At 39.8% G+C, this 69,987-nt stretch overlaps 8 protein-coding genes, 1 non-coding gene and 1 pseudogene across 11 annotated transcripts; 5 read left to right on the forward strand and 5 right to left on the reverse strand.

The window, feature by feature from the left end:
* The first annotated feature begins 7,076 nt into the window (after positions 1-7,076).
* Positions 7,077-15,372, forward strand: LOC110043565 (ADP-ribosyl cyclase/cyclic ADP-ribose hydrolase-like). 2 transcript variants are annotated; one of them, XM_020749035.2, is made up of 8 exons: positions 7,094-7,896; positions 9,196-9,284; positions 9,582-9,723; positions 10,150-10,244; positions 10,523-10,615; positions 12,622-12,708; positions 13,170-13,277; positions 14,173-15,372. In XM_020749035.2, the coding sequence occupies exons 1-8, from the start codon at positions 7,609-7,611 to the stop codon at positions 14,267-14,269; spliced, it is 999 nt and encodes a 332-aa protein (XP_020604694.2). In that variant the 5' UTR covers positions 7,094-7,608; the 3' UTR covers positions 14,270-15,372. The 2 variants fall into 2 exon arrangements, with proteins under 2 accessions (XP_089150272.1, XP_020604694.2); XM_089294146.1 differs by lacking the exon at positions 10,523-10,615 and having other exon boundaries at positions 7,077-7,896.
* Positions 15,373-15,997: 625 nt separating this feature from the next.
* On the reverse strand, positions 15,998-17,845 carry LOC110043685 (testis-specific serine/threonine-protein kinase 3-like). Its single transcript, XM_089294141.1, has 2 exons — positions 16,902-17,845; positions 15,998-16,465 (listed from the first exon to the last, which is right to left on the reverse strand). Exons 1-2 carry the CDS (start codon positions 17,760-17,762, stop codon positions 16,211-16,213), a joined length of 1,116 nt encoding a protein of 371 aa, XP_089150267.1. The 5' UTR covers positions 17,763-17,845; the 3' UTR covers positions 15,998-16,210.
* A 1,448-nt stretch (positions 17,846-19,293) lies between these two features.
* Trnak-cuu (transfer RNA lysine (anticodon CUU)) lies at positions 19,294-19,366 on the reverse strand. The gene has a single exon. It is a non-coding gene; the product is annotated as a tRNA-Lys (tRNA).
* A 2,520-nt stretch (positions 19,367-21,886) lies between these two features.
* LOC110043579 (extracellular calcium-sensing receptor-like) lies at positions 21,887-25,105 on the reverse strand. Its single transcript, XM_020749047.2, has one exon. The coding sequence runs from the start codon at positions 25,100-25,102 to the stop codon at positions 22,559-22,561; it is 2,544 nt and encodes an 847-aa protein (XP_020604706.2). The 5' UTR covers positions 25,103-25,105; the 3' UTR covers positions 21,887-22,558.
* A 3,456-nt stretch (positions 25,106-28,561) lies between these two features.
* On the reverse strand, positions 28,562-31,565 carry LOC110043684 (extracellular calcium-sensing receptor-like). The gene has a single exon (XM_020749162.2). The coding sequence runs from the start codon at positions 31,401-31,403 to the stop codon at positions 28,830-28,832; it is 2,574 nt and encodes an 857-aa protein (XP_020604821.2). The 5' UTR covers positions 31,404-31,565; the 3' UTR covers positions 28,562-28,829.
* A 1,827-nt stretch (positions 31,566-33,392) lies between these two features.
* On the reverse strand, positions 33,393-36,802 carry LOC110043702 (extracellular calcium-sensing receptor-like). The gene has a single exon (XM_020749189.2). The coding sequence runs from the start codon at positions 36,775-36,777 to the stop codon at positions 34,225-34,227; it is 2,553 nt and encodes an 850-aa protein (XP_020604848.2). The 5' UTR covers positions 36,778-36,802; the 3' UTR covers positions 33,393-34,224.
* Positions 36,177-44,648, forward strand: LOC110043682 (uncharacterized; annotated as a pseudogene). The gene is made up of 4 exons (XR_016208478.1): positions 36,177-36,273; positions 36,807-36,905; positions 39,120-39,262; positions 41,276-44,648. The product of XR_016208478.1 is annotated as an uncharacterized LOC110043682 (transcript).
* An 89-nt stretch (positions 44,649-44,737) lies between these two features.
* LOC149109700 (extracellular calcium-sensing receptor-like) lies at positions 44,738-48,656 on the forward strand. Its single transcript, XM_089293801.1, has one exon. It carries the CDS (start codon positions 45,645-45,647, stop codon positions 48,195-48,197), a length of 2,553 nt encoding a protein of 850 aa, XP_089149927.1. The 5' UTR covers positions 44,738-45,644; the 3' UTR covers positions 48,198-48,656.
* A 3,492-nt stretch (positions 48,657-52,148) lies between these two features.
* LOC110043681 (uncharacterized) lies at positions 52,149-58,423 on the forward strand. Its single transcript, XM_089293093.1, has 4 exons — positions 52,149-52,239; positions 56,053-56,167; positions 56,789-57,713; positions 58,296-58,423. The coding sequence occupies exons 2-3, from the start codon at positions 56,098-56,100 to the stop codon at positions 57,691-57,693; spliced, it is 975 nt and encodes a 324-aa protein (XP_089149219.1). The 5' UTR covers positions 52,149-52,239; positions 56,053-56,097; the 3' UTR covers positions 57,694-57,713; positions 58,296-58,423.
* Positions 58,424-64,087: 5,664 nt separating this feature from the next.
* Positions 64,088-69,929, forward strand: LOC110043602 (excitatory amino acid transporter 1-like). Its single transcript, XM_020749073.2, has 7 exons — positions 64,088-64,725; positions 66,595-66,637; positions 66,957-67,288; positions 67,514-67,747; positions 68,248-68,442; positions 68,732-68,866; positions 69,548-69,929. The coding sequence occupies exons 1-7, from the start codon at positions 64,238-64,240 to the stop codon at positions 69,735-69,737; spliced, it is 1,617 nt and encodes a 538-aa protein (XP_020604732.2). The 5' UTR covers positions 64,088-64,237; the 3' UTR covers positions 69,738-69,929.
* The last annotated feature ends 58 nt before the right edge of the window (positions 69,930-69,987 follow it).

The raw sequence follows: 69,987 nt of genomic DNA on the forward strand, positions 1-69,987 counted from the left end.
AAATTTATTTATTTTTTCAAAAGAGGGCACTGTAACGAATCCTGCAATCTGATTGGTTCTTAACGCGGTCCGGATTTTCTTATCTCTGACCACGGTCACGGAAACGGCGGGAAACAGCGCGGGTGAAATTGTCGTGTTGGTCAGTATTCGTGAGTGAAATCGCGGCAATCGTCAAGCAACCTTTGCCCTTTTTACACTTCATCGACGATTAATCGACGCAAATTTGTCTCTATCCACTTTTAAATTGAAAGTAAAGTCACTGTAAGTAAATTCAATTGAGCGTTTTGAAGTTGCGAGAATTTGTTTGTTTCTTTGTTTGTAGCTCAGCGCTGTAATGGCGCGGTTTCTCTCGTCGCACAATTTTAAGAGAATTTCTGTGGAATACACTTAACGAATTTCTTCGCTTTCTGCTACTCAATTTAAAGTAAAAAAGTCTGATTTCGAGTGATTCGCAACGACTGACGGAAATTGTTTTTTGTAGCCATTTCAAACTTTGCACGAAATTTCACACCGAAAATACTAGATGCAACTAACATAAATTAGTTCGAAATAAATCTTTTCTTTGTTATTTGCCGGCTTAGGGTCGGTCCGTATGGTGAAAAACTGTGACCTCAGGCTTGAAAACGCATTTTAAAGACCTGGGTCACAGTTTTCCACTATACGGACCTCCCAGCCGGCAAATAACATATATATATACAACAGAATATACGAAGAAAATCTGCGCTTACCAACGTACCAACAAAGACTTTCTACATTATCAACGTACCTCTGTAGTCCAGAAGTCTCCCACAAACCAGCAAGAGTACGCCGTTTCGAAATGTATGTATGTATTTCTTCAACTTAATCTAATGGTGTTGGTCACGGGCCTTGGTGTCTATATTTTCGATAACGTTTTTAAAACTCTTAAAAAATCTTAGAATTCACGTCAGAGAATACAAGCAATATTTAAAACAAATTGGGAACGGTCCTTCTTAATAAATTTATGAATGATTATTTAGGAATGATATCGCAGCGCACCATGTTTAATCGAGGGGAATGGTTATGAAACCTGACAAAGTTCTTTGTTGTATGTTTTTGTTCTCTTTTTTGGCCTTGACCGTGCACAAAACACAATAGTTGTTTACTCCATACTGAGAAACTAACCAATAGAAACGTGTTGGTTACGTAATTCATGCATAGTGCATGAGCACAAAACAAAAGATTTTGCACGGTCGTGGACCTTCCGACATAAATCTTGGCATCTTTGTTTGCTCCTTTGGTGTTCGCCGGGCTTCATAACCAGTCCCCTCTATTAACTATGAGCGCACCAAAGGTTGGGAATCAGTACCATCGAGTAGACAAAGGCTCAATTTCCTGTGTTCCGATTGGCTCTATTTTCTATGGCATAGTATAAACTGGGTGATATAACTTAAGCCATTGGTATATATTTATTTTTGTTAGTCAATTCAAAAGTCTGTTACACTATGGTGGATGCTATATTATGGTGTGTCTTGGATAACACTTCAATAATACTCGGCCTGTCCACTGAGACACCATAGACAAATGAAAAATTGACATTCAATCATAATACAGAACCAAGTAATTCTAGCAAGCTGGTGTTGATAGTGTACTTTACCTCTACCACTTTGTTTTAACTTGCCTAGAACAACATTGAATCGCCCAAAATCGCCTTACGTCGCCTAATCGTACGGCGATGATGGACTAGGGAGAATCGAATCGTTTGGTTTTCTTCGCTATACTTGTCAAACCACTTTCCATATGGATCGCTTTTGAACTGTCAACTGAGATGAAGGAAAGTTGCTGCAGTTCTAAACTATCGAAACAACAGCTGTGAATATTCAGTTAAATTGAGGCTGAAATTTTTCTCCTCAAAAATATTTCGTGGGGCTTAGCAAGCCGGTGAACACAATCTACAAAAATGACTCCATCGCACGAAGCTAATCTTGCCATGCGGGCTGCATGGACAGCTGATGCCGGCTATTTTTATTTGAATTTGAAGGTCTGGACAACAGTTCCCTGGAGTTCTTATAACCAACGGATTTCTCTAGTTGCCCCACTGACCCAAATGGTTCATTTCTTCTGACAAATCTCGCGGTACCATCTCCTGGCTGAACTGCGTGCGGCTCTCTCATCCCTAACAACTCTAACACAACCTTTCGAAACTGGCGGTCTCTGTAACAGTACAAGATAGGACTTACTAGAGAGTTCATATGCATCAGTGCCTCCCCCAAACGGGAAAACGAATTTGTTTCAAACACTGAGGAAATGTGTTCCAAGATAACCATTCCAATCGCTGGGAGAAACGACAAAATTAGTGCAGCAGTTAGCAGGCAAGTCGTCTTGGCACTCTTCGATTCGAGTTTCGCTTTTATCAGAGCGTTGACTTGGCTGATTTCGTTTATTTTACGTTTGCGTACTCCAAGGAACACCACGATGTAGAGGTACGCAATAGCTGCTAACCAGATAAATGCCACGGCAGCTTCTACAATTAATGTGCCTGATTTGCACAACCTCGCGGTCAACCTCAACTACTTTCGTTGTGAAAGGTGGGACCATCCCTAACACGGGTAACAGCCAGGCGGCTATCGAAAGTTTTTGGAGGAGACCTTTTGTAACGATAACTTTGTAGTCGATGAATTTGTGTATCGCCACGTACCTATCCCAAGCAATCCAAGTTATATGAAAAAGAGAGGACGAGCAAAGAAAACTGACCATGGGTTTGTTCATTAATGAATCTAATGTACGGATATGCTCAAGCGAAGTATTGTGGAGAATTACTGAATATATCAACTGTGGCAGATAAGGGCATTGATATGGCGCCAACTAGAAGATCTGCGACAGCCATACTAGACAGCAGAATGTTGGCAGGCCTTTGCAGTTTTTTCCTTCGCTTGATAGCAATGATTACCAATAAATTCAATAGAATAGTAACGGGCGAGGCAATAGATATAATGACCACCGAGATCCAAGGAATGGTGGTATTTTTAGGGTCCCAGGTAAAGTGTGGATATTGCGGGCAAAAATACACTGACCTGGCATTTGTAGAGGGATCAATGTCGCTTGTTTCTGTGTTATTAACATCCATATATGCATACTGTAATAGCTTCGCCGATAAACGAACTATTTAGCCTAAGGTACAGTTTGTTTTGGGGGAATTTCGGTCTTTGGTCTGTTTGGTTGTGCGGACCTTGTCTAATAGGTTAACCGACTTTAAACCACTTTTTTGAGCAATTTTGTAATATCTCAAAAAAAAAAACAAACAAACAAAAAAAAACAAAACAGTGAAATGCAAAGATTCCGCAGTTGTATACCAGGTGGTACCACCTCTTTTGATACTGTTAAGATTATGAGCATATATTCCTAATTAATGTATTTCTCGAACTACTGCCTTTGAATGTCGCTCTTCATATCACACAACCTTTAATCTAGTGCTTTTAGGCGCCAAGGAAAATTGCTCTTGTCTTACGAACTAATGGCTTCGATCTGAACAGGAGTGTTTGCCGGACTCATTAGTGCGGCTAACTCTGTAACTCGCACTAACGAGGGGTTACTCATAAATGTCTGTTGTAATGAGCTTTCATCACTCCATGCACGAAGTTTTAAATCAGGTAATCTGTTGTCTCATGCTGCATAATGCAATGTTCACCGATAAACCAAACTAATTAGTTTTAGCTGCCTTTGGCTTTGGCGCAATAAAGACTTTGGTCCCAAACTGCGGTTTGGTTACGAGGTTCTCTAGTATGTTAACCAACTTTTAACTGCTTTTATTCTACGGCTAGCTCCGTGAGTGGGCAAGAAGAACCAAATACCGCGCTGTGATTGGCTAATCCAGCGGACACTATCTTGCCTGCTCGGGACTAACCGCTATAGCCCGCAAGAAAAATTTCCTTCAAAGCCATGTAACAATTGCTTGTTTGGTCAAGATGGCTGGATATTGGCCTCAATCTTTTTTTTTTGCGTGGTTTATTGTCCTTGACTCTCAACTTCGCCATTATCCAGCCTTCTTGACCTCACGCTTGATCAATAACCCATATTTATTGAAGGTCGCGGTTTAGTTCTTTACTCCAAAAGCGTAGACTTTCATGTTCAGCGAAGGAAAACTCTTACGGCTGTGCTTCTTTCAAAGCAAACAGCTGTGGGGAGAAAAGTTTTCACAGGGCAATAACAATAAAACGAAAGGTAGCAATTTGTTAATGGACTAATTATTTGTTAGGCTTTTGGTCATACACTCTTTTTTCCATGAGAATATATTTTGTAAGAGTATAGAGGCTAAAATTTGTGAAATTTTAACAATATTTTAAGAATAAACCCGAGACTGAGATCGCGAAAAGAAATATCATGTGTTGAAAATTTGTAAATGCAAAACAGTAATAACTCTTCATGGTTTTCGGGGCGGACTTCAAAGACAAATTGACTTGTTATAAGAAACAATGGAAACGAACTCACAAGCTGCATCAAATCTTTGTTTGTCTTTTTAGCAGGCTCGGGAAATGGTATTTCCGCGGAAATCACCATGTATGCTTGTATTTTTTGCTGGCCCAAATGGCCGACTGCCGACATGGTATATCAACCGCTTTGCGGTGTTCATAAACCCAAAATACTATTATAGCAGATTTTAGTAGGAGAATAGTTCTACTAAGGATTCGCTTGGTGAATGTTTATTTTACTTCTTAAGAGTGCGTTCGTAGCTCAAAATCACGGGACCTGGTGCTTCTGCGACCAAGTGCGCTTACCATGGCAACGATGAATCTGGCAACCCAAATATCCCCCTGGCAGGAGCCCGTTACCCGGTGCTTTCATCTTCTCTAGCGACCCTCTAATTCAATCCTGTCTCGTGTCTTTTTATTTTTAGAACCACCTCTCACGGGGGTTTTCGCGGGTGTTTTTATAATAGCCAATCATAAGAGAGCTGTGTTCCTTTATTGTTATACGCCACATGTAGGCCACACGATTTTATTTTAATAATGGCGGAAAGCGAGGAAAGTTTATTATTTTTTAGGATGTTATGCGGACGTCAGCGTGTTTTTGCAGGAAATTAAAGAACTTTACTCCTGCAGATATCACAGTTCTAAAAATAAAAAGATACGGAACAGGGTCGACTCAAGGGTGAAATTCGTATGGAGGCTCCGGATAATAGGCTCCTGCCCCCTGGGTAATAATCTACAGGTTTGAACAAAGGGGTTTTTCATTTTCAGTTTTACTTCACTTTCCAATAAGGTACTGATGTCGTTATTGACTACGTTGGGACTTGATGATAGTGTTCGGAAATGTTAAGTGATCTAGAAATCTTCAATTTAAGCTTATAGTTGGTCACGGGTCTTGGGGAACTGATGTTCGCTCCCTAGGAAGTTGAAGGTATCAAAGGTAAAGTCTGCATACGAGCGAGCCAAGTGGCCCATCAGGCCGGAGCTTATCTCGGTTTCTGTAGCATGAAGCGACTAGGAGTATTTCTACTCCTCTCTGGATGGGATGTTAGTCCATCGCAGAGCTACCCCTAGCATAGAATTTGCAGTACTCATTTATACACCTGGGTGGAGAGAGGCACTATGAGAGTAAGGTGTCTTGCCTCAGAACACAACGCAATGACCCCGGCAAGGACTCGAACCTAGCAGGACCGCTGGATGTGGAATCGAGCGCACCGAACCATGAGGTCTCCCAGAATATCACAATTAAAGATATTGATTGAATATTTATTACATCTGATTTACTGAGTACACAATATTTTTATCTTATTAACATGAAGAATCATAACAAAGTCTCAAAATTAGTTAATAAATGGCGGGTACTTTGATGCGATGATTAGCGCCTCTCATATTAGAGACGTACAAGGGGGGGATGTCAACCCCTCTTCCATAGGGTTTTTCAAAGTTTTGAAAAGACAATTTGTTCTAAGGGGGTGAAACTTTCAGTAGCTGTTCATTATTCCTTGAAAGAAATTTTGATAAGTCAATTGTGTGACCATAGTTTTTGACGTTGCCATGTCAACCACAAATTTCATGTAGCTTTGGCCTAAAATCAACCATTTTGACATAATTTTGTATTTTTTGTTCCAGTTTTCTTCATCAGATTGCAGAAATTCGTCAATTTGTACATTTCATAAGCATTCTGGTTTGATTTTGTACTAGTTTCTGTTGTTTCTTGACTTTTTAAGAAAATAGTAAAATCCAAGATGGCGGGTCAAATGACGTAATTTGACGTAGTATGACGTCACAACCAACAATTATGGTATAACATTTTTGTAGAGCAAACTCAGGGCTATCTAATCAAGGTAAATTTCTTTTTCTGTGCTTTAGCAGAACGAAAACCAAAGGGGGGGGGGGTGGTGGTTTTTACTGGACAGTAATTCCCCCTCTTGTCCCACGGTAGGGGTATGAGTTAGCTTGCACTTACGTTTTCGATAACACTTTTAAAACTCTTTGAAAACGGTTATTGATAAGAATTCATGACACAGAATATAAGCAATATTTGAAACAAATTAAGAACTTTGCCGCTTACTAAATTTAAGCGGGAATGGTATCACGGCGCACCATGGAAAGGTTGGGTATAATAACGTGAAGTTGACAAAACTGTGTTCTGATTGGCTCTATTTTCTATGGCATAGTATAAACAGCCTATCTATTTAGACACTATAGCCACATGACGGAAAAATTGACATGTGGATTCAATCATAATACCGCGCAAACTAATTCTACCAAGCTGGTGATGACAGTGTAGTTTAGTGAGATGTATCTTAACATGCCTAGAATTGCCTTAAATCGCCCAAAAAAGGCCTCATGTCGCCAAACGCCAAACGGACAGCGATTTTAGGTCTTGTTATCTTATCGAGATGGACAAGAGTTGCCGTGAGACAAGGTCGCATCGGTTCGTTTTCTTCGCCACAGGTTACACACCGCTTTCTATATGGATCGCTTTTGAATTGTTATCTGAGATGAAGGAAAGTTACTGCAGCTCTAATCTATCGAAACAGCAACTGTGAATATTCAGTTACACTGAGGATGAAAGTTTTCTCCTTAAAAATATTTCGTGGGGCTTAGCAAGCCGGTGAACACAATCTACAAAAATGGCTTCATCGCACGAAGCTGATCTTGTCATGCGAGGTTGCATGCACAGCTGACGCCTGCTATTTTTATTTGAATTTGAAGGTCTGGAAAACAGTTCCCTGAAGTTCTTATGACCTTCAGACAAATCACGCAACACTAACTGCTGGCTGAATTGCGTTCGGTTTTCTTATCTCTAACAACTCCAGAACAGCCTTTCGTAACTGGAAAATTACGTCATTTCGTGAAGGTCAGAAAAGCCAGATTATGCTAGCAGTGCTAAATTGAGATAAAAAATAAAAATCATGCTCGGTTTGATAAATCATGGCAAAAATTATGCTGGCAAAATCGACAAAAGCCTACAGGTTAAACCACTAAAACCGTTGGCGAATCAAGGTCAATCAAAGTGGCGAGTAGATGACCCGATTGCGACCAGACTCATCTTAGAATTGGTTCGGTTTTCCAAGAATTGGGGACGATCTCTGGCTGGTACGAACTGATCTACTTGGCAATAAGTTGATGTTGAGTACAAGGCATTTGCGTGATCTTGAGGAGTTGTGAAATCGTGAAGATGGCTGATTTTGCATCCTTGGCTAACCTGTTTCTTCTTCTGAGCATCACGGTACACCCGAGCGTTCAGGACAAAGGCACAACTCCCCGAATTAAAGAAATAGTGGTCGGTAGATGCTATGATTACCAATACAAAAAGTTTGGCTCGAATTCAACAACTTGGAAGAACTGCAGTAAGATCTGGAACACGTTTCACGGGGCATTTGCTTACAAGAATCCTTGTAACTTAACCTTTGACGACTACAAGCCGTATTTTGACGAGGTTGGAATGGCGGAGATTTACAATAAGGTGAGGACTGACTTTGCAGATCTACATCGTGGGAATTATGTAAAGGTCGAAGCCCCTTGGGTTCCAAATTGTGCTGTATGAAACCCTCGTTTACCGGTTACATCGATGGCGCGCTAATTGAGTATGTATTTTCAGTTCTAAAAATCCGCATACTATAAAGTCACAACCCGCATCGCTAACAGAAGTTGAACACATGTAAAAACATGAATAATCATCGCAGTTATGTACACAGCTTAAGCAGCTGTGGAAATAAAGTCTCAAAAATAATTCAGGCTTGAACGGGATTCGAACCCATGACCACTGCATGCCCACTGCATGGGAGCTGGTCACGTTGTGAGTTCGTAATATACCCGTAAAGGGAGAAGAATTCAAGTGAATATATGAAAGATCACATATTTGAACTGTAAAGAAAGACGTTAAGACATTAATAATCAGCCTATACGAGACACATACGAGTATAACTAGTATTTATATCTATTCTCCATAATTTGCAAAATCCTAGTCGTGACAGTTCTCAAGGTTCTTGGAATTTTACTGATTTCATCCTCCGTCCGCTGTTTCGACATTTACCAAGAAACGTGGCCAACAAACTTAGCTTACAGCTTGTTCATAATAAAAATTATAAATTAGTGCTCCCTGTTTGCTTTAATGAATTGAACCACGAGCTATTTTCTATTTACTGCTTTAATATTTCCTGCTAACACAAAGTGAAACCCGTTTGTCACGCAGATTCATCTGGACACATAAGCGAGATTCTTCTGTCACAATGTGAGGTTATCCAAGAGCGTAGAGAAATATTTACTAAAGCATTCAGAAAATGCACTTAAACGGGTAAATAGTGTCCCCAATTAGTTTTTTTTTTTTAAGCTAAATACTATTGACACTTAAATAAAGTCATTCATTCACTCATTCATTCATTCATTCATTCATTCATTCATTCATTCATTCATTCATTCATTCATTCGTCTGACAAAGACAAGGACCCTCAACAATTGGGTTCGTAATTTGTAAGGTCGGCACATTAGGGGACAAATGTATAAGCGAAGGAAATTGTTCTCCCCGGAGACGTGTTGCAGCCACAGTTTCCCCGTGAGATATGCCCTTTGAATTTTGTCACACCGCATCGTGTGCACCAGCTCGAAATTGTGTTCTATGCGTACAGCTGATGCACACAACCGGCCTTGTCCCCGCGCGTCACGTCCACTCAAAATGTCCCCTTAGTTTGTGCCGACCTCAATAATTATACCCGATGTAGTTTGTTTAGATTTTCCTTTGTTCTCCTCTTCCCTTCTTTCATAGAACCTGTTTTGGTCAGGAACGTACAAAGCTGTGCATTCCTATTCAGAATTTGACGTGCGCTTCACAACCTTAGAAGACACCATGGCTGGGTAAGGAAAGAGTTAACACCACTGAAATTCTTAAATGCTTTCGCATTGATATAAGTGATGGCTTCAGATAGCGTATTTAAATTAAAATTTCCATTGTATCTTCTTTTTCCTTGTACATGCTTATTTTCTGATTGAAGCTTTTTTCATGAGCACACTGACTGAGGCAGAGATAGACCAGAAAAGATGGGGTAGTGCATGGGGATGGGGGGTGGGGGATGATTATTGGAATTTGAGAAAGAAGTGAGAAATTGATGTCCGATCGTTGTTTGTTTCTGGTTTTGTGTTGTTGTTTTCTAGATGGATCGTAAATGAATTGACCTTTTGTGGAAATGGAAACTTGTCTCGGAATACAACTGATGGCATTGACTACAATTCCTGTCCAAATTGGAGCAAGAAATGCGATTATACGACGCCTTTTTGGGGTCAAGCCTCTAGCATAGTAAGTTAAATAAAATATGTACAAAGGAAGTAGAATGTAAAAAGTAAAAGCTTCACCCAAGATCTCTCTTAATTTTTTTTTTTCGACTGAAATTTCAATAAGCGATACTTACTTGCTTCAGTCATACGGTCATAAACAGGTGTAATGTCAGTGGTATGACTGGAAACCGAGATTCAGTGAACCAATCAGAAAGCTAAAAATGCCTTTAACGAAGTTAATAATTAAATAATTAACCTTAATCAACTTCAGTTCAGTAAATAGCTACATGTAAAAGTAGCAAACGTGGGAAAGAGGGAACGGATTTAACGATGAAACGAAAGAAAGAATGGTCAACGAACTTATGAACAAACTAATGAACGAGCAGGTTGTAAAAATATTCCTAATCACTGCCGGATCTAATTTTTAATGTATAATTTTGTTTCAAAGTTTGCAGAGCATGCCCGAGGGATCGTACGAGTCATGGTGAATGGTTCCAGAGTTTCTCGAGAGGGAAATCATATTCCAGCTTATAAGAGAGACAGGTAAGAACGATGCATTTTAGGGACCTTTAGATACGGTTGAGTTCGACAACAATTTTTGAATTTCAAACCAGAGACGTTTCCAGGGCCCTCGCTCTTCATGTTGGTTTTAATTAGAGAGGGTCGCTCATGGGATGTGATGGGTATGTTACGTGAAACGTTGAGTCTCCATGGGCAACATTGCAAAGCTTCAGCTTTGCTCTAATTATGCTATGCATTAACTGGCAATTCAAAAAAAACTTACAAGTAGTTTCCATTTTCTCTTTTATCTTTTCTCCAAGCTATTTTGGAAATTACGAGCTGCCAAGATTTCACGTGGAGAAAATTACCAAGCTGATGATCATCGTAATCCATACAATAAATGGGACGGAATAGTGAGCAAACACTTTAGTTTTCCAGCCAGCAAATTTTAGATCGTGTGGTCGTTTGATCGCTTGCTCATTGGTGTACGAGCTGGGAGAAGGGGGGGGGGGGGGTCGAGGGGCCCCCAGCTACGGAAATTATGTGATTTTTCGGGCGAAACGCTATTGATTTGGGCAAAGACACTTGAAGAGTAAACACTGCAAAATAATGCTGTTTGCGTGATTTCCAAAACTCGTAAATGAAGTTTCTAGTTAGTAACTTTCTCTTGATGTTTTTTCTTCTAATACGTTTTTAGATCTTAGTAGGATTGAGGCTGTTGATAGGGTACGATTGATTGCTTATGTACAAAAACTTTTTTTGGAATTATTGCAGTTTCATTAGATGTGGGAATTGTGAAAGTTTTTTGTTTTTCATGCAATTTGAGTGCGTTTGCACCCCGATCTCAACAATCTCGTCTTCGGGCAAGGCGTAAATTTTTCGGGCAAGAGAGTCACCGCCACCCAAGTCCGAAGGTGCCCGTACGCCTATGCGCTTGCTTATGAAAACATATTGCACTTTTTTTTTACTCCCGCAAGTACTATACTCGAGCTATCATCGGAAAACACTGTTCATGTGACGTCATCATTTTCCAAAATAAAATACAAGTAAAAGATAAATATAAAGGAATTAATAAATAAATTATCACTTCCTCTGAAGTTTCAGTTTCATCAGATGCAAGACCCTTTCAAGACTTGACGTTTGGCAACGTTTAAGCCCTGCTGGGTTCCTCATTATGTAATAAAGCGTTTGAATTTCCAAGTTTATGCGTTGCGTGACATTAAAAGGCTCTCGAGTAGGTCAAAAGATTAGTTATTGCCCAAGTTTTTGCTTAATAAACAGTTCTTGCTTTAGAGGAAGTATTAATTTCAATGTGTCAGAGCTCTAAAGTAATAACTGTTCGTTTCGATGGCAAAACTCAATGGCAGATGTTTCTGTTACTTTACGGCCGCCATGTTGGTGCCTCCCGGAATGGCACCAACATTGCGTCTCCATACAAAGCTCTATAAGTTTGGGTCAAACACTTTTCTGAATTACGCGCGAATGAATAACCGCACAGACCTAAATCTTGGCGGGGTTGTTTATATATCAGTCATCTTTCACATCTCAGCTTCTTGACATAATTTATTGAATGGTTACGATTTTTATTTTTGATGGCATGACACTGCAAACCAGCCATCGCACTTCACCTTCTTGCAAAGCATTAAGGTCCCAGTAAGAAACCTTGCGCCAGTTGTGCAGAGGCATATATATTCCCGTTAAACTCACCAGAGAGATTTAAAGTAGATACTTCCTGTAAAATCTGTGTATGTTGTTTTACCTTTTGCCACGCAAAAAAGCACTCAAACACGTTGTTGAGGTCATAAATGTACAAAATCGCTTAGCGATTTAATACATTTTGATGGCAACGTTTTCCTCTTTTTGTTTTTGGAATTAATTAAGAGTCCCACATATAACAACGGGTTAGTCTCAAATTTTACATGGATCATATAACGAGGTCAAAATCAAAAGAATAAGTTGAAGAGCTGGTAAATTTCATCCGTCAACGTTTCCATATTTAATCGAATTAGCGAGGCAAAAATGATGATACTAAATCCAAATGTAACGAGAGCCTATTTTTGCTCTTGATCAGTTACAGAAGATGACACCCCTTCACTATAACTGCATTTCGATCATGGTTTCATTTAATGAAAATCTTACAAAAACGGCTCAGGCGAGCTTGCTGTAGATGTATATGTGTGCATTACATCAACACCCTGAACCATAAACAGTATACATTGTGTAACTAGGAAATTCACTGTTTCGCGTGTCTTCAAAGGTAACAATACTTGTGTGCCGAGAAAGGCGAGACTAAAATCGTTATATGATACAGATTATCCCATACTACATATATTATACAGATATAGACCCAATAATACTCGGCTACCTACAAGAGGGTTTAATTTTTGACTCGTTGTGTCGTTCACTGACATGTTTACAGTGAAAGGTGTGGGGAAGATTCTATCAAGCAGCTCCAGGATGACGCAACAAACATAGGAATACCCGTCAGTTGTCATGACGACCCGGAGTAAGAATTTATAACTCAGTTGTGTGTAATTTATTTGTCTTTGTTTTTGCTAACGTTTTTATGTGCCTCTCTCAACCACTTGTTTTACAACTGCAATTGGATGCAAAACCGTCCCCCCACTGACCCCCCTCCAAAGGGGAAAGAAAACAGGCAAAGACATAATGAATAAATACAAAAAATTGTTTTAAATGTTTCCTGGTCAATGCTAGGATGAAAAGCTCACTGTTATGGTTGTTTTTGTCTATTTCCTGTATACACCGTAGTTTCAAATTTTGGAATTAATAATATTTTTCTGCTGTCAGATGAGCGTGAGGTTTTCCGCTTTATCGTTTGCTATACGCTTTATCGTTTCCCACCTTTTTATTAGTGCTTTTCCCGGATACGGTTGCATTGTATTGTCCTGAAATTAAACGGAACTGAAGCAGCCGTTGATCTAGTTTCCATCCATCTCTATTTGGCAGTGACGTGCGCCATATTTTGTGCGCTGATCATCCGCTCTCTCGTGAATGTCTTTTTCTGAAGGAAGCTGGCTACAGGAACAGGACAATAATTCACTACAAAAATTGCAGGTTAGTTTTACCTTCTGTACATAGTGTAAGAGGCATGCAAAGGTCATATCTTAACTTCTAAATTAAAGAAACTATTTTAATGTCAGTCTTAGTATCGATAGTTACACAGTGTAAGTGCGTGCACGATGGCTCTTGCGTTGATGGGCAAAGGAATTCGAAGCGCTCAGTCATTTGTCATGATTGATGTTTGGTTACTATGATAGTGCGTAGAGTGTAGTGTATGTTTGTATAACTACTCTGTTAGGCCCTGGGATTGAATCCTTTTAAGGATTTAGGCTAGAGAGATAGGTGGTCCGAATATAATAAATCTTAAAACTGGTGCACATAATTATGATCGTCTAATAAAGCCAGCTTGATGTTGATTACTACTCATTGGCATGCCGGCCCGCAATACAAAAAGGCAAGTAAAATACTGCCGTAAGCAGATAGCCCTTAAGAAAAAAAAAAAAGAATTTAAAAAAGGGACAAACGCTGTTAGTACAGACCAATTGAAAACTGATATCGGAAGATAGATGTCGATTGGTTTTCAGCTTAGTTCATTATTTATTGTAAAGTCACCATAAAGCTAACAAATTGACGTCAGTTTTTCATGCGTCTGTCCTGTTATTGATCATGAATTTCGTCATAACATTGCTGTGGGTCCGCAGACTACTTTGACAATGTTATGACGAAATTCAGCGTCAATAGCAGGACAGACGCATTTACAATGACAAATTGTCAAATTGTCCGCTTTCGCACTCGCTCTCGCTCGTTGGCGCATCGCATAAATTATAAATTCATGTGTCTGTCCGCTTATTGACAATAAAAATCAGCCAATGAGAGTACGAGAATTTCTTCAGTTATCGTAAAAAATATTATTGATATTTCTGACGTTAGCACTATAATCTATTTCTAGGAATCCAAAAGGGTTTGCCACCTCTGTAAAATCTTCACTGTTTTTGATTACTGCTGGTATCATGGCTGCAGTTTTGAATGCTGGAAATTCCAATTAACAATGGATTCGATGGAACTCAAATCAAAATGGGAAATAGTAGATCAGGGCAAACACTAGAGGCGTGAAGAAAAGAATTCGAACAGATCTAGTTTGTGATAGCCAAGGTGCTCACGTTGCTTAAGCAACATAATGCACATTCCCTTACATTTTAAAAAATTAGAAACATTTTAGTGGCAACTATGACGTAGTAAGTAAGCCAGATTTAACAAATTGACATCAGTTTTTCATGCGTCTGTCCTGTTATTGATGATGAATTTCGTCATAACATTGTCAAAGCTGTGGATCCACGAGGCGATAGCCGAGTGGATCCGCAGACTACTTTGACAATGTTATGACGAAATTCATTGTCAATAACCGGACAGACCCATGAAAAACTGACGTCAATTTGTTTTTTACGATAACAAATTGTCAAATTGTCAGCTCTCGCTCGTTGACGCATCGCATTAATTATAAATTCATGTGTCTGTCCGCTTATTGATAATGAAAATTAGCCAGTGAGCGCGCGAGAATTTCTGCAGTTATCGTAAAAAGTGAGTTCGCAAGTACGTCGCGCGCTTGTTCCGTAGAAGCACGTGAGTGAGTTACATAGTGAGCGCTTTTAAATTAAGCAAGGACTTCCAGCACTGGAATTGAAACGAGTGATTGATAGCTATGATTCTAGTGACTCAGTAATCCTGACCCTCGCATGCGAGAGGCTTAGTGTCTCAGGGGCGAGGCTGTTCTTCAAACGATTTCATATAAAATCCTACATGAGAGCAGTATGTTTTTTGCCCAACTAAAAGTTAATAATAATGTCTTACATGACCGTAATTTTAAAAGAACATTGAATGCTTTCTTTAATCTGTAAAGAAATTTCAAAGATTTCATGCCAGATGGATGAAAATCATCAACTGAATGGAAGAAAATGACCGACCCTAATTACATATTATGATAATCAGCTGCGTTAGTCGTCTATTTCAGTGTACAGTACGATTTTCAGTTTTGTAATGTGACCGATCGTGAAATAGTGTGGCAATATCCATGCAATTAGCTACCAAACATTTGTCACTACTACACTGTACGATCAAACTAAATATAATAAAGGTGATATTTAGCACTTGCTACCATTGTGTTTAGTTTATGTTTCTAGTTGTGTAATCAACTGAATTAGGGTTTCATTGGTTGACTAACTGATTGACTGATCATTGACTGATTGATTATTCTGTCGTTCGATCGACTTTCGTGATTGACAAAAACTTGTTCTGGAGCTTTTCCCACAGATTAAATTTATTGAAAGGGGCGGAAAAAACTCTTCCCCTTGCATGTACAAGGGAAAATTGCTCAGAACGAGTAGGTTGAAACCGATCACGACCAGTACCGACCCACCGACTGACCAGTATGGACCGACCGACCGACTGAACCGACCGACTCACCGACCGACCAGTACCGACCAACCGACCGACTGACCGACGGACCCGTAACGACCGACTGACCGACCGACCGACTGACCGACTGACCGACTGACTGAATGATTGTCCGTGAGTGTCTATGATAAAATCACCGAAATTAAAAACGATTGCTCTTTAATAACTCAAGATGGGAAGAGACAACGCTTGAGACCACATTGTTCGTTGTTTATTTAGCTTTCCTGAATTATTGCCTGTCAAAGCTAGCTTTCGGTCTTTTCTCTCAATTGTCTCACGCTTCTTTCAAAATCTCACACGTTTCTGCCTTCGTTAATGGTCTTGCATGATGGTGACTTGCGTGTGGGTCATTCCGTCGTTTGCTCACTTGTATTCCCTTAATCAAACCGTACACCTTTGCGTATTTTTATCAGGCAGACATTTTCCAGTTTGGAAGTCCGACCAAAATCGTACCTTCGGGATTCTGGTTGCTTTTGGAAGCAGATCATGTTCTTAGATATTACCAGTGACTTCCCCCGTACCTTCTTACTCGCTCATTATTCCTTCATGTCCTGAGTAACGCTTTCAGCCTCATTTCCCAATCCCGAGTCGTGCGATTTGTCCTTTACAAGGATCTCGTTTTTCTTGCCCTCCTTCAGCCATTCGTTCATCCTCTTACCTGTGTACCATGGGTGATTCTTGATTCCCGAGATGTCAATTCTTTCGTTCTCGACACGAAGCATCTTTAAGATGAGATGTTTGGCTTCCTCGGAGACGTTCCGCTTCTTGGGAAAAACGACTGTCTTAGAGACCTGACAAGGCACAAAGTAGGCATAAGACCATAGCATTTCATAAAAGATTTCTGAAATAGTTAGTCTCAGTCAGGGTCGATCAAGACGGTATAAATTTTGTTACAACGCTCATTCAGGTTGTAAAATAACTACTTGGTCTAAATCAAGCCTATGACTTACTTACAGCCACGATACTTGTGAAGACCCCGCCCGGAAAATGTGGTAGCGAGTTTTTCGATATTATGGGCCGCTTGGCCGGCAACGCTATACTGAAACACTGGAATGCATATTGAAAAAATACTGCATCATGCAGCAGAACTCAGTTGAAACAGCTAAAACATTTTCTACCGCTTCTAAACGGCACGAAGATTTTTTCTTTTTTTCAATCTCAAACGAGAATCGATTAGCCTAAATCAAGCAAATTAACTCAATTATAAGACAATGCAGTTTCTGTTACCTGTTCCATTAGCAATCTGAGGTTTGAGTCATCGTAAGGTAATTTTGCGCATAGCGTGGTGAACAGCACAACTCCCAGACTCCACACATCCGAACGAGTTCCATCGTATGCGATACCACGAAGAATTTCAGGCGGCGCGTAAGCGTAAGATCCACAGAACGTCATACTCAACCTCCTTTTCCCTGTGTCGTACTCCATGGGCTGAGTCCTGGCAAAGCCAAAATCCGAAAGCAAGATGTTTTTGTTGCGATCCAATAAAATATTTTCGCATTTTAAATCTCTGTGCACTACGTCCAAACTATGAAGGTATTCCGAGGCGTCGACCAATTGATGGAAAAACTTGCGCGCTTCGGGCTCGCTAACCGGACCGTTCGTCTTGATGTAATCGAGCAAGTCGCCACCGTCCGCCATGTCCATAACAAGGTAAATTCGCGAGCTTGTTTCAATGGCTTCGTGAAGTCTAATGATGTTCGGATGACTGAGTTGTTTCATGACGGAGATCTCGCGAGGTAGAAATTTCGTAATGTAATCTTCAGGCGCCTTTTTCTTCAGGACGATCTTTATGGCCACCTGCCGCTTTAGTTTCTTGGAAAATGCCACTTTAACAACTGCGTAGGAACCTTTACCTAACGAATCTCCTAACACGTAGCCGTAAGCCGCCAGCACCTCGCCAGCGTGGTCCGGTGGTTCCTCGCGCGGCAGGTGAGGTAAGTAGTCGCTCGGTCGGGATCCTTGGTTTTCGCAGGTTTTTCTCTTTTCGTCGCCGTCCTCATTTTCGGGACTTGTTTGACTGTTGTCGGTGTTTCTTTCACAGTCGTCCGCCGCCTCGTGTTCTTGGTTTTCATTGGACGATGCCGACATGCGGCGAAAGTAGCGAAGAAAGCGCTGCAGTTTGCCGACTTCAGTGTAAAGTTATTTCCATGGGCGCAAGATTGGAATAATAAAAAAAAGGTGAAGTTGAAGAAAAATTAAATCATATTATTCAGCTGTTGTATCTGCGTTTGAGTTAACTCAAACGAATCCAGAGTTATAATTATTTTCTAAGTGGTTAATTTAGTTTCATGCGTCACATTAATTATTGGGCAGCAAATTTCTTTGGATTGTGATGTTCAAAGGAACTTACTTTTGCGAAAGGAAGCTTTTGATGGATCTAAGCAAGAAAAGTAAAACAAAGTGGCTTTAAATTATTTTAGAAAATAGTCCTAAGATAATACGCGCGCTGATTGGTTAAAAATCGTGTTTCTTTTAAACACTAGCTTATTCCCTCTCGATTTCTATCGCGCGATAGAAATCGAGGGGGAATAATCTAATTGTTTTAGTATAAAACTACTAGTCGTTCAAAACTTAATCTAAATCCTCTTCACAGACACTTCGAAAACGCCAAGAAGCGGCCGTCATTTTGTTAACAGGGGCACACTGCTAGGCTACTCACTATCTATCGCAGAATAGATGGTGAGTAGCGTAGCCAATCAGAGAAAGGAATTCATGATAGAACGCTAGTAGATTTACACTAAAACTCGATAGAAACACGGTGCATGCTTGCTATTTCTTAAACACAATGCGCATCATTTTTTCAAAATCAACTTGGTCGCGCGCTCGACTTTACGATGGTTGACGTGACCGGTAGAATAATAACGCGTATTGCGTGACACAGCTTTTGTTTGTTTACGTACGGAACGAGCATCAGCTATGTTAATTATTTTGTCCGTGTCGTTTGAAAACAGTCCACGAATAGAAAAACTGTCTAATCAGCTAATTGCATGAAAATTCCTTAAGTTTTCTCCTGTGCAAATGACGAACAATTCCAGTGTTGTCACCCAAAGAATGTCTCGCAACAATTCAAGTAAATGGTTGAAATTTTACTTTACATACTCAAATACTTTATTCATTCCTGAGGCACAAACTGGACAAAAAGACGATTCGCTGGCGAGAATGGAGACGTAAAAGTTTCGTACATCACCTCTAGAAAACCTCACAACAAGACTATCGCTTATTTTTTCTCGTTACATGTTCGACTGCTTAAATTATTCGGAGTTTTAACTGAGTCAAAGTAATACATGTACACCGGGCTCTCAGTTACCTTAGTAGTCTTAGAAGGTCTCTCACCATCATGCATTCAGATGATTTCAACAGTGTTATACCTTACTGCTCGCAAAATATCAACAGTGTCGAGGTCATGATAAATTTAACCAGAAGGATCAGAATTTTCTACCACGCGCCCGGCGTCGGGTCCATGTGATCGCCGTATGTAATCTGGCAGTCTTTTGTGCGTATGATATGAAATAAATATTAAAAGGTCAAAAAACATTAAAAGCATTAAGGAAAAAAATTAGATAGAAAGTTGGGGGGGAAAAAGGAAAAGGAAAAAAGAAAAGAAGAAAAGAAAAATAAGCGCCCAACGTGGGGCTCGAACCCACGACCCTGAGATTAAGAGTCTCATGCTCTACCGACTGAGCTAGCCGGGCACCGTGACAAGCAGTATGGAAAATTTATTATGTTAAATCAAAACATATGCTTAACAAGCATTATGGGAAAAAAACGAATGGATTACGCAGCCTGCCGCCTTCAAAGTCTTAATTTCCTTGATTTATAAGATACCGAGCTACTGGGAAAGAAACAGTCCAGTAGCTAGAAATAGGGAATACGACTCGCGTCGTGAAAACAATAGGAGACAGTCGAAAATTCGCTTCAAAAACCTACCAGCCCAAAAATGAAATTTCATCGTGCATTACATGGCTTCTCATCGTATCTTACCCTTAATCATCTTATACCTCTTGGTAATTCGAATTTTGATCCTTATAAATGCGCACAAGAGATTTTGACACTGAACCGAAGTAGAGTTTCCGAATTCGCAGCCTTCAGTGCACGAAAAATTGACCCGCACGTGTGCAATGTAATGTGAAAGTATAAAAACACGTGCTGCAGTATTAGCTTGTTAAGTGAAAGGCAAATCTACTTTAGTAATAAATTGTGGGGCTGTCGTAAGTAATGCATTGGAAATTCGTATTCAGAGTAGTTTCGGCAATGTAAAAAGTACTGAAAGCAGTGTATAAAAATCTAAAATTCTAAAATTCATTTATCACCATTCGGACACCCTGAATACAGGTTCGAAAACAGAAATACCACACGCTATAATCTGAAAATATTCCCAAAAATATTTTCAGCCAAAAATAGGCGAAAAACAAGAACATTCAGACTCGGCTGGAACAACAATATTCTTATAAAAATGAGTGTATTAACTTTCAGATTCAATTTGATCTCAAGACAAGCGCGTCTTCGGCCAGCGGCCGCGTCTTCGGCCAGCCCAAACACCAAACGACCTGGGCGATATCAAAAACCCGGAACCAAAAGTCCTGACATGTTCGTTTGGCTTATGCACACGCATCGAAATTCATCAATGGTTTCTGAACATGCGTAGAGATCAACCTGCCGTGATTAACGCGGACTCACCTTCGATTTCGTCCAGGGGTCCCGATAATAAGTCTTTTTTTATCCAGAATTTTTTTTTTTCTTTTATCAGGCAGGTTAATCGTTTTGATGGTAGACTATTAAATAATTTATCCTTCGTTGCTATATATAAGAGTATGATGTAGATGTGTTCAAATCTCAGGTACAAATAAAAGAGGATTCTCTCAATTTGTTGTTGTTGTTTTCTTGCCAAAACGTAGCACTGGATTTTAAAAGGATTTTATACAGGATCATGATCTTCAAGGCAAAAAAAAGCCTTTTTGTGGCGAATTTCATTCTTTGTCATAGTGCTTAATCTTTGATCCAACCTCAGCAATATTCAAATACTGTAGCGTACAAAACTCAAGGCTGTTTTCTATACGATCGCCCCGAACACTGCGATCGTTTTGACCGCTGTAGAAAAACTGGTTGAACGATCGTTACCGCTTCGCTTGCTGGCCTGTTTCCATATGATAGGAACGATCAGCCCAAAAAGTCTGAGAAGAGGGAGCTTAAGCAACGACGACGGCGACGCCGAGCACGACGCCCGGTCAAAAATGAATTTGTATTTTAACAGCAAAAATTCGCGATTGTCTAGATCCGGTTCAGTATGCCAATGGCTCAAAAAACGTGTCAGGCTAAGTATTCAATGGCCTCGTTCTGTTCCAAATGGAAATACGAAAAATTATCCGCCGTCGTTCGCTTTCCTTAGTCCATGCAGAACTTGGTCATTTCATGTTCTTGCTTTACAGAGGACGGCAGAGAAATGTACAATTTATAACGCACGTGCACAGCTATTGTTTTGCTCATTAAAACTTTTGTTCGTTGACGTTTTCGTTGCCGTCGTCGTCGTGGTTTGCTTAAGCTCCCTAAAAATATTATCTCTATCAAGCGACGACTCGGTCCATTTAAATTCCTCATAGTAATCTCTAAATGACCGCGACCACCAGGGATCGATGGCCGTAATTTTATCACTGACAATGTGTAGTTTCCTCGGACTCGAAAATTCCTTCTCCTTCCATTTCCTGTTAATATAAATCTACTGGCGTTCTATCACGAATGCTGTTCTCGGATTTACCACGCTACTCACTATCCGATCACAGAATACTGTAATAGATAGTGAGTTGCATATAGCAGTGTGCGGTTACTAACAAAATGATGGCCGCTTCTTGCCGTTTTCGAAGTGTCTGTGAAGAAGATTTAGATAAAGTTTTGAACGACTAGTAGATTTATACTAAAAACAATTAGATTATTCGCTCTGCATTTCTGTGATAGAAATCTTGAGCTCATAATCTAATTGTTAAATAGAATTATTTTTGGAACCAAATCATAGACAACTGATTAGTTACGTTTTTAATGTGCGCTTTGTTTTCTTCATTTTGCTAATGAATGTGCAAAACCTGAACGCAAAGCAATACCAAAGGTCCATATTTCCTGTCAAGATTATGCAGAACTATTCCATCTCGCAATTGAATAATTGAATGAATAACATGCGAACGTTACTCACATCGATTGCAAAAACTAAAACAACAAGCATATTTTTATTCGGGAACGCCTTTAATCACATTATCTCTAAATAGGCCATACATGGGGATTATTATTTTTAGTCTCACCCAAAACCATTGGGAAGCATAACCTTAATTTCTTTTTTGTTTTTGTTTTTGTTTTTGTTTTTGTTTGTTTGCTTTTTTCTACCAGAGTCTGTGTTGAAGCTTCGTGGCTCTAATGTCCGGTGATTTCCGTAGCATGAAGCGACTAGGAGTATTTTTGCTCCCGCTTGATGTAATAATAGTCGATTGCAGTGGTTATCGATCTAAAATGTTAAATTTCCTGGTGCTCATTTATCACATGAGTGAAGAGAGGCACTTTTAAAGTAGAGTGTCCCGCCCAAAGAAACGACAAAATGAAAAAAGAAACAAAAAAACAAAAAAACAAAAAACAAAAAACAAAAACAAAAAAAAAAACAAAAACGGCCAAAGAACGCGAGACCACTTGATCCGAGGTCCAGACAGTAATCGTTGATAAAAATAAATGCAATCCATAACAAAGTGAAGCCAAACGAGAAAATGTTGTTCATTCTTTGATAATGAATTCTAATTGTGGACAGGGCAAATTTGGAACTATTAAAAGAGCCAAACAGACTAATCCAAAACAATTTTAAAGTTGAGATTAACTTTGTTTACGTTTAGCCATGCATGGTGAATACCGGATTAGGAGTTCGCCGCAGGATCAAGGGGCATCGCGGAACTAAGTCCAAACGCAAATTGAGTTACTTCATTACGGATCTGGTGTAAATTGTTCAGCTCTGGCCTAAACCAAATGATATACATCTTTGGTAATAATAAACAGCAAATAAAGCCATAAGCACTCAACAGTATTGTAACACAGTCCACAACAGTCACATACCATCCGCTCCTTGAGAACTCTACCGGATAATAAGCTAACACTGAAAACGAAAATATGTACATCGAAAATGCTATTCGTTTAGCCTCACTAAAGTTTTCTGGTACTTTCCTTATTTTAAAAGAACAAAATGCCGAGAAAAGTATTTGAATAAATATGTAAGAGCAAGCTACCATGAAAAAGCTTTTGCCAACCACTACTTTGTGAGCCTTACACTCAATAAACAAGTACTGCTCCGTTAGAATGTGTTCCTTTTTGATAGGTGGATCCAGAAGTTGCCAGGGTAGTAACACAAGTAACAACAGAATATGCATGGCTATTATGATCACAACTTGCATTTTATTGGTAAGAGTGATTGCCACAGCTGAACGTGTTAATGGAATTTGGAAAGCACTGGAAATACGCAAAATTTTGACTAGTAGAAATGAGAGGCACAAATTGTAGGTTAAGAAGCGCCATGGATAAATGATCTTGCAAGTTGTATCTGAGGGTTCGAAAAGATTGATAACCACTAGAGTTAAAAGCAACAGAATGCTTATCACGAGGACGATGCTGAACTTCCTGTTAGACGCCTTGACAATGGGAGTATTCCAAAATTTACAGGTGACAGCTAGCGAAAAGAGTATGGCTACCATACCAGCAACAGTAAATACAAGAATAACTATTCCTCCTGCGCTGGAATACTTGAGATTGGCCACTGGTAGATCCACGCAATGAGTCTTGGCCTCATTAGATTTTTTTCCTCTGGGACATTCAATGCAGGCCTCTATGCCAGGAATTGGGTTGACTGTGCCACGAGGACATGCGACACAGTTCCAACAACATGGTGAAGTGGTGGATCTTCTAGTTCCAGCAGGACATTGCTCCAAGCATTCAGACTTTGGAGGCTGGTTAGTTGGAGAGTTCCAGTGAATGTTTTGGGATATATGTAGACGTTTGGCATGGGGCTCATTCTCTTTCCATTTTCCGACAACAACTTGTTCTAGGCGCTTAGTATGGCCTTCTTCCACTTGCTGAAAATTGACAATGTCGTACAAGACAGATCGTCTGTCGCCATCTTTATCAAAACTTATATTTCCCGTCAGTCCAGCAAAACTAACTCTAGAAAGGAGGCTTTTCATCACATTAATATCCATGGTGAGTTTCAGCTTGTAACCGACATCTTCCACCGTGGTGTCTTCAAATAAGATGTTCAAAGCATGTGCCATGGAATGAACAGCGTCAATGACGTGCGGAGTATAAGAACTCTGCATGCGCTGAACAAAATCATGGAAACATTGTCCCGTTGAATTTGCATTCTCATCACTTGCCGCGCAATTTGTTATCAGCGTTTTAATCTCGCTCCACCATTCCGGGAAGGTTTGATTTATTGTTTTGATAGTTAGAGCTTTTTTACGTTCTTCAAATTCTGTTTCGGCGGAAAAACGATGAGGCTTGACTACTATGGATCCATCAAAAATGGAAGAAAAACCTGGAATTGAGTCAGAAATGAATACATCGCTTAGGAGCCAGACTCGCCCAGTCATGTTTTGTCTATAGACCTCAGTGAAAAAGTGCGTTGCATAGCTACCGTGTATCCATAAGATTACAACTCTGATATTTTTTTGCCGATTGAGTGTTGTGACAATGTTTCTTATGCTCAAAATGGAACTTTCACGGGATATAAATTTCGTCATAGCAAGGCAGAATGAATTGTTTCTAGCTTCAGCTTCTCTGTCTACCGACCAAAGTCCATTCCGTCCATATGAGTCATCTTGTCCAAAGGCGGCTACATAACTCCAATTAAAATGCTCTATGAGGTCAGCCATGGCTTTTGCTTTAAAGGAATCCGAAGGCGCCGTTCGATACAAGTGCATGTAGGGATGAGAACTTAGTTCAGAACTTGTTGCAGTCGGACTTATTGCTGAGACGTTCAAGGCTTGAAGAAGACCAGCGATAACAACCGCAGCGCTAGAGTCGTCTGGACCAATTAGAGCCGTGATCGATTTCCTTCCGAGTTTACCTTGCGTCATGTTTGGGAAAAGCTTGCCTTTAATAAGATCATAAGAGATTCGGGCAGCCTGTAGAGAAATTTCACAATAATCTCGTATATCGTAGCCCAGAGTTATGTTTGGAAGTAATTTTGAATCGTTGTTGATCTGTTCAATGGCAAATATCATGGCGAACACGCGATTTAAGCCCCTGACGTCAAGCTCACCGCACCGGTTTTCAGAATCTCCTCTCAAATGAACCCTTAAAAGTCCGCCCAAAATGATGTCTCCATCTTTATAAGGTCCTTGAACAACACCAATTAAGATGGCAAGGCAGAACACAACAAAGAAGTAACGAGGTATGGGATTGTAACTGTTCATCTTTACCACACGGAAAATGAAATGCTTTCTGTATTCAATTGTAAGCAATAACGGTTAACTCTTAGAAACATCGCTGAGTTCCCAAGCCAGGTGTCAGTGTTGACATGTTTGAACAATATTGACATTCTACACATGCACGCAACTTAACATGAATTCTTCGTCTTTTTCCTAAAACTGGCCAAGATATGAAGTTGCTCATTATGGCCATGCCTGCAATAAACACTGGTTTCCACTAAGCATAATCAACTTACCCAGACGTAAAGGGGTGTTGCTAAGTAGCGTCTTTTATCAGAAAATGTTTTTAATCAAGCGTGCTAATTAATACCTTGTTACTTCGTCTGGGTGTGCGCCAAACAATTAGCCTTTGAGCGCCATTCAAGTCATCTTAGCTAAATTAATTAATTATTTCTGACATTAGTCTCTCAGTTTCTACTTTGAAAAAAAAAAAAAGACATATTGTTGTTCTTCTGGGACTTAAATATAAACAGCTGTTACCTGTGCAGCGTGCTCGCCTCGGAACACTCAGCAGATCGAATGACCGGGGACAGCAGTGAATTCGCTTTAAAGCTTCAATCGTGATTCCATCACTTTTAGATTAAAAATGTTCGCATGCTCCTCGTGTTTTCAAACAGCGGTGACCAAACACTCTATGATCTGGGCGAGATACAATTACTGACATGAGAAAATCCTAGGTCAATACAGCGACAGAATGACTGCGCCTGCTCATTTTTGTTAGCGGGCGAGTTCGCGGAGACTTTGAAAGTGCTGCAAATTGATGCTCCATGAATGGACCCAAGTATCTTTTTGTCCAAAATTCAAACCATCAGTAAGGGGAAGCAAGTCTTATTACTTACTGAGACATTACAACTTTGCCCTAAAAAGACTTGTGGGAAGCTATGGCGAAGATAAGTGACTTTTCATTATGTAAATAACAACTGACCGTCCATGTAAATTCAAAAAGTTCCAATTCTCTACGTCGTGTCCTGGCTCACACATAGTGAATAAAGTATTATTGCTATTTTGGCGTACCGTAGCCACCCGCTGCAGTGAAATCTGTGATGAATTATTATTCACATTGTATGTTTCTTTGAATGCAAACTTCATGTTTCAATTAATGCTCGAGGACCCCCTTTTGACGACCCTTGCCGTCCCGAAAAGAAGAAACAAATGCAGGATATTTTTTGGGCCATTTTTAAGCGATGACGTATTGTGTGACGTCATCGCTTTATGCTGGCATGCATGCATTCCTTTGGATAGTGATTTCGCATAGTTTGTCGCGCTTATGTCCGTGCGCTTATGTCGTGCACTTTTTATCCCCCTGTGGAAGCGAAATGCACTCTGGGAGTTCCTTTGCTGCTTTCCTTTGCTGTTTGTAGGTTCAGCGGAGTGCTTTTAATTGGAGCTTTTAAAAGAAGATTTAGTGGTGGATTTTGGTTTAAACAGTATCGGATAAATTTGCGTTCACGGGCAAACTCATAATAAGAACATATCCTCCATACATACAAGTTTAGATAGAAAAGTAAGTCGCACAAGCTATAGGTGAAGGCTTTGCAGCTTTCCTTTGCTGTTTGTAGGATCAGCAGACTGCTTTTAATCGATATGACAAGTATAGAGTTAAAACAACAAATTAGAGATAATAAGGTGTCGATTTCAGAGAGAGTAACATTCCTTTGCGGGTTTCCTTTGTGGCTGTCCTTTGCTGTTTGTAGGATCAGCGGAGTGCTTTTAATTTCAGCTTTTAAACGAAGATTTGGGGGTTGATTTTGGTTTATACAGTGTCGGATAAATTTGCGCTCACGGGCAAACTCATAATAACATATCTTCGATACATACAATTTTAGATAGGCAAGCGGGTCGCACACGCGATATGACAAGTCAAGAGAAAATGATTTTCTCTTGGACAAGTATATGGTTAAAACAACAAATTAATTTCCGGTGAGGTCATTAGCTTTGCCAATATCTTTAAAAATAATAAGGTGTTGATTTCAGAGAGAGGAACTTTTCAGCGGAGTGCTTTTTATTTGGGTTGGTACCTTTCGCTGACCCCTAGCACATGGACTAACAAGATGGACCTGGTTCATGAACTACTTGAATGAACTACCAATGCACTACCCTAAATGTAAACCCCTAAAATTTCTAACCCAAAAGTTTAAGAATCAGTTTGTCTGCTCATGTTCCAATCTTCTGGGAACAATTTTCAAACGTCATCGCTTCTGCATGCATTGCGTGCCGTTTATTACATATGCGGTTCTTAAGATGCGTAGGGAAAGCATGCAACCACAGTGATAAACGCTGGCGCACTTTCCTATTTCGCACAGAGATCCCAACTCTGCGAAAGACCAAAAGGAAATCTCTGGAAAGGAACTGAACGGGGATATGCACCGGCAAACATTTTAGCACGTGATTGTTGATGCATAACAATGAACTGATCGATGAAATTTAAGTGTAGAACAATTCAAAAGCCCCCTGAACGTTTTGAGATAGCGTTACGGTCTCGATATTGATTCGCTGAGGCATCTTAGTCGTGCAAAAGCCGTTAAAATAGTCGATAAATATGAAGGCTCTCTATCACGTGTATTAGCCTTTTCATATTTTGGCTTTTCGTAAGATATGAGTGGCCGGGCGGGTCTTTCTAGATTTCTTATAATGCCAGTTTTTTCGAGGAGTTGTTATACATGAGGCATGCACTGATGGCTTATTGTGAAGGAGACAGGCATTAATATTATGCCTTCTCCAACCCCCTTTTTAAAAGGGGAGTTTTCCTGTGGCCTGTTTTCAAACTGTACTTGGGTCCTTGGAGTAAAATTATCTGGATAGCCTCTACCACGCAAGCGTGGTTTGAAGCTTTGACTTTTCTCTAAAAATAAATATCTTTTTAAAGAGTTTGGTCTGAAAAGTCTTATAAATTTTCCTTTGAAGAAGCCTTGTTTTTCACTCCCTACCACGGTGGTGCCCATACCTTGCCTTGGTGTGTTAACTTATGTGCCGGCTTAGAGCCCTGTGAGCTATGAGGCGGGGACTTTTATGAGCAGGTGGCAGTATTAACTTATCTCCACAATATCATAACGTTGTAAATGTAACCTATTTTGAATGCTCTGTCAAAACGGAAAAGCCGTTTAAGAAGGCATTCTCTGAAAAAAGTGAACTTTTCCCATCGATGTCCGGTTTCTGACATATAGCGCCGTCAATGATTATAATATAATAAACCGCAACGAACCAATAAAACGACTTTAAGTGTTTTATACAATGTTCCAGGTTTTATACAGTGAACAGGATATATTATTCTATCCCAGTGTTATCCTTAGCTTTAAATCCTCGGTAACCATTTGTACACCTGAGTAGAGAAAGGCACTGCGAAAGTCCAGCGACTTGCGCCCAAACACACAACGCAATGAACACGGACGGGGCTATAGCCAGACCCATCTCGATCCCCAGTCCAGTACACTAACCAATGAGAAATAACAATAGTAATAATAATGACTTTAATGAATTACGCAATTACTAGAAAAATCAGTAGTTCTCATTATGGTGCTTCAGATCTACCAATCCATTAAACTACAACAAGAAAGTAAATGCAATAAATAAACCAACCGAAGCCAAACGAGTAAATAATGTTCAATAATTTGTTGTAAATTTTAATTACAGACAGGGCAAAATTGCAACCATCAAAAGACCAAGAAAACTATTTGGAAATAATTATCGTTAACAGGAGTTTACCTAGCTTTTTTTAGCCGGTTTCGCCATCCGTGGTATTAGGACCCGATGCAGGGTAAATACGCAAAGCAGAGCTAAGTTCAAACGAGAATTGAGTTACTTCATTACGAATTTGGCTTGAATTGTTCAGCTCTGGCCTAAACCAAATGATATAAATCTTTGGTAGCAATTTAAAACAAATAAGGCCATAAGCAGTCAACAGTGTTGTAACACAGTCTACAACAGTCACATACCATACATTCATTGAGAACTCTACCGGGTAATAGACCAAAACTGAAAACGAAAATATGTACATCGAAAATGCCATTCGTTTAGCCTCACTAAAGTTTTCTGGAACGTTCCTTATTTTAAAAGAACAAAATGCCGAGAAAAGTATTTGAATAAGAATATAAGAGCACGCTGCCAGGAAAAAGCCTTGGCCGACTATCAAGCTGTACGCCTTACACTCGATAAAAATGTACTGTTCCGTCAGAATGTGTTCCTTTTTGATGGGTGGATCCAGAAGCTGCCAGGGTAGTAACACAAGTAACAACACAATATGCATGGTTATTATGATCACTACTTGCATTCTGTTGGTAAGATGGGTTATCTCAAAAGAACGCACTATCGGAATTTGGAAAGCACTGGAAATACGTAAAATTTTGACTAGCAGAAATGATAAACACAGGTTGTAGGTTAAGTAACGCCATGGATAAATGATCTTGCAAGTTGTATCTGAGGGTTCGAAAAGATTGATAACCACTAGAGTTAAGAGCAACAGAATGCTTATCTGAAGGACGATACTAAATCTTCTGTTGGATGCCTTGACAATTGGAGTATTCCAAAATCTACAGGTGACAGCAAACGAAAAGAGGGTTGCTACCATACCAGCAACAGTAAATACAAGAATAACTATTCCTCCTGCGCTGGAATACTTGAGATTGGCCACTGGTAGATCCACGCAATGCGTCTTGGCCTCATTGGATTTTTTTCCTCTGGGACATTCAATGCAGGTCTCCAAGCCAGGAATTGGATTGACTGTGCCACGAGGACATGCGACACAGTTCCAACAACATGGTGAAGTGGCGGATTTTCTAGTTCCAGCAGGGCATTGCTCCAAGCATTCAGACTTTGGAGGTCGGTTAGCTGGAGTGTTCCAGTGAATGTTATGGGAAAAATGTAGCCGTTTGGCGTGGGGCTCATTTTCTATCCATTGTCCGACAAGAACCTGTCTCGTTCGTTTAGTGTGACCTTCTACCACTTGCTGAAAATTGACAATGTCATAAGCCATCTTTTTCACAACAGTGTCACCATCTTTATCAAAACTTACATTTCCCGTTAGTCCAGCAAAACTAACTCTAGAAAGGCGACTTTTCATCACATCAATATCCATGGTAGATTTTAGCTTGTAATCTATATCCTTCACTGTGGTGCTTTCGACTAAGATGTTCAAAGCATGTGCCATTGAATAAACAGCGTCAATGACGTACGGAGTATAAGAACCTTGCATGCGCTGAACAAAATCATGGAAACATTGCTCCGTTGAATTCGCGTTCTCATCACCTGCCGAGCAATCTGTTATAAGCGTCTTTATCTCGCTCCACCATTCCGGAAAGGTTTCATTAATTGTTGCAATAGATAAATCATTTTTATGTTCTTCAAATTTGGTGTCGGCCGAAGAAGTATGAGGCTTGACGACTATGGATCCATCAAGGATGGAAGAAAAACCTGGAATGGAATCAGAAATGAGGACGTCGCTCAGGATCCAGACTCGCCCAGTCAGGTTTTGTCTGTAGACCTCATCGAAAAAGTGCTTTGCATAGCTACCGTATAACCACAAAATCACAACTCTGATATTTTCTCGCCGACTAAGGGTTGTAACAATGTTTTTAATGCTCAAAATGCGACTTTCTTGCGGAATAAACGTCGTCATAGCAAGACAGAATGAATTGTTTCTAGCGTCAGCTTCTCTTACTACCGACCAAAGTCCATTTCGTCCATATGTGTCATCTTGTCCGACAGCGGCGACATAACTCCATTTGAAGTACTCTATGAGGTCAGCCATGGCTTTTCCTTTAAAGGCATCCGAGGGCGCCGTTCGATACAAATACTTATAAGTTTGAGCACTTAGTTCAGGACTGGTCGCAGTCGGACTGATAGCTGAAATATTTAAGGCTTGAAGAAGTCCAGCGATAACAACAGCGGTGCTAGAGTCGTCTGGACCGATTAGAGCCGTGATCGATTTGCTTCCGAGTTTACCTTGCGTCATGTTCGTGAGGAGCTTGTCTTTAATAAGATCGTAAGAAATTCGTGTAGCCTTTAGGGAAACCTCGCAATAATCTCGTATATCGTAGCCAATAGATATGTTTGGAAGTAATTTTGAATCGCTGTTTATCTTTTCAATGGCAAATATCATGGCGAACACGCGATTTAAGCCCCCAACATCAAGCTCACCGCATTGGTTTTCAGCATCTCCTCTCAAATGAACCCTTAAAAGTCCACCCAAAATGACATCTCCATCTTTGTAAGGTCCTTGAACAACACCATACAAGATGGTAAGGTAGAACACGACGAAGTAGCTGTATGATGGAGGCTTGAAATTATTCATCTTTAAAATGTAGGAAATGAAATGCTTTGTGTATTTAGTTGTAAGTATTGACGGCCCACTCCTAGCAACAATGCAGAATTCCCAAGCCAGGTGGCAGTATTGTCGCTTATCTATCTCAGCAACATTGACATGCTGCACATACAATTTATTTTGAATAATTCCTCAATTCTTGAAAAATGGCCAAGATATAAAATTGTTCAAAATGTCTATTTCTGATTTGAAGAATAGGTTGCACTAGGAATAAGCTAAGTACGCAGACGCAATGAGCTGTTGCTAAGCAGCGCCATTTGTTGGGAAATTGTTCTAACAAAAGTTGTTGTTACAAACGTTGCTTCGTTTCACTTGACCTTTACAAACGCTGGTATCCAGTAACGCCATTTCTTTTAGGGTCTTTAAGGCGAAAGTCTTCAAGGAAGATACTCTACGATCACTGCCAGTAACAAAGAAAGTGATTCTCACGAAGATTCTCGAAGATTCTTAGCCTGGGGCAATAATTTCGTAAATCTTTCACGAAAGTTATTTTGGAGGTAGATTTGAATCTTTACTTATCTCTTTAATTGCAAAAATCATGGCCGGCGCGTGATACAAGCCACTGACATCGAGCTCACCGCACTTGTTCTGAATCTATGAAGTCCTCTCAAATGAACGCTAATTTGTCCACCCAAAATGAACTCTCGCTGTATGCGGCCCTCGAACAACGGCGCGGATGGAAAGGTGGAAAACAGCGAGGTATCTCAGAATGAAAGCATTTTCTGAAGTTGTATTGATCGTTGACATTTAACACCGGTCAATTAGAAAAGCAGGTGATACTATTTACGAAAATCAACAATAGCAAAATGTCGAACATGCAACTTATTTTGAATGCTCACGAGAGCATTTTCGGCAAAAACGTTTTCGAGGTTTGGTTTCTGAGAAATGACGCCTTCGGAAATTATTACACCGAACAGAAACAGCCTTTGAGGGCCGGTAAAAGATATTGACGCATTCATTAATTCTAATACTGATGTTAATTTTGTTGGAGAGAGCATTTTCTGTTTAATTATAATTCGTTGACATTGTTTACAGCAAACTCCATCAAACTATTTTTATTTCACTCTACCAGGGGTTTTTTCCTGTAAAAACAAGGGTTCCTCGTTTCTTTTCACATTTAAATCAGACTTCCGGAGAGTTAGCTACTCATAGTAGTTAGGTTACCTGATTCTCCCCGCAATTAGCTGTTCCCATTTTAACAATAATTATCTTCGGGCAACTCGTCCATTTTATTACGTTGGTGATCATTCAAGTTAAAGTGCTGCGAAAGACTCTTGGGTTACTTAGGGGAGTGGTTTCCACATACATATATGATCATCGACGATCTAGGATCGACAGCCATTTCTTTTGTTAACTTATTGTGCTTTCCTGACAGAATATTTTTTCGCGTACAATGATAAGCCAAAAACTGAAGATATTGGACATGCACAGTCCAAGACCGAAAATGGATTTTTAAAGCAGGTGAAAGTACAATTGATTATTTACATTTAAAGTGTGAGCCTTGATTGTTTTCCCTATAGTAAAAATCTATCCAAAAGCAATGCCAAACAGCATTTAAATCCCTGGCCAAATGGACTCGCAAGTAGACGCAAGTTGCAAACTTTGGTGTACTTGCGACTCCGTTTGGCCAGGCCTTGCGTGCTCTTGCGATGATTTGCAATGACTTGCCTTTGCTTTGGTCAAGACCAAATTTGCATGCAAGTCGACGCAAGTTTTTCACCGTTTGAACACCCGACCCAAGTCAACGCAAGTTGAGTGACTCCATTCGTTGTTACAGCAACCTATTAGAAAATAAAACACAGGATATTGGCCGCGTGGGAGTGAGCACGTAGCCATGAAATGACGTTTTTGGCACCTTACGTATACTTGCGAGGAAACTTACGAGTCCAATTGGCCACCAAACGCAAGTCTCTACGCAAGTTCAACTTACGACTACTTACGAGTCTGTTTGGCCAGGACTTGAGGTAAAGTTCATATTTTCCATCAGGTTAACACAGTACCATTCCATCCCAGATTAATGACAACATTTAGAAAAAATAAAACGCGAACGTTATCCTCATCCATAGCGGACAAAAAACATACAAACAAAACAGAAACAAAAAAAGGATGCAGCTGGTAGTCGAAAAACATCTTTTATCAAAGCTATTTCTCCAGCGGGCCATGCATAGGTACTAAATTCCCATCTAACTTCGTCGCAAATAGTAAACTACGATATATATATTTAATTTAGGCCTCTATTCCAGCCTAGTTGCTCATCAAGTCGACACTTTTCGCCAGTATCTTTAGTATGAACTGGAAACTATTCCAACCCATTAAATTCCCAGGTACTTCTGCACCTGGTTGTAGAAGACGGGAACCAGGTGACTGTCCAAAAAACGCAACGCAATTAACTCATCCAGAGCTCGATGCCGGAGTGCTGGATCCCGAATCCGGCACAAAAACCAATGAGAAAGAAAAATAAATAAACCAACTCAAGTCGAACGGGTAAATATGGTTAAATATTTCATTGTCAATTCTAATTATAGACAGGACAAAATTGTAACTATGAAAAGACCAAAGAAATTAGTTGGAGATTAACTTTGCTTAACTGTGGACATGCATGGTGGATACAACATTCTCAAACTCATTATAATGCATCAAGTTTAGACAAAGGAAGTCAAGACAGTGTTTGACCACATTTCTAAACACCTCGAAGTTCGTCAAAAATACTCCGCTGTGCGTCGCGTTTTCAAGTCTCTTCTCGGTGTTTGGAAATGTGGTCAAACACGGTCTTACCTGTTTGATACATTACTTAGGAGCCAGATACAGGGTTAATGCGCAAAGCGGAATTGGTTCTAAACGAGAATTCAGTTACTTCATTACGGATTTGATGTAAATTGTTCAGTTCCGGCCTAAACCAAATGATATACATCTTTGGTATTAGTATACAACAAATAAAGCCATAAGCACTCAACAATGTCGTAACACAGTCTACAACAGTCACATACCATCCACTCAGTGAGAACTCTATGGGGTAATAAGCTAAAACTGAAAACGAAAATATGTACATCGAAAATGCTATTCGTTTAGCCTCACTAAAGTTTTCTGGAACGTTCCTTATTTTAAAAGAACAAAATGCAGCAAAAAGTATTTGAATAAGAATGTAAGAGCACGTTACCAGAAAAAGGCTTTTTCCGACTACCATGCTGTATGCCTTACACTCAATAAAAATGTACTGTCCCGTTAGAATGTGTTTCTTTTTGATAGGTGGATCCAGAAGCTGCCATGGTAGTAACACAAGTAACAACACAATATGCATGATTATTATGATCACTACTTGCAGTCTATTGGTAAGAGTGATTGCCACAGGTGAACGCGCTAAAGGAATTTGGAAAGCACTGGAAATGCGTAAAATTTTCACTAGTAGAAATGATAGGCCCAAGTTGTAAGTTAAGTAACGCCATGGATAAATGACCTTGCAAGTTGTATCTGAAGGTTCGAAAAGATTGATAATCACTAGAGTCAACAGCAACAGAGCACTTATCTGGAGGACGACGCTAAATCTTCTGTTGGATGCCTTAACAATTGGAGTATTCCAAAATCTACAAGTGATAGCAAACGAAAAGAGGGTGGTTATTATGCCAGCAACAGTAAATACAAGAATAACTATTCCTCCTGCGCTGGAATACTTGAGATTGGCCACCGGTAAATCGACGCAATGGGTCCTGGCTTCATTGGATTTTTTCCCTCTGGGACATTCAATGCAGGACTCCAAGCCAGGAATCGCGTTGACTGTGCCACGAGGACATGCGACACAGTTCCAACAACATGGTGAAGTGATTGATTTTCTAGTTCCAGCAGGGCATTGGTCTAAGCATTCAGACTTTGGAGGTTGGTTAGTTGGAGAGTTCCAGTGAATCTCTTGGACAAAATGTAGCCGTTTGGCATGGTGCTCATTGTCTTTCCAATTTCCGACCAGAATTTGTTCTAGTCGCTTAGTATGGCCTTCTTCCACTTGCTGAAAATTGACAATGTCGTACAAGACCGATTGTCTGTCGCCATCTTTATCAAAACTTACATTTCCCGTTAGTCCAGCAAAACTAACCCTAGAAAGGAGGCTTTTCATCACGTTAATATCCATGGTGAGTTTCAGCTTGTAATCGATATCTTTCGCTGTGTTGTTTTCAAATAAGATGTTCAAAGCATGTGCCATTGAATAAACAGCGTCAATGACGTAGGGAGTGTAAGAACTCTGCATGCGTTGAACAAAATCACTGAAACATTGGTCTGTTGAATTTGCATTCTTATAACTTGCCGAGCAATCTGTTATAAGCGTTTTAATCTCGCTCCACCACTCCGGAAAGGTTTCATTAAGCTTTGCGATAGTTAAAACTTCTTTGCGTTCTTCAAATTCTTTGTCAGCGGAAAATCGACGAGGCTTGACGACTATGGATCCATCAAGGATGGAAGAAAAACCTGGGATTGAGTCAGAAATGAAGACGTCGCTTAGGATCCAAACTCGCCCAGTCAGGTTTTGTCTGTAGACCTCAGTGAAAAAGTGCGTTGCATAGCTACCGTGTATCCACAGAATCACGACTCTAATATTTTCTTGCCGACGAAGTGTTGTGACGATGTTTCTAATGCTCAAAATGGGACTTTCATGGGATATAAATCTCGCCATAGCAAGGCAAAATGAGTTGTTTCTAGCTTCAGCTTCTCTGACTACAGACCAAAGCCCGTTTCGTCCATATGTGTCATCCTGTCCAATGGCGGCTACATAACTCCATTTAAAATGTTCTATGAGGTCAGCCATGGCTTTCCCTTTAAAAGAGTCTGAAGGCGGTGCTCGATACAAATACTGGTAAGTATAAGCACTTAGTTCAGGACTGGTCGCAGTCGGACTAATGGCTGAAACATTCAAGGCTTGAAGAAGACCAGCGATAACAACAGCGGTGCTAGATTCGTCTGGACCGATTAGAGCCGTGATCGATTTTCTTCCAAGTTTACCTTGCGTCATGTTCGTGAGGAGCTTGTCTTTAATAAGATCGTAAGAAATTCGTGTAGCTTTTAAGGAAATCTCGCAATAATCTCGTATGTCATAGCCCAGAGATATGTTTGGAAGTAATTTTGAATCGTTGTTTATCTTCTTAATGGCAAATATCATGGCGAACACGCGATTTAAACCCCTAACGTCAAGCTCACCGCATTGGTTTTCAGAATCTCCTCTCAAATGAACCCTTAAAAGTCCACCCAAAATGATATCTCCATCTTTATAAGGTCCTTGAACAACACCAATTAAGATGGCAAGGCAGAACACAACAAAGTAGCAGTAGGATAGCAGCTTGTTACTATTCATCTTTAACATGGTGGAAATGAAATACTTTGTGTATTCAGTTGCAGGTCTTGACGACCCACTCCTAGCAACATTGTGACGATTCCCAAGCCAGGTGGCAGTATTGTTGCTTATATCAATATTATTCACATGCTGCACACGTAAGTTATATTGAAATCTTCCTCATTTTTGGCAAATTGGCAAGATATGAAATTGTTTAAATGGCCATGCCTGGGAGAAAGGCTTTTTTTCAGAAGGCATAAGAAACTTACGCAGAGAAAGTGAGTAGCGCATTTTGTGAGAGAATAATAATAACAAAAGCCGCATTTTACTTAGTCCATTTTGCCAAGCAATTAGCCTTTGAAAGGCAATATAGTCATTTTAGCGCGTTCAAATAATTATAGTTTGCTAATTTTCAACGTCAGTTCGAGTTTCAAAAACAAGTCCTTTCTGCTCTGCATTTGTGATGTAAATTAGGTCTCTGCAACATGCGATACCGAGCGACAGGAGATGTCGCTGATTGAGTAAAACCAATTATACTCTGGTGCTCTCGCGTAGTGAGACTCAGCAGATCGAATGACCGAAGGTAGCGTTAAAGTTTGATTGCTCTTTCTCTGGACATTCGTTCTTGAGATCGATGTGGCGAATCTCTAAACGAATTCTAGCGCAAACTAAAGACTTATCATTTGAAGAAAGCCTTCTTAATAAATTCTTTTTATCTGTTTTTGTTGACTTATTTTATTTAAACTGACTTGTTTTAATGGCATATACTGTTGAATTGTAATAACTTTCGTATACCATATGGCATTATTGATTTTTTTTAATGGTATTGCAAGTTTTGCTACAATATGACTGTAATATTTATATTTGTAGTTTGGTAACTGGTAATTAATAAATTTATTCACGGTTAATAGCTACTGGGTGTGATGGAAAATAGTGCGGCTGCATTTAACAATTGCTCGCCAAAGGCAAAGTGAACATTAAAAACAATTATTGGACGACGTTGAGCAAAATATTATGATTGATTAACGGCAAACAGATCAGTTATATACCGAAAGCGAAGGCTGAGGCAAATAATTGATCTGCGAGACACTGACAAATCACGATGTTTTGCGATAATCGAGTTCAATAATTGTTTTATCATCCGATTGCCAAATTTGTTTAAATATGAATATTTAAATCACTCTCTGACAGCTTCGAGAAGCTTCTGCCATTTTTTAAACAATAGCGTGGATACAATCACACATGAGCAGAACACATTTAGACAGAGGAGACCATTATTTTTAGGTAATTATTTGCAGGTCACGTGCTAAGCTCTTGGCCAATGGCAAGGAAGAGAAAAATTGAATCGAATGGTAGCAGTGACTATTTTGCCAAGACGAAAGTAATGTTCCCTGAGCCTGAGGAAAACAATTGTTTTAGTATAATTTCCAGAGGGGAATATCAAGAACAACAAAATAACAGACTGAAACACGCAAACGCAGAGGCTGTTGTTCGTTTGATTCCAGTTAACATATCGAATATTTTAACCGACAGTAAATATACAGGGAAAAAACACTAGGCACCTCACGTATGTTTCATTGTTGTTGACTTCATGCATTGCTATATTCAGTCTCTAATAATAACAGAGTAGCTTCAGTCTGAAGAACAACAAACTTCTTTTACTCAATCGGACACAGTTTGACTGACGATTTCGAATCCATTGCTTTTACGCCTTCTAAATGCCTCGAATCCTAGCTTAGAAATGCTATATTCATCGTCTAGCGCGGCGAATATAACGTCAAAAGCTGAGATTGTCGACCAATCAGAATGTCTAATTCTTCAGTTCACCTCTGGAAGTTATACTAAAAATAATGTATCATCGTTATATCCGCTCACTTCTTGCGGCAAGAGCTTCAACAAAGAATTGAAAAAGTTGTTTTTTTTTACCATTTACTTTGCATATAAGTTACAGGATCGTAGATGAATGTCCATTTCAAAGCAGGTTCAACTTCTGCGTTGGCCATATACGAACGCGCTGTTTTAGTCTTAAGTATAGGATCAATGTGAAAGCAAGGAAAGCGACTGGGTGAACACGGAGAAAAACGCCTTTGTACGGATAGGTGGAAAGTGACGGCGAGTCAAACCTCCAGAGTTGAGCGAGAAACCCCAACTTTATGTGCTCCTTTCAGTGTTTCACCAACAATTGACAATCAGGAAAAAAAATTGCAGCTAACGACAATGATTCTGTAAGGAAGGTTTATTTTTGTTGCAAAATAAAGTTAGCTATCGATACTGAAAAGGACACATACTGCCGCTTAATAAATGTACTTGGTCCCCCTACCCTATTCCCCTCGTAAAATATATTTTCATGTTTATGCTACGAACTATTATAGGTATTTGCAAATTATGCCGGAGGGAACATAGTGCTGCTCTTCTCGAGGTTCTCACATCACCAGAACTTCAGCCTTCCGCTGAGCGTATTACAGTCAGGGAACCTGAAACTAGCCCGTCATCAAGCCAAGAACAGGCTAGTGAGGTAAGTTTCCTCCTTTCCATTTTTGCTTGGTCCTCTTGAAGACGAGGGAAAAGAAACGCACCTGCATTATACTATAATTTTCGTAACGTACATTTTTATACTTCTATACGGGTAATACCAACTCCACAACTCCCAGCAGGAGCAGACGATTTAAGGTCTGAGGCACGTTCATACGCCTCACAAGAGGTAGGTCCTGAGGTAACACCAACTCAACAACTTCCAGTGAGGGCAGATGATGCCAGTTCAGAGGCGTTTTCGTCCGCTTCACAAGAATCAGTTCCTGAAGTCGAAACGTCACTAAAATGGCAGTCTTCTCCTCAAGTACAGCATAGGCTTCACTATCTCAATAACTTTCTCCGAAACTCTGCGGATGGAAGCCAAGTCCCGTTCGATCTCAGCTTTGTACAGATGTCTTGAATTTGTCCTCTTTCTCAAGTCGCTAATACAAACGTAACGCAATGCAAGCAGTAGAGACAGTACTGGAGGCAATTGCACCGGAGTAGTCCACTTGGCTTTTCCATCGGGTGGTTGAGAAGTGCAGCAGAGGAATGGATAGAAACGTACCAGATAATGAACTTCTTGCAAGACTTGTAAAGCTCTATTTAGGGTCAAATTCATGGTATACCAGACAGCAGATACTCTCGATTTTTGTTTGTGACCATCCAAAGTCAGAATTATTGACCTTAATTCCGGGTCTTACAAAATGGAGAATACACCATTTTACAGTTGTCTGCTCAGTGGCCTGGCCTTTGTATGGCAGCGAGGCTAGAGTTGACCTTGTTTTGATACAGACCTCACTGCTTTTGTTGTGTAAAACAAGTTGTTCTGATGCTAACTAGGTGCATTAACATGACAAAAGCAGTGAGGTCTGTATCAAAACAAGGTCAACTCTAGCCTCGCTGCCATACAAAGGCCAGGTCACTGAGCAGACAACTGTAAAATGGTCTATTGATGAAGCAAGAAAACACGCTTTTCTTAATGAACCTGGTCAACAAATAGAACCACCACAGATAAAGCGAAGTAGACTGCACCCAGCAAAGGTTGATCACTTTCTTGATTTTGTTTAGAATCCCGGAAAGAATTTTCCAAACAATATACAGGTTTGGAAATCTCAAAGAAAGCATATCTAATATTGTTATACGTCACTTGGCAGTAAAGACCGGCTGGAAGAATTATAGTACGATATGGATAACGCAATTCCTGATATTGATGGGTGGAAAGCGCATATCCTCAGGGCCACTCATCAGGACACCGCAAAAAAATATTGTTATCGAGAACCTGGTCGATAACCAGGTACTTATCATTATGGACTGGGCGATGAAATTTCTCCCAATCAGCTACCGGGAAACACAACGGGATTCGCTCGGTAAGAAAGAAAAGTCATGGCATGTTTCTGTCGCTGTCAAAAAGGAGGATGACAGTGAAATTGAGGTAGATTCTTACGCCTGGGTGTGATCAGATGTATCTAAGGACGACGTCTAGGAAAAATAATCTAGTAGTCATCAGACTAACTTAGATCTAGAGCAACGGAATAAGTAAAAGCGATACCGCAACAAAGACATCTGTCAAGATAAGATAAGATAAGATAAGATAAGATAAGCTAAGCTAAGCTAAGCTAAGCTGAGCTGAGCTGAGCTGAGCTAAGCTAAGCTGAGCTGAGCTGAGCTGAGCTGAGCTGAGATGAGATGAGATAAAATGAGATGAGATGAGATGAGACGAGACGAGACGAGACGAGATAAGAACAGAACAGAACTTTATGAAAGTATCGAAGTCGCTCCCACACTATGTACACTAATTGGGGACACATAACTACAATTACTTATCTAATAATTAATAAAATATGAAATACAGATGTAAGTAAAAATGCTGGTAAAAAGGAAATGCAAATACACGATTAAAATAAATCCCCCATTGCATGGGTGTTTGATAATATAGAGCTTTACCGTACTTCCACATTGCCTGTAAGCCTAATGTTGTCAGTACTAATGTTATACAATCCCGTTCTTTCTCTAGACGAGAAGCTACATCCACCTTTTTGACACTGAAATGTTTGCTGCGGCATTGATCCTGGAAAGTACGCTTGTGGCTTTAAAGTCTAGTTATTCCAACCTCAGGGAGGCTTTCCTGCGATCCCATAACGCTGGGGTGCTATCACAATGCCTTTCTTGCAAGTATTGGTGAGCGTGTCGGAATCAGAACCTCCCGCTACGACTTCAGCGACCCCCAAGCCGGCAAAGATGTTTGTGATCGCCGTATAGCCACTCTTAACAGTCAGATGCGGCGATTTATAAACGAGGGAAATGACATAAACAACGCCGAAGATATGAAGGTTGCAATTGAATCGCATGGTGGTGTCAAGGGCTGTTATGTCACTGTTACAGAAATTCAAGATTTTATAATTATGACGAAACATAGGATGACTGGTATTCAAGCACTGAACATTATTGGACTGAGAGTTTGGAAGGCACACAATGTGGGCACCGGCAAGTTTTTTTCGCTGGCACGGCTTAATAAGTATGGTACTCCACAAGGTCCCACAGGAGTCAAAGAGCTTCAGCCATTTATCCGACCATCTCAAAATGTCGGCACGTTTCGTGCAGTAGCAACTCAGGCCCAAGATGTCGGACCATCAGCGCCAACGGAGGTACAAATAAGCCAGTCAGAAGAAACAGAGTCAGCAACTCGATCGGTTGCTTCTTATTTCTACCCAGAACAAGGCTGTGAAAAAATCTACCAGGAATTCAAAAGTCTACAGAAACATCTTGATGTTGGTCGCCACTTAATCAAGTTAGAAAGAGAATCTGACCATGACAGCATTAAGCGAAGTGGGCGGAAACCTGTAAAACTGTTACTAGAGACTATGTGCGAGGCGAAATTGGTGTTGCGCCGTCCGCGACAGAATCGCCTTCAGTATCAGCTGACAGTCCTTCACTGGAGGAGGGTTGGGCACTGAAGAAAGCGAAGAAGTCTACCCGATTTTTTGAACGCATTCGTCTTTTTTGCAGGATGCATTCTTCCAAAGAGACCAAACCAGTGTTAAAGCAAATCCTGCTGATATTGCGTTTAAAATGAAGAGTCTAAGATCAGCAAATGGAAATAAATTGTTTACAAAGGAGGAATGGCTTTCAACACTTTAAGTTGCAAGATGTTTCAGCAGGTTGTCAGCCCTTAATAAGAGGAGTGTCTTGAGCTAAATGTAAGTGCTTCCCAAGAGGTGGAGGAAGACCTTGATTATGTCAGCGAAATAGAAGCGATGGAGACAAGATTTATATAAGAAGGGAACTAGAAGTTTAATTTAAAAAGTGTATTTTATGTATAAGTGCGAAGGAACCCTTGAAAAGTACTCTTGCTATGAGGTGAAAAGTAGTGTTTACAAAGTTAATCAAAACAACACCTGGCGAGCAAGCTGGCAAAACAGTGGAAAGCAAAAACCCTCTACATGTGAGTACCGCCACTATTAGCAACCTTCTCTTGCCACATACCATAGCAATGTGAATTCAGTTGTAACTGGAATGAAAGGTGGAAAGAATCTACTTGGTAAAGCATTAGCATTTATGTAGATAAAAAGACGTATGAGAGGCCGGCTCTGGTTCTGCAAGAATTCAAATAACCAGAATATCTATCAATCAGTTTATAGTCTTAACCCTTTGACGCCCAAGTAACCATTTACGGCCACTTAATGGTCGTGCTCTTTGTACCACTTGTGACGTCATCAATTTAAATGTCACCAGGGCCGAGAAAAAAAGAAAGGAGAGGGGCGACAAACAAAATTGAGACCGGGTAATGGCAAAGAAAAAAAAAAACATTGTCCAAATTTTGGCTTATGCGCATGCCCGGAATTGAAATATTGCTCAATTTTGTACGTAATCCTCGTAAAATCTCTCCTTTTGGTAAAATATAGCTATCTTAGAAAAACTTAGGCTTATTTAGCGTCATGGCAGCCAAAAAACCTGACTGAACGGTAAAAACCAGTATTTTTTGGCGAAAGTTTGGTATTCAAGGGGTTAAGATGTTGTAAGAACTATAAACTTTTGTAATAAGAAAACTTCAGTTACTTCGTTAATACTAGTTCCGGTCTTCGAAAATATTGACACAAAAAATGAATCGTTGAATGCCGGTGTTTTTAATTATTCTCGGATTGGTCAATAATACCACAAAACGTAATTCAAAGGACTGAGCAAAGCGTAAAGATAATCATTTAGTCGCCAGATCACAGTTGAATTGAAACAGAGAATACAGTGAATAATGGCGACACAACAGAAGCTAACAGACTAGTACGTGCTTTCCTTTATCTTTGTTGGCTTTTCATGGCGACGGTGTTTACATTAGCCTTATCTCAGAAAATACTCGTGCAATCAGATTTTACAAAAGTAACCGGGAAGAACTTAATTTGCTGTAGAATGTTGATTTTCTGTCAAAGATAAGCTTTATTTTTTTCGAGCTCAGTGAATTTTATTTCTTAATCATTTAACAGAAACAAGCCTGTCACGTCACATATCTACATTTACATGAAGACTGCTGTTTCTCCTGTGAGGAGATTACTTTGAGTCATTCAAAGTTTGAAAATGAATTTAATAAGTGTGGAAAGTAGCAAAATGTGGCAAAATATACCTGACACACTTTGCTTTCAACTGTCGACTTCCGGAATCAAACGCGTCGGTTTTATTTGATTTAATAACAACTGTCAGTAAACAATGTCAATGTCTTAGAATTTATATAATTAATTTAACTCTTTGGCTATGCAGATTTAAGGTAATCAGAACTGAAAAACCACAGAGTGCTCCAATTAAGGTGGCTCAAAACAGTTTCCAGCACTTAGATTTTGATGGGTCGTTATAACCACTTTCTATCACTTGATGCTACAATCATGGTATCAAAAAAAACTGCCCAATCATTGGTAAACACGTTGTTATCATTTTCGTGACGCAAAAGGTTACCATAGCAACACTATGACCTCCTAAAAACACCCTTAATTACAGCTTTAGGGGCTCATAATTCAAAAACAGCACGGCGAAATTTTTTTTATATTATTAACTTTTGATAAACATAATAAGACGCAACTCTTGGCAAAGTTTAAAAAAAGTCTGTAGGTAGGGTTCAGAGCCTCCTTAACTTTTCGAAAATTTAAGGTTTCAGGCCGGTTGAAAAAGTTTATCAACTAAACCAACCGAAAACGGTTTCTCCCCAGTAGAACACGAAAAATCCCAGTCGACCCAACCAGCCAAAAACGGTTGATCCCAATAGAACACGACCTATGACTTCGACAAAGACGCTCCAGAAAAGACTTGTGAAAACCTCCGCGTGATGAGCGGTGTTAAATTATATATGTAACAATTGTCCTTTCTCGCTCGTGTACTGGCTACAATAAAATCTGTGTATTAATATAGAGACATGCGTTTCGCTATTATTTATACAGTATTGTAAATAAGCGCTTCAAAGACGAATGCAGACATGGCGAAATGGTTTGAACAAAATAGTTGATAAATAGAAAAAAAAGACATTACACGAGACTGGGAGTTCTGCAGTCACTGATATAGCCTTGGAAAGGGAAGAGAAAAAAAGAAAACAAGAAAACAAAAGATGTTATTACGACACGGGGTATTCGTATTTGGAAGCCCATGGCAATATCCACTTTGCTGACAGACCAGTCTGGCGGCGGTATTCTGGTTATGAAAACTGCAGTTGAAGTTAACGCAACCGATACCAAGCCCTATACTTGCTTTTATTTCTTCCTTAGTGCGCGCTAAATGTATGACGTGACTTACGTGCGCAGTAAGGATACGTAGAAACAATGGGCGCGAACGTTGTGTCTTTTAAAATCGGCGTGTGAAAAGGAAAACAGAGCTGCTTTGTTTGGTCGGTTTTGTTTGTTTGTTTGTTTTTTCTTTTCTTTTCTTTTTTTCTTTAAAAATAAACATAGAAACTGAAGTAAAAAAATTGACAAATAAATTATTTAAACATATCAAAATGATTTTATTGGCGCTCATCGAAAATCTTGTCATCTTTATGTTACCAGGCATGGCCATGTTGAAACGCTGAACAATTAGCCATTTTTTCAAAAAAAACAAAACAAAACAAAATTGTGGACGTATTGAAAATAAGTTATGTGTGCAGCATGCTAATGTTGTTGGTTTACCACAACGCTGCCACCTGGCTTGTAATTCTTCAATGTTATAGATATTGACTCAACACCTACAACTAAGTACACAACGCCTTTCACTTTCGTCATGTTAAAGCTGAATAGTTACAGGCCTCAGGCAGCATGTCAATGATGTTAATACAAGCGACAATACTTGCACCTGGCTTGGGAATCATCTAGAATGTTGCTAGGAGTGGGCCGACAAAACCTACAACTGAATACACAACGCCTTTCATTTTCGTCATGTTAAAGATGAATAGTTACAAGCCTCTATCTCGCTACCACTTCGTTTTGTTCTGCCTTACAATCTTAAATGGTGTTGTTCAAGGGCCTTACAAAGATGGAGACATTATTTTGGGTGGTCTTTTAAGGGTTCATTTGAGAGGAGATTCTGAAAACCAATGCGGTAACCTTGACGTTAGGGGCTTAAACCGCGTGTTCGCCATGATATTTGCTATTGAGAAGATAAACAACGATTCAAACCTACTCCCAAACATATCTCTTGGCTACGATATACGAGATTATTGCGAAATTGCCCTAAAGGCTACGCGGATCTCTTACGATCTTATTAAAAGCAAGCTCCTCACGAACCTAACGCGAGGTAAACTTGGAAAGAAATCGATCACGGCTCTAATCGGTCCGGACGACTCTAGCTCCGCTGTTGTTATCGCTGGACTTCTTCAAGTCTTAAATGTTTCAGTTATTAGTCCGACTGCGACCAGTCCTGAACTAAGCGCTCAAACTTATCAGTATTTGTATCGAACGGCGCCTTCAGATGCTTTCAAAGGAAAAGCCATGGCTGACCTCATAGAGTACTTCAAGTGGAGTTATGTAGCCGCCGTTGGACAAGATGACTCATATGGACGAAATGGGCTGTGGTCAGTAGTCAGAGAAGCTGAAGCTAGAAACAATTCATACTGCCTTGCCATGACGAAATTTATATCCTACGAAGGTCGCATTTTGAACATAAGAAACATTGTTACAACGCTTCGTCGGTACGAAAACATCAGAGTTGTAATTTTATGGTTACACGGCACCTACGCAAAGGACTTTTTCACTGAGGTCTACAGACAAAACCTGACTGGCCGAGTCTGGATCCTAAGCGATGTATTCATTTCTGACTCCATTCCAGGTTTTTCGTCCATTTTTGATGGATCCATAGTAGTCAAGCCTCATCGTTTTTCCGCCGAAACAGAATTTGAAGAACGTAAAAAAGCTTTAACTATCAAAACGATAAACCAAACCTTCCCAGAATGGTCGAGCGAGATAAAGACGCTGATAACAAATTGCTCGGCAAGTAATGAGAATGCAAATTCAATGGAGCAATGTTTCCATGATTTTGTTCAACGCATGCAGAGTTCTTACACTCCCTACGTCATTGACGCTGTTTATTCAATGGCACATGCTTTAAACGTCTTATTTGAAAACGCCACAGTGAAAGATATCGATTACAAGCTGAAACGCACTATGGATATTAATGTGAAGAAGGGCCTCCTTTCTAGAGTTAGTTTTGTTGGACTTACGGGGAATGTAAGTTTTGATAAAGATGGCGACAGACAATCGGTCTTGTACGACATTGTCAATTTTCAACAAGTGGAAGAAGGCCATACTAAGCGACTAGAACAAGTTGTTGTCGGAAAATGGAAAGAGAATGAGCCCCATGCCAAACGGCTACATTTTTCCCAAGAGATTCACTGGAACTCTCCAACTAACCAACCTCCAAAGTCTGAATGCTTGGAGCAATGCCCTGCTGGAACTAGAAAATCCATAACTTCACCCTGTTGTTGGAACTGTGTCGCATGTCCTCGTGGCACAGTCAATCCAATTCCTGGCTTGGAGACCTGCATTGAATGTCCCAGAGGAAAAAAATCCAATGAAGCCAGGACCCATTGCGTGGATCTACCAAGGTCCAATCTCAAGTATTCCAGCCCAGGAGGAATAGCTATTGTTGTATTTACTGTTGCTGGTATGGTAGCCACCCTCTTTTCGTTTGCTGTCACCTGTAGATTTTGGAATACTCCAATTGTTAAGGCGTCTAACAGGAAGTTCAGCATCGTCCTCCAGATAAGCATTCTGTTGCTCTTAACTCTGGTGGTCATCAATCTTCTTAAACCTTCAGATACAATATGCAAAATTACTTATCCATGGCGTTACTTAACTTACAACTTGTGCCTCTCATTTCTACTAGTGAAAATTTTGCGTATTTCCAGTGCTTTCCAAATTCCATTAGCACGTCCACTTGTGGTAATCTCTCTTACCAATAGAAAGCAAGTAGTAATCATAATAGCCATGCATATTGTGTTGCTACTTGTGTTAATACCCTGGCAGCTTCTGGATCCACCTATCAAAAAGAAACACATTCTAACGGAACAGTACATTTTTATTGAGTGTAAAGCATACCGCGAAATAGTTGGCCAAGGCTTCTTCCTGGCAACGCGCTCTTACATTCTCATCCAAATACTTTTTGCTTCATTTTGTTCTTTTAAAATAAGGAAAGTACCAGAAAACTTTAGTGAGGCTAAACGAATAGCATTTTCGATGTACATATTTTCGTTTTCAGTTTTAGCTTATTACCCCATAGAGTTCTCAATGAATGTATGGTATGTGACTGCTGTAGACTGTGTTACAACGCTCTTGACTGCTTATGGCTTTATTTGTTCCATATTATTACCAAAGATATATATCATTTGGTTTAGGCCAGAGCTGAACAATTTAAGCCACATCCGTAATGAAGTAACTCAATTCTCGTTTGGAGCAAGTTATGCCTTGCCCGCTAATCCTGCATCTGGCTCTTAATCCTGTATCCAACATGCATGGCTGCACCTAAAGAGAATTAATCTCCTTTTCCAGCTAAGTCGAGCCTCTTCACTACGGTCACCTTTGGGACAGAGTAAAAATTGGCCGTTGTAGAAAGGTGGCCGTTAGGAGGAAGTAGGGGTGTGTGTGTGTGTGTTTTTTTTCGGGGTTTTGTATTCACTGTCCGTCAGTCGTTGATAAACTGGCCTTTGTCAATAGGTTATTATGGCAGTTGGAACAAATTTTAGATTGCCGTTGTGAAGGGATGGCCGCTGTAGAGAAGTTAAGATAAGAGTAAGCGTATGGACCATCCGCCGGAAACAAAATTGTGGCCGTTGTAGAGAAGTGGCCGTTAGCGGAGGTTCGACTGTAGTTCCTTTCCACGTGTGATATTTACCATTTTACCCTGTTTATAATTAGAATTGACAAGGGAAGATTAAACCAGGTTTACTCGTCTGCCTTCAGGTGGTTTGTTTATTGCGTCTATTTTTTCAGATAAAGCGGTCCAGCTTCAAGCCTTAGCCGGTTTTATTCCGTTGTATCTTTGGACTTGACTTTCGCAGTGGCCTGCTTCACACAAAGGCACTGGAGAATTTCCTGGGGATAACCATGTTCTGGACCAACATCCCACTCAAGCTATGAGTCACTAGGCTCGAACACTGAGACTCCATATAATTTCATATTACTTTACGCTTTACAATAATTTTAGATGAGAACAATCCTCATGGATGTATTAGCCCGAGAGAAAAAGTGATCACGTTAAAACGTTGTTAATCACCTGTCTCTCGCTTTTAAAATTTATTTTTGGAGTTGGACCATATGAAATTTCTCGCCGTGATTTTATGATTGACTACGAAAAATTATTATCAGAGATAAAATTACAGCTATCTAACTGTGGTCGCCGCGATCATATAGAAGCCACTTCCCTTAGAAGTTTGACTTTTGGCCTATAAAAATCATTATTAAACCTATCATTATTAAACGCCAAAAGTTAATTGCGTGAGAGAGCCATTTACTCTAACCCGCCAAACGACGCAAAATTTAAGGAACGCGAGACGAAGGCACCGTAATTTATCAACGAAAAAAAAAAAGACAAAGAGAAATTCCCTTGTTTTTGCCTTAAAAAGGGCGAAAGTGTAGGTTAAATTTTTGGACAAATTACAACCTGTCCTACTTTGAACTAGTATTTCCATAAAAAAAAAAAAGTCCTCTCACCAAGAACATTTTCAGTATTAGTCGTTTTAGCGGCACTCAGCGGCTAATTTAGCGTGGTATTAATTAAGTATTATAAATTCTGACCATTTGTCAAAAACTAGATATTAGCTAGTTAGCTGAGAATTTCTTCTCGAACGACTTTTGCACTCGAGAAAACATTCAAAATAAGTTCCATGGAGTTTGAGAAAGGGAATTCGCAGATATTTTAACCAAAGCGCTGAGCTTAGTGCGTCAGGCTTGGGCCTCTCGCTGTGTTTGATCTTTGTAGTGAGGAGAAAAATAATTCAATTCTACTTCCAAACATAACTCTCAGGTGCAAGATTTTTGCCATAAAATCGATGTGGAAATCACCTTCTTAAATTAAAGGTAGGAGGATCCTTAGGTATCTTTCTTGCCGAATTCCGAAATGATTTTTCAACTTTTTCGGCTCTATAAAGAAAATTATAATGAGAATTTCCACCGCATGAATGTACCAAGTAAGATCAAGCGAAAGTGTTTCTGTTCGCTGACTGGACAGAATAATGAAACTGTTTCTTTCCTGCCCAGTCAGTAGCCAGCATTCAGAGAGTCATTTCCAGTAGACTGTTTTCGATATTTTAAAATTCAGTTTGGCATTGAGGCTCAGAGGACACAAACAAAGGGAATTGAATAACATGTTTATTCATTTCTTTTGTTTGTGTCCTCTAGGCCTCACTATCAAACTCAATTTTAATATGTCGAGAGTGACCTATTAAATCGGCTCGATTGCCATGAGCTTCAGTCGATCTTTTGCTACTTTTAGTTTTGCCGATTTTACGTTGTCCTGCCCCGGATATATAATTGCCCGTTGATCTCCGAGGACAATTTACGTTAGATAAACAAACAATATCACCTGGGCACTCGTGTTAGGCTTAGAGGATCGGAACTGATAGAAACATCTGCACTATGGCACTTAGAAAACAATAACCGGGCTAACACAATATTTTATTAATGAGCTGCTTTCATTTCTCCAGGATCTGATGATCTCAAGTTAAGTTCCCAGCGATTTAAAACATGTATTTCGTGTACGACCAAAGGCCGTCAGCCACAATTTTAGTTTACAACCTCGGATCTTCAACTTTTGACTTAACCAGCAGAGAAAATGTTTCAACTGACCAAGGGTTTTTTTCCTGCGGAATAGGTGAGGTTTTTGGTAACAAGGGAGCATCTTTTATCATGTTAATTTCACGACAGCAAGGAATATTGTTGAATTGATACCGATATGTACATGTATTAACGCGAGATTGGCGCGTAAAATAAGAAAACAATGTGATTTATTCTAGGTAAACAAAGCAGAAAATAATTTCGTAATATTGCACCAACATAAAACAGATCAGACCCCATTGAAAAAGCATTGACCATGACCGGCAAAGTCTGACTTGACTATCATACAAGTTTTTCTTAGCTTTAGTATTTCTTTCTTACGTATTAGTTTTAAGAATTTGCAACAGTAGATGGATAAGACCAAAGACTAATAATTCCAGTTACTATATTTGTTTCTTCACGTTCTGCTCTGCAGTTCACAGGCCGTCGCCAGTAGTATTCATTCACAGCTGCGGGGCATTGTTTATTATTATTATTATTATTATTATTATTATTATTATTATTATTTCTTGTGTTTATCAGACTGAGTGGGTGTCTGTTTTGACTTCAAAACCGATAGCAATGATGATAACGAGCTACAAGGGTCCGTTGTCATGAGGGACAAAACTGAACTGTCCGTAATAAAGAAATGTCCTTCTTATGGAGGTATACTTATTTTGAGAGCTTGCCAGGATGTAACCCCTAAAACCTTCCACCGCTTTCGGTTATCCCAGTGGGCAGCGTAAGCCATTCAGTACAAACAGGTAATCACACGCCCGAAAGAGCATGGTTCTCTCAGAAACCAATCAGCAGGTCAAACCGCAAAACACAGCTTTTGAAATAATTCTTTTGCTCAGTACAGCTGGAACATATTTCTCTGCTCGTGAAAATTTCCGCTTCAAAATTCCCGGTGCACGTTTTTGAACTTTTAATTGTGTTAAGCGCCAAAAAAGACTCTAGCTTGCGTTTAGAACCCTGCCTTTCCTTCGCTATTAAAAGCACTCAGGGTGTGACGACTTGCGAGTGAAGGCATAGCTGTTTTTCCTAAACTTACGAAACATTTGGATCAAGAAAGGGATCCTTGGAAAGAAGTTTCAAAGTACTTAACAGAAATTTTTTTCTCATATTCCTGCTCTCCGAAGTTTACTGCAATAATAGCTAAACTCGCTTTTCTGCTTGAGTGATAAAACACTATGCAACATGTTTACTCATCATCAATAAATTAATCTCCACCAATCAAAATTTTGCGTCCAATGTAAACTGTTTGCACGCTGCGTCCAAATTTTGGACGCGACGTCCAAATTATGCACACGGCATTCTGAATTCTAAGCAATGCCCTACCATCTAACTCTAACGTTTGCCAAGAGAGCTTGCTGGCAGGCCATTTCAATATCATTTTTGCTTTACTAGTCATCTTTTCGTCCCTTTCTCCTACTGAGAGTCGACATTCAGCCTTAAATTACTTTTTATAATTTGCATTTCACTTGATGTTAATAAAATAATATATTCATGGGCAGAACGGTGAGGTTGTATAAACCCTTGTAATGATCCAGGTCAGACAGGTCAATAAGCAATCACAAAGGACAACAGGCCCCATTCTTAATCAATCACCGACATCCTTTGTTATGAATTGAATACAGCATCTGCAACAGAGCATGTAGTCCATTTTGCGCTTCGCTTCTGTTGAAAGCAGACTCCTTAAAAGCTGTGACCCAAGAAAGCTAAGGTAGGGTATTTGAGATGGTTGAAAATCTCCACAAGGTCAATTGTATTCTGTATTATTTTGAATTCAGGTTTTATTTTCCTATGTGAGCTTATTTTCTGATTTATCATGTTTCGAAAAATTCTTACAGCATGATTAAGTTGTTTACGTAAAACAAGTGAAAATTTGCTCGGGTTTTCATATTTGCTGCCCATGCAGACTTAAAAGCAAAACTATTTGAAAAGAGAGCTACTTTCAAAATGGCTTGTTGCTACTTCAATTTCAAACATTAAGTCCGACATGAAGTATATATGAAATAATTCATATTGAACTGCGGTAGTAGATGAAAGTGAAGTATGATCATCGCAGTAAATTTTCCAATTTAAGCAACTGGAAAGAAGAAGCCTGAAAATCTGGGCTTCAACGGGATTCGAACCCGTGACCTCCGCGATACCGGTGCGATGCTCTACCAACTGAGCCATGAAGCCACACATTGGGAGCGAGGTCAATTAATTGACCTCGCTCCCAATGTGTGGCTTCCTAGCTCAGTTGGTAGAGCATCGCACCGGTATCGCGGAGGTCACGGGTTCGAATCCCGTTGAAGCCCTGATTTTTTTCAGGCTTCTTCTTTCCAGTTGCTTAAATTGGAAAATTTACTGCGATGATCATACTTCACTTTCATTAAGTCCGACAGTTGATAAAGATGTTAACGATACAGATGTTAACGACTGACGTTAACGTTACGCATTCTTCAGCCTTGGATGCCAAAAAATTCTGATGTTTTGCTCGGATGACTGAAAAGTTTGAATAAGTCTCGTGGTAAAAGAATTCTTGGTTTAAGATAGTCGTCTTGAAAATGTTTTCGCCCTAACTTCAAATATTGAACTCTTTCGCGGGCTACTGATCAAATTTTAATGTAAGTCTAATGCGTTTAACGAGATTTATGAGATAGAAGGAACATTGGGCTGCAGGCTTTGCCCGTATTGTTTTTTTTTTTCCTTCATTTCCACTGACACCACGTAACGGGCGAAAAACTGTAGTTGTACTTCAAGGACTGACATTAAAAAAACCGTGAAAACAGATTGACGACGGCCGCGCTTAAAATAGACACTATTGTTACACCTCCCAACTCAAACACGTTTTTCGATTGGAGGAGAACGTATCACGTGTCATGGGTTAAAACTCACTAACTCCCTAGGGCGAGCAAAACTCACTAACTCCCTTGACGTCACAAGGCAAAATAAGTTGGCGCTCTTTCGTTAATTTATTACGGAATAAATTTCATAACAGAATAAAATATAATTTATTTCTATTACTTAATTTTCCTACCTCAGGGAAATATTTTAAATTATGTAGGCGACATGGAAGTTGCATTTCCATGTTTGAACCGTCAATTTGTATTTACACTTTGAATAGACGCTAAGCAGAAAAGAAATTTCCTTTGGACATGATTACTATCGGCTTTAGCGCCTTGGGCCAAAGCCTATATGAATCGCGGTTTCGTCTTATACGCCTCAGTCATTGTAAAAATCTATGATTGCGAATAAATCGATTACTATTTGGTGTATTGACTTAACAGACAGAACAAAACAACTCTGTTTGTTCAAATACAATAGAGTTTTCCATTGTTTCTTTGTTATTGCAAAATAATCTCCCTGGGGTACATTAACACCTAAAATTATGCGAGTAGACAAGACCGAGAAAATGAACGAACTAATGTTTTTCAAAGACGTTTATTGCAGTCAACTAATCTTTAACTATTTACAACTCTCAGAGCTCGAACTTGTCAAGTGATCAAAGCAAAGTCCTACAGTTTGTTCTTTCCATCCGGTCATGATCCGGCACACTGAACCACACTTTGAACTTAGAGTCTTATCGACAATTCTGTTTACACTGGCTGCGAAGTCATTAGTCGTTTGTTTCAATGTAACTTCGAGATAGCATAGATAGTCTTGTATCCTATAGTAAGCTCCTAATCCATCCGTTCTGAGTGTCAGTTGGAGTACAAGACGACGCATATAAGACGAAATGGCGATTCGTATAGACTTTGGCCCAAGGCGCTAAAGCCGATAGTAATCATGTCCAAAGGAAATTTCTTTTAAGCTTAGCGTCTATTCAAAGTGTAAATACAAATTGGCGGTCCAGACGTGGAAAAGAAAAATTCCATGCCGCCTACATAATTAAAATATTTCCCAGGTAGAAAAACTAAGTAATAAAAATAAAGTATATTTTATTCTGTTATGAAATTTATCCATAATAGATTAAGAAAAGACCGCCAACGTATCTTGCTTTGTGACGTCATCGTGTTCTGGCTGCCCACTTTATGTAAATAGAGAACTTTTGTGTTAGCTTAGCACAAAAACCGTTGTTATCACATCCCTCCCTCCCGATGCCAGCGTGATTCAAAGCTCTAGCGTTCTTGCACTAAATTAATCTAACCTTACACAGCCAAACAAAGCGAAAATATTGAGTCTACTCACGATACTATGATGGTGCAGTTGATAAAAATTTGCCAGTGTTTTCTTTAGACCCCGTCCACACTACGGCGGAGGAATTTGAAAACGGAGCTTTATTTTTTCGGTTTCCATCCGCACTAATCCGTTTATCGAAAACGCTCTTCAATCTGGAAGAATGTGGAGACGCCGACTTTGCGTTTTAGTGTGGACGGGAAACATTTTGAAAACGGAGCTTTTCGTTAACCATGATATAATTTTTACGATAACCATGTGATTTCTCTGACCGAATTTTCTGCAACCACAAATCCAAAACGACCGGTTATTGTTGCGTTTTCAAATTCCTCCAGCGTACTGTGGACGGAAAACATTTGATGCGTTTTCAGAGTGAAAGCTCCGTTTTCAAATTCTTCGGGCGTATTGTGAACGGGACGTTAGCTTTCACTTTGGGTGTTCTTAAAGGTTGGGAGAAGCTCAGGCCCATTCCCCGTTTTCAAAATATTTTACCTCCTCAAGACAAAACGTAAAGCCGGTGTTTTCAAATTCCTCCAGTTTGAAGAGTGTTTTCGAAAAGCTCCGTTTGCGTGACAGATTAGTGTGGACAGTAGGCCTAACCGTAGAAATAATGCTGCGTTTTCAGTTTAAATTGCTCGATCCGGCGTAGTGTGGGGGCTGCCTTAACCCTCGGACGCGCAAACTAACTCATACTCCTATCATGGTACAAGGGTGGGTGGATAGGGCCCTCCCTTTGGGTCCTCGTTCTTTTAAGGCACAGCGAGATAAATCTACATTGATTAGATAGCCCTGAGCTAGCTCTAAAAAATGATACCATATTTGTGGTTGTGACGTCATTTGACCCGCCACCTTGGATCCGCCGTCCTGGATCTTACTATTTTCTTGAAAAGTCAAGAAATAAATTAACGGAAATTAATTCAAAATCAAGCCAGAATGCTTGTGAAAAGAACAAATTGGTGAATTTCTGAAACTTGATGAAGAAAAACTGGAAATAATACAGAATTATGTCAAAAAGTTGATTTTTGGCCAAACCCACATGAAATTGTGGTTGCCATGGTAACGTCAATAATGACGGACACACAATTAAAATATCCAAATGTCCGCGAAGGATAAAAGAACAGCTACTTTATGTTTCAGCCCCTTAGAGTAAAGGGTCATGCATGTAGCAGCTCTCATAAGGTCTCACATGAATGGTATGATACCCTTTGAGAGGACAATAGACCGAGCAACAGAAACAATGCCCCTAGCCCCAAAACAATAACAGCTGCTACACCCTGGGAGGGGGGAAGGGTTAAACTAACCTCTTTTAGAACAATCGCTGTGAATATAGGTAATTTATACAAACTATGTTTATCATCTTTTTATTTAGATTGTTGTTCATCATCTTGCAGTCTGCTGCTCTTCAGGTTTCATCATGAAGACTATTTCCTTTGTTTTGCTTACACTTTGCATGATGTCCGTGACGTCGCGATCTTTTCCAAAAGGTAATTACATGTAAGCAACATAAATTTATAAATTTAATTAGTTTGTTTTGAAAGCACTCGGCGCGGGTTGCCAACTGTTGAGGCTTCCCCACTTATCATCTCGGCGAAATAGTGAACAAATTTTATTCCCCACTTCTTTGATATTATCCAAAAAGAGGAACAATCTCGCTTTCTGTACTTGGTAACTTCATTTCGACTCACGAATCACTTAATTTTTGCCCTTAGTCACGTGTCTCGCATAAACCGTTTGCCGCTCTCTTAAGGAAAATTTTAAGAAACGGTTATCATTTTTTAACTAAGTCCATAAAGAGTGAAATATACTCCGAGTAAGTATTTTGCATTTCATAAAGTATGGTATATTCTTTAAGTATGGTATATTCTAGTTAATCGCTCTTTGACTTACATTCATATTTACATGAATGACACCGCCCGATGCAATAATCTTGCAAAGTAGGGTTTCAAATAAGCTGAGATTATGCCATCGGCTAAAATACTTGTAAAGCATATATTGGAATTTAATTAACCGGATATAGGGGAAGTAAATTCTACCTGCATATAAATAACATGAATTTGTTAAAACCCCATGCTGATAAATGTCGTTTTTATTTCAATTTAATGTAGTGAAATCTCGTAGCCGCGATGGAATGGACCAGTCGTTTGTCAACAAAGAAAACAGACGGCCTTTCGTGACTTCTCAGTATCAAAAGAGAGTGCACCAGAACGAAGAAGAAGACGAAACATGCGACGAAGGTTGTCAATCAATGTGTCGGTTGTTCAATCCAGACGGAGACTGCTCCCATTGCGGATGTGATGATGAGCAACAAAACCAAGCTCAGGATCAGAAAAGAGTGCACCAGGAAAAAGAAGAAGAAGACGAAACATGCGACCAAAATTGTCAATCAATGTGTCGGTTGTTCAATCCAGACGGAGACTGCTCCCATTGTGGATGTGATTATGAGCAACAAAACCAAGCTCAGGAACAGAAAAGAGTGCGCCAGGACAAAGAAGAAGAAGAAGACGAAACATGCGACGAAGGTTGTCAATCAATGTGTCGGTTGCTCAATCCAGATGGAGACTGCTCACATTGCGGATGTGATGATGAGCAACAAAACCAAGCTCAGGATCAGAAAAGAGTGCACCAGGAAAAAGAAGAAGAAGACGAAACGTGCGACCAAAATTGTCAATCAATGTGTCGGTTGTTCAATCCAGACGGAGACTGCTCCCATTGTGGATGTGATGATGAGCAACAAAACCAAGCTCAGGATCAGAAAAGAGTGCGCCAGGACAAAGAAGAAGAAGAAGACGAAACATGCGACGAAGGTTGTCAATCAATGTGTCGGTTGCTCAATCCAGATGGAGACTGCTCACATTGCGGATGTGACGATGAGCAACAAAACCAAGCTCAGGATCAGAAAAGAGTGCACCAGGAAAAAGAAGAAGAAGACGAAACATGCGACCAAAATTGTCAATCAATGTGTCGGTTGTTCAATCCAGATGGAGACTGCTCTAATTGCGGCTGCAAGTGAAGGTTTCACTCAGATTGAGGGTAAGCTTTTCAAGGTTTAATTCAGAACAAGCTGGCTGGAATCAGAATAGGTTGTTGGGAAGGGGGAAGGACGAAGGGGAGGGGCCGGGTTTAAAATAGCACCCAGCCAAGAAGAGGAAAGATTAGATCTACGATTGGGTTGACCGAGGCGACAGGCGATAATAAAATATTGCCTCAATACTAAGATGAAGAAACCGTAATAGAACAGCGAAACGTTGGCAATTTATGAAGGCAATTTGGAGATAGGGAGCTTGACCATTTATGTCAATATTATCTTGTTATGAATTCAACGAGAACTCGGCCAAAAGGGATAGGGAACAAACGAAAAACGTTTGGAAGGACTACATTAATTTACAGGCATGCGGATAATTGATGTACAGTTCTGTGTTTTCCCTATGGCGGTGGAGCTGTTAATCGCTTGGCAATTAAATGACTAATGAAAAAACATCATTGGTCCTAAATATCTGATCCTCAGTGTTAGCTTCCCTAAATAAATTTATTTCTTACTGTCTCGTGGTGAGAAATGCAATACAAGGATATGAACAATGAATTATTAATCCATGTCACTGTATGTCTTTTCAGGTTCTGCAGCACGACGATCGTTTCAAGAAGCGTTTATTCACAGTAGAAATATATTTTTCGAGTGCGTCGTTTGTGTGTTATCGGTTTGTATCTGTTGAAACTTTGAAATAAAGGTGTTGGGTTAAGCAGCTTGGTTTTGATTTCTTTATATTACCGCGTGTGCTTATTCATCAATTCGAAATCAAGTACCTCAAAAATATATGGTAATTGCACGTTGTCACAGCAAAAAGCAAAAGATAAAGTGATGCAATGACTGAAAACACTATTTTTGAGTTCTGGATAATATACCTCTTTCCTATTCCCCTAGATCCTGGTGATATATTCCTGATCTTTTACCTGATCTTTTACCAAACAACTTTATACCTTGCTTTTCCTTGTAATTGTTTTTGTTTTGTTTGATTTTTACATTACTTACGATGCAGTAAGTACATAACTGCATTACTCACGGCACGGTGCATAAATCAGCTTACAATACGCTACTTTAAATGTACCAGCTTCCAGCAATCATTTTCAATTCGTTTTATAACATTACCTATTGACAATACGCCATACAGGTCATACTACTAAGTTACTTTGAAAAAACATCACTTGCAACTAAGCTTCATAGCTTCATAGACATCAAATTAGTTTTTTCTTCCTTTAAGATAGGTAACCTTTTTGGTGTGAAAGACCCTATCCCCGGCGGGCTTCGTTCACGTGTGGTTTATAAGTTTACATGTGCGGGCTGTAATGCCTGTTATGTCGGCGAAACCTCCCGACATTTTTCCACACGCGTACGTGAGCACTTAGCCGTTGATACGGCCTCTCACATCTTCAAACATCTTCAGAATTCTGAACGTTGTCGCTCATTGTGTTCAATAGACTGCTTTCATATTTTAGATCACGCCACTACCAGCTTTCAACTCAAGATAAAGGAGGCTATCCATATTCAAAAAGAACTACCTTGCCTCAATCAGCAATTACACCATGTAAATCTAAAATTATCCTTTTAATTTACACCTTTTCACTTCTGTTGTTAACATTTGTCTTAATTAGCATTTTTGCCTACTTATTATTCAACTTGCTTTGTAATCATTCATTCAACTGAAGATGACAGAAGTTCTGTCGAAACATGTCTTTTAAACTTAAAAAGTTGGTCGTTTTCCTTAAAATTCTTTACTTTAGCGAAAAAGAGGAGTAATCTCGCTTTCTTTACTTGGTAACTTCATTTCGACTCACGAATCACTTAATTTTTGCCCTTATCATGTGTCTCGCATAAACCCTTTGCCGCCCTCGTAAGAAAAGTTAAAAAAGTGGATATCATTTTTAAACCCAGTACATAAAGAATGAAAGATATTCCGAGTCGGTATTTTACATTTCATAGAGTATGGTTTAGGCTCTAGTTAATCGCTATTTGACATTTACAGAATGGCTCCACAAGATACATTAATCTTACAAATTAGAGTTTCAAATGTGCTGAGATTATACCACCGGCTAGAATACTTGTTAAGCATACTGACTGTAATTTATAACATGCCATAGAAAATCCCGGCAATCGGAATACAGGAGAGCCGTTGTATATTCGATGTTATTATATGGCTGTGTCATACAAGGCCTGGGAACTACCGAATTCACGAATTTGATTGGCTGAAATCGATATTGACCGCGGTCTAGATTTTCCCATCTAGACCGGCATCTAGACCGGCAACTAGACCGGTTTCGTTTTGCGTTGAAAAAGTAGCAAACTAAAATACAAAAATGTTCACCATTTTCTTTTATTTTCTTCTCAATCATTTATGGAAGTGCCAAAAAGCCTGATGACAAAAAAAAGTAAAGAGGACGAGCAAATTTCGGCAGGTTTAAGTTAAGCTCATCGCCGTTCGCAAGCAAAATGTCAGCAAACTAATTACATTAAACGAATAAAAGTTATCTTCTTTGCCATATAATAAACATCTTATGAACCGAGCTAAGTCGGTCTGTATGGGAGAATCTTGACCTCGGTCGTGTGAACAGACCTCACTGCGTTCGGTCTGTACTCACGACCTCGGTCAAGATTCTCCCATACAAACCTCCAGCTCGGTTAATAAGAGCTAAGTATTACATTCAGCCTTAATTTTTCTATGGCATGGTATAAAATAGTTATCCAACGGTTGCCAGTGGTGTACCATAGAATATCCCAATTGCCACTTGTATTTACTCGGTGTAAACACGGGCTTTTAGGCGAGTGTGTATACTGAGAAAATACAAGTGACTCGTGGGATATTCCGTGGTATACCACTCGAAGTCGTTGTATAACTGTACTATTTAATTAACTCGCTATAACGGAAACTAAATGGTATATGCATATCTAAGAACACCAGCCTTTATTTTGTTGGTTTCTTTTATTTATATGTTTATTTATTTACTTTTTATTCATTATTGATTTTTTTTTATGGTAAATAACTTTTAATTTGTTAAAACCACATACTGATCAGATAAATGTCGGTTTTATCTCAATTTTATGTAGTAGAATCTCACAGCCGCCATGAAATGTACGAGTCGTTTGCCAAAAAAGAAAGAAAAAGGCCAGTGGTGTCTCAGGAACAGAAAAGAGTGCAGCTAGACGAGGAAGAAGAAAACGAAAAAGGAGGAGAAGAAAAGCCATGCGACGAAGACTGTCAATCAATGTGTCATATGTTCAATCCAGGTGGAGACTGCTCCCATTGCGGGTGTGATGATCAGGAAGGGGACCAGGTTCAGGAAAAGAAAAGAGTGCAGAAGGACGAAGAAGAAAAAAGGCAGGAAGGAGAAGAAGAAGAAGAAGAAGAAAGGGAAGAAAAAGAAGAAGAGACATGCGACGAAGATTGTCAATCAATGTGTCATATGTTCAATCCAGGTGGAGACTGCTCCCATTGCGGGTGTGATCATCGGGAAGAAGACCAGGCTCAGAAACAGAAAAGAGTGCAGCAGGACGTTTAACATAACATATTATTTGAATAATTAATAGACCGTGCTGTCTTCCACACCTGGTGGTGCGGCTGTTAACCCCTTGGGAATTAAATGGGACGTGGCTAATGACAAAAACATCCCTGGTCCGACAATTCTGATCCTTAACGGTAGCTTTCCTAAAATAATGTATTTCTTACAACCTGGTTGAAAGAATTTACAATAGAACAGGCTGGACCAGTGATTTAATTCCTGTTACTATGTCTCTTTCTTCAGCTGGTTCTGCGGCGACCGTTTCAAGGAGCGTTCATTCACAGCAGAAATCCATTTTTCAAGTGTGTCGTTTGTGTATTATCAGGTTGTATCCGTTTTAACTTTGAATTAAAGGTGTTGGGTTAGTAGCTTGGTTTTGATTACTTTTACATCTAAACAACAGCCTCCATTTGGCGCGAAAATATGCTCGGATATTTGTCCCTAGACATCATCTGTTATCTTCTCGTAACAGATAATGTCTAAGGACAAATATCCGAGGATGGTTTCATGGCAAATGGAGGCTATTGTGCTTACCATTCTCGAAACGTTTTTCGCAACACCAGCAGCTTTGAAAATTGGGGATGTCACTCGGACATTCCCCAGTTTTGGCTGGGTGCTCTTTAGTCACTTGACGCGTTTAGACCAATTGCGAGTGAGCAAAAATGTTTGATAGATTTTAACACCGAGTATGCATATTCTTCCATACAGTTAACGAAACAACCACTTCAATAATATGTCACTGATCAATTGCAGCACAAGTATGCTAATCGACTGAAACTGGAGATTGAATGAAAATTATTCACAGGAGTATAGAAAACCGACTAACAATAGACAAGAAGAATCACGTGCACTTACTGAGCTAAAAAGACAAGTTTTATTCGGGCGCTAATCGACTTTGGGGGCTAACAGGCTAAGAGCTAATCGAATGGGGGATAAGCCACTCAGTTCCATTTCCAAACTCACATGGACAAACGCCACAAAGATTGCTCGCTCATAATAATGATCCATCGTGCATACGCCCTGTCCTCTACAACAAAAGCTTTCAACGAAGAATGCATTAAATTACGCTCTATCGTTACTTCCCTCGACTATCCTATCAATTCCATTTTCGATACTGTAACTTGTGTCCTTACAATATGTTATATTATCGTATCTTTAGTAGTCTCACAGTAATTTTCTTCGTTTTGACATGTTCCGAATAAAATATAATAGCCAAACTCTCGCATGTAACCAGAAATAAAGGTGTGGCTGACTAGGGCCCTTAAGGTGTAAAAGAAAGACGCTCAAGCCGAAGACGGCAGCGTCCTAAGGGTCTGTCACAACAAACATTTGTTTAAAAAATTGTTCATAAGTTCAGTTCACCAATGAAAATAGGCAAATTTTCTTTTTACCTTAAGTATCGCTTTTCTGTCGCTTAGTCTGAAGTAAATTTGCTAATAAATTAACGGAAATAGACTTCCTTAGCATTGTCGGATGTAATTTTACTGCAGGAATTGCAAAATAACAACTACAACCTATTTACATTTCCTTAGATTTCCTTTCCCCGATAATAGTTGTATTATATCTTTAATATTCGCTGTGAAGGATTTTCAAGTTGTGTCATATCGATGACGTAACGTTTGCTGATGACTTGCTGATCCCCAGTCTTCCGATCTTTCTTGGAAGTTTTCGGAAAGATTCGGAAATCTTCCTAAAACTTCGGATATTTTTGGAATCGTTCATATAACCTTTAGAAAACATTCCGAGAATCCCTGAAAAACCAAGTTAGAATATGGCAGACCAATACAAAGTTTAAATCTAATTAAATCTGCTCCGGTTTTTTTCAGAATGGGAAAATTTTTCCGAGAATGCAAAAGCTCGCATTCGAAAAGTTGCTCGAAATATGAACAATTAATACGACAGTACGCCATAAAGCTGTCGAGCAACTAGAAAAAACCATAACGACAACGGCAACGGAAAAGTCGCTAAAACAACAAGTTTAATAAGCAGCACAATGGCTTCAAACAGACATACTTTATAATTTTTGGAACCCGGCTTTGGTTGCCGCCAACAACGTAAAATGACAAAATTCTGCGTTGTCTGGAGAATGTAAACCCGGCCTATAAACGCCCATATTTAGAATTTTTCTATTTCGGATTTAATGCTGCGTTCCATGTTCAGTTTTGAGATAGTTTTGAGAAAGAGAAACAAACTAAAGGACCTAAGAGTATCGCGAGATTCGTAGGTAAAATGTAAAATCGTTGTAACTGCGTTGTCCTCTCATGTCAAATACTCGGTGAAATTTAATCTATCACGAATATCACTACTTTTTAACAATTAGATTATGAGCTCAAGATTTCTATGAGGTGATTAGTTGATGAGGCCGCAGGCCTCATAGAAATCGAGAGCGAATAATCTAATTGTTTTAGTAGAATGCTAACTGAAATAAACGCAAATAACGATTTCTGATTATTTTTCTACGCATTATTGAACTTTACGCTTTAACAAAATCGCACGCATTGAACTGTCCTTGGTAAATTTGCAGCATAGTTAATAGTTTGCAGCTGTTTACGCGCGCGCACCCGTTTTTTTCAATAATTTCAAGTTTTTAAATTCAATAAACCGCTAATGTCCTTCTTTTAGTCTTCTCAGGAATTTAATTATCCATTTACATCTAAACTTTTTCCCAACTTTATCTAAATTCTTTAGACAGACACTTCGAAAACGCAAAGAAGCGGCCGCCATTTTCATTGTTGACAACAGAATAGATAGTCAGTAGCGCAGCCAATAGGAGAACGGCGTTCGTGATAGTAGTCCGTATATTTATACCAGTTACCAATATCGGTTTTATTTTAGGTCCATTTCAGTAAGATTTGTTAACAGTCGAACAAGCATTAAGAGATTATGTACTCTGTTGTTCCAGTTCAGCAACCCTTGCTTAAAACAAAGGGCGCTGTTCTAATTCAATGCAAAATCTTGAGTGTGGCCAAGGTGCAGTCAATAAGTAAGCACACACGCTATAAGCCATGGCTCGAGGTACGGGCGGACGCTGCCGCAGTCGCTGCCTGTCATGTTGCGGCGCCGTGTTACGCCGTCTCCGCAAAGATTTACTCCTCATTCTCATCATTTTGGGTGTTATTATTGGTTTCATCATCGGCGCATCAGTAAACGACTCGATAAACGCTATCAAAGACCCAGAGAAGAAAGCAACTGCCATCATGTTGATCGGGTTCCCAGGCGAACTCTTCATGAACATGCTCAAACTTTTGATTCTGCCGCTCATCGTCGCAAGCTTGATTACAGCGCTTGCCACGCTTGATTCCAAAGCGACGGGCAGAATCGGCCGTCGAACCGTTATTTACTACTTCGGTACTATGCTAATTGCTGTTTTGATCGGAATCATCTTGGTCGTCGCCATTCGTCCGGGAGCGCGCAGCAGACCTGACCAAGAGGGAGATGTTAAATCGCTGGCGAGACCTTATCGAAACTTGGACTCTTTTCTCGACTTGTTGAGGTGAGTATGGGTCAAAATTGATTTCAATTTCCAAAGCTTTTTGACTTTTTAATTTTTTTTGCATAAATCTGCTCATTTAGTCATAATAACTGCCTCTCTTAGCATGACTGCTCTCACTGTTCTTGAAGGATTCGACTGGAAGAAGATTTAAACGTAATATATACTAATGTGAAGCAATACTGGAATTTTCACTTTTGTTCCTTTAGAGTGTTAGTCTTATCTCGATGAGATGTTGTCGCTTTACAACTTGAAAAATTCAAGAAGAAAGCGCCCCACTTTTACCCAGAACCGTTACTTATTATTGTATGAAAGGCCCCTTTGTTTAGAAAACGAGCTTCCTGGGGAGGCCATTTTTCTGCGGAAATTTATGCAATATGTCGACAGCACCTAACTATAACCAACTATCGATGGTTTTCTGATAGACTTGAACAAAATCATGGAGGCACTGTTAGGACTTTCAAACACTAGTTTCACAAGCAACGTTTTCTAAAAACCTGTTATTTGCTGTTGTTCGCTGACTTTCCTTTGTTTTTGTTTTTCTTTTACGCTCACAAAAGCCTAATTCAATATTGGGGTGCTCAAGTACTGATTTAAGGTCATTCCACTGAAATAGAACCTGCACTGAGATTTTTGTGAAACTTTGCCTTTTGATTGTTTATATTATAGGAACTTAAACTTTGAAATAAAAATGAGGGGTCCCCATGTTCGTTTAGGAGCAACAGCACCTTGTTTATACTCATATAAATCCTTATAATAGCACCATGATTGTAGTCACGATTGCTTGCTAAATTCACGTTTCCGACGATTGGTTTTTGTCCTACACTGAGAATTGGTCCATATTTATTTTACAAAGATTTATACCGCACGTGCACCGCGATTGTTTTGCTCATTACACCTTTTGTTTGGTGACGTTCTCGTTGCCGTCGTCGGCGTGGTTTGCTGAGGCTCCCTAATGACATAACATAATGACATAACTGGACATGAGAAAATGACATCATAACTTATGTCGCAATGTGAACATCGACATAAAAGCATGAGGAAAAGACCACTTTTTCCCTTATGTCGTTATGTTCATGCTGTCATGCATGTAGTTATTATGTCATTATGTCCGTATGTTCACCCTGCATGTTTATGTCGTTATGTCGCGATTCAATCCAATCCTTTATTTACACTGTAAAGGGCACTTACACAAATATTGTATTGTAAATAATGAAAATAGTAACATATTAAGGAATATTAAGACGTAAAGAAATAAAATTCATGTGAGCAGTGACCGAAGTAACAAGAGTTTTCTGGCTGGGCACCGCCACGTTCGAGTAAATGGCAGCATAAAAAATAAATTCAGCTAAGCTAGACCTACATGCACTACATTACAACATACATACACTACATTCACACTTGTAAAGCAACAAAATCAAACAGCAAAATAAAACATAATAGCAGTAAAGTCAAGTTTGATTTTTCAGAAGGTGGCATTTGTACTCTATCTTAAAGGTTTTGTTGGGCAGACACTTAATTCTAAGGGGTACAGATTCCCAAATCTTTGCACTAGTCGCTAACTTGTGAACTCGGCGTTACTGCACAGACGCAGGGCAACATGGAATCTAAGTAGAGGCACCGTCATTATTATCAAAAAGCTTGGATAATTGACTCATCTTAGGAGGGTGGGGCCAGCAAAGGTAACAAGCGCAATGAACAAGCGAAGTCAAAATAGATAAATATCCCACACAAACATGGCGCAACATTTTGAAAGCTTGTCCAGAAGTGCAAAACAGCGTCTAACTGACTCACGCTAGAAGACAATGCAAAGCAGGCCGCGGTTTAAAACTGCAACGGTTCATATGTTGTTTTATGTCTACACTCTTACAGGAGCTGTTTTCCTAAAAACATTGTGGAGGCAACTTTCATCCAGGTTAGTTACAATGAAGGTTTAGTTGAGAGGAAATACGCGAGCTCGTACAACCAAACACGAGTCCTTTGTTTCGCACAAGCACTTTGGCTCGCTTAACAAGGACAAATCCATATGCAGTTAATTATTGTCTCCAGAGGTACATTTTGTGCTCTTTTCGATTTACTTGATTACAAGAATCGAGGGCTCTGAGGACGACACAGGGAACCAGGCGCATAAGAAAGCTTACAGGCACTGGTTCTGCCTGAAAGGGAAGCTAATTGTCAATTCTAGTTTCACGGGCAAGTTTGGTCAAAATACTTTCTTATTATTATTTTCTTAGAAAAGAACGCATTACAAATCAGTCCCACCAGATGTGCATCGATACAACAAGACGATAGACATAAAGAAACTCTCGCCAAACACCACGATGAAAATTTTCACTAATGGCACTCACAATTTTACAACTATGGAAGAAGAGCTCGCCCCAGGATCAGACCTCGTTCCCGCGGGACTCGAGATAGCCGCCCGAAATATGAACGTCCTCGGGTTGGTTGTGTTTTCCATTGTGTTCGGTATCGTGTTGGGACGTGTTGGAGAGCGTGGGTTGCCTGTGAAAGCCTTTTTCGAGTCGCTAAATGAGATCATAATGGAATTGATTTCCTTGGTCATGTGGTAAGACTGTAGACTTTTGTATGACTTTTATCCAGTAGTTATCAAGTTGGTTCATATGTGACTCGCCCAGCAACATTGCACAAAATTGTTACTAATTATGAATAAGTCAAAATTGTCAAGTCTGTACGGGAATGCTCTCCTTACACCCACCCCTTTCCGCCCGTCCCAGCCGCTACCCTTACAAGTTCAATATTTCTCATGACCTCCTTGACTGTCTTTCTTCAGGATCTCTCCAATTGGAATCTGCAGTTTGATCGCTGCCAAGGTAGCAGGCATGAGTGACATCGGACAAGCTTTCCAGATGTTGGGTTATCTCATGGGAACTGCCATTACTGGGTTTTTCGTGCATGGCATTATCGTGATACCGCTGATTTACTTTGTATGTACCAGGAAGAACCCGATTACCTACATTAAAAATCTCTCTGACGCCATGGCAACAGCGTACGGTACGGACTCCAGGTAGGTCACGCATGCGCATATGTCACATTTAATAAGGTGGCTTACTACCATTCTCGCCCCTAGAGGCCGCGCTTCTTTTGGTCAGCACCAAGAATAGCGACCTCTGGACAGGTCCAGTGAGATTCCGCATGATTGGCTTTGCAAACACAATAAAATGAGACCGGAACCAATTAGATTTGTCAGACTTGACTCTGAGCATGCGCAGAGTGACGAGAAGTCCGTGGAACCGGCCAGAGGTCGTGATTCTTGGTGCTGACCAAAAGGAGCGCGGCCTCTGGGGACGAGAATGGCTTAACACAGTTTTGATGTCCAGTATATGAGCCCAACCTTTAACTCTTTTGAGAAATGTACCAAAATGTTTTTGCATTCTCAAATTACTGTTTTCTGAACTTAAAATCAATGAGCGCTTGGGGACGAATTTTTCACTGCATTGTATATGAAGTTCTTATGACGAAACGATGTTATCTACGAGACAACTCTTTTATTTTTCAACTCCTCAGCGCGGCCACTTTGCCAACCACCATAAAATGCGTGGAGCAGTACAACCATGTCGACAAGCGTATCAGCCGTTTTGTTCTTCCGCTGGGTGCTACCGTCAACATGGATGGAACGGCTCTGTACGAAGGCGTTTGCGCCCTCTGGATCGCGCAGCTGCATGGAGTCAGCCTAGGCCCTGGAGAGATCATCACTATTGTGTGAGTAGATCATTTTGTGTCACTGAGAAATGGTCTGAAAGCGTTCGAAGTTCTATTATTCTCGGTGGGTGATCCATGCCCCGAGATGTCCAAAGTCTCTCGCCCGTCTCAGTCTCAAGTTTACCGCTCCAGATAGTGCACCAACATGATCAGCGATCACGTATTTAAAATTCAAACTTCTTGATGTTAGGGTTCTCTGTGCTCCACCTGTAAAAAAAATTCACCCAGCAAATGTAGGTTTTTATCGATTTTTGCGTTCATTTCCTAAGTGCGTCATTTTTTCTCACAGGTTAACCGCTGTTGCCGCTGCTGTAGGCGCAGCCGCAATCCCATCTGCAGGCCTGGTTACCATGTTAATCGTGCTGCAAGCTGTCAATCTTCCCCTGGATGACGTAGCTCTTCTCTGGGCCATTGACTGGTTCATGTAAGACCATTTCAATTTTATCGCCATTATTCTGCATATGTAAAGAGCGCACTGAACTCGAGAATTCATTGTTTTCAAATGCATTACTTGTTTAATTGAATTGATGTTGCTGCTACTAGGCTTGATGTGAATTTCTGGTATCAAGTTTGAAGAGCATCGCCCCATTAATTCTGGAGATATTCTTTATTGTGTTTTGCCGTTATAGAGGAACTATTTACGTCATGACTTTCTTCATTTGCGTAATACAAAAACGAAAATATCTCTAAAACGAAAGATATTCCAAAAAGAAAAACGCCATGTTTCTTTATTTTAAAGCCTTTCAAATAAGCAGCGAGTATTTTTTTTTTATACTTCACAGGCACTTTAACACCAACACAAACCTGCCATATGCTGAGAGGATGTTTTGTCCGTGCATGCAAATAGACTAAATACAGTTGAATCCCGCTAGGGGAAATGATAGATAGATCGAAATGGCGGGGGGGTTTGAAATAACCGATAGTAAATGACTGAAGGACAAATCCAATGTTTTGAGTCCGAAATAACGGGGAATTCGAAATAACCGTGTTCGAATTACTGTAGCGGGGTCCAGCTGTATATGAAGATAAACTATGGTAGTGTGGTAGTAGTTTGCGCCACGACGTCTTCCTGACATATTTTATCTTCTCTTGTTGCATCATTCAGGGATCGTTTTCGAACCGTTCTTAATGTTCTTGGAGATGCTGTGGGCGCCGGCATAGTGGCGCATCTGTCACGTGACGAGCTGAAGGAAGCTGACCAATCAAAAATGGAAGAAGGCGATAAGGAAGGAGAAGGTACTGAGCTGATCAAGAAACCTGAAGAGGACCCAGATCAGATCGTGTCTAACATTTAAGCCGCTAACAATATGGGATCCAGTAGAGGGGTATACCATAACACTACAATAGGCTTACCAGAGTTTGTAACCTGGCTGATATTCTTGATTTTTGATGTAACCAAGCTGCTTGTCAATGAATGGAAAGGATCTATGAATTGATATGGCGTTGTAGATAACCTAGAAATAAACTAAAAGCTTGTAACAATGTCATTTTGCGTGTTGTGACCGTTGAGCCGCTTTCTTTCTAAGAGTGGAAAGAACTTGAAAT

The sequence above is a fragment of the Orbicella faveolata genome, unplaced genomic scaffold (genome assembly GCF_042242905.1).
Source record: "Orbicella faveolata isolate gen_17 unplaced genomic scaffold, um_ofav_v1 contig_25, whole genome shotgun sequence".
Classification (NCBI taxonomy): Eukaryota; Metazoa; Cnidaria; class Anthozoa; order Scleractinia; family Merulinidae; genus Orbicella; species Orbicella faveolata.

Bases quoted from the DNA above. Each gene is read 5' to 3' on its own strand.
- LOC110043565 (XM_020749035.2), top strand. From the start codon at position 7,609: ATGGCTGATTTTGCATCCTTGGCTAACCTGTTTCTTCTTCTGAGCATC. The intron at 9,724-10,149 runs GTAAGTTAAATA...TTTGTTTCAAAG, and splicing joins GGGGTCAAGCCTCTAGCATA to TTTGCAGAGCATGCCCGAGG. The intron at 12,709-13,169 runs GTAAGAATTTAT...TCTATTTGGCAG, and splicing joins AGTTGTCATGACGACCCGGA to TGACGTGCGCCATATTTTGT.
- LOC110043685 (XM_089294141.1), bottom strand. From the start codon at position 17,762: ATGTCGGCATCGTCCAATGAAAACCAAGAACACGAGGCGGCGGACGAC. The intron at 16,466-16,901 runs GTAACAGAAACT...GTGCCTTGTCAG, and splicing joins TCAGATTGCTAATGGAACAG to GTCTCTAAGACAGTCGTTTT.
- LOC110043702 (XM_020749189.2), bottom strand. From the start codon at position 36,777: ATGTTAAAGATGAATAGTAACAAGCTGCTATCCTACTGCTACTTTGTT.
- LOC149109700 (XM_089293801.1), top strand. From the start codon at position 45,645: ATGTTAAAGATGAATAGTTACAAGCCTCTATCTCGCTACCACTTCGTT.
- LOC110043602 (XM_020749073.2), top strand. From the start codon at position 64,238: ATGGCTCGAGGTACGGGCGGACGCTGCCGCAGTCGCTGCCTGTCATGT. The intron at 67,289-67,513 runs GTAAGACTGTAG...GTCTTTCTTCAG, and splicing joins TTGATTTCCTTGGTCATGTG to GATCTCTCCAATTGGAATCT. The intron at 67,748-68,247 runs GTAGGTCACGCA...TCAACTCCTCAG, and splicing joins GCGTACGGTACGGACTCCAG to CGCGGCCACTTTGCCAACCA.
- LOC110043681 (XM_089293093.1), top strand. From the start codon at position 56,098: ATGAAGACTATTTCCTTTGTTTTGCTTACACTTTGCATGATGTCCGTG. The intron at 56,168-56,788 runs GTAATTACATGT...AATTTAATGTAG, and splicing joins GTCGCGATCTTTTCCAAAAG to TGAAATCTCGTAGCCGCGAT.
- LOC110043684 (XM_020749162.2), bottom strand. From the start codon at position 31,403: ATGAATAATTTCAAGCCTCCATCATACAGCTACTTCGTCGTGTTCTAC.
- LOC110043579 (XM_020749047.2), bottom strand. From the start codon at position 25,102: ATGAACAGTTACAATCCCATACCTCGTTACTTCTTTGTTGTGTTCTGC.